Genomic DNA, 67,941 nt, shown 5'->3' with positions numbered 1-67,941 from the left:
AAAATTGATGTTGCCCATTGTCGGAAATACGGACAGCGCCACCTAGTGGCAACAGGAAATGTCATGGCTTTAATTTTGTTGTACTGATTTTCACAGGTTCATCGTGGCCACCTCAAAAGCGGTGAATATCACCATCAGTCCCTCGTGATGCTTCAGTGCAAAAATTGTGACTTTAAACTGAACGGCGCACCCTGGTGGCAACGCTGTTCACCATGAAAGATGAAGTGGCTTTTGAGGTCGGCAAGTTTATAGAGGCTTGAAATTTGGCACACACCTCCAATGTGACGAAGGCTTTGTTGTTATGTGATCATTTTCATTGAATATCCCAAAATGGCTCCACAGCGCCCCCTACAAAATTTCAAAACCACAGCCCCAGCTCTGTGTTTTATGTATGAATCTGAAACCTGGTAGGCTTATAGAGATATCAAGATGTACAAAAAAGTCTCTTGGAGCAATATCCCAAATCCAACAGGAAGTCAGCCATTTTAAAATTAATGTGGCAATTTTGGCGACATTTTCTCCTCTTTTCAGGCTTCATACTTTGACGAACTCCTCCAAGGGATTTCATCATATTGAACCATTCTCCAGTGTGTGGAATCTAAAGACCTTTGTGATGTTAAATTGCGAAGCTTTTTACGTCCAGGGAAACGGGGTGGTTATGGCGGGCACTAGAGTTTGAATCACTCGCCAAAAAGCAGTAATCTGCTGTCACTCAAAAACACAATATCCAATCTCTCCCAAAGGTCCAGGCGTGATGAGACTCGAGCTCGGAAATGTTTGTTATCCATTTGTACATAATGGTTAGAGCGCCACCTAGTGGAACGACTAACTAATCATGAATGAATGAGTTGAAATGTTAGCTGGTGGTTAAATGCATGAATTCCATCAATGTGACATCAGATCGGAGGTGCTGGTTGTAGGTGTTGGGCGTGGCTCGACGTGCCGGGGGTGCGAGGCCCTCATAACGCTGCTTGCAGCTTTAATTATTATTATTATTATTATTCACCCCAAACAAGGGCCTTTTTGAGGGCCTAAACATGCTCAAAACTTCGTTCAGGGCGCGTCTGACATCATGCCTGTAAAGTCTGGTACTGATCAGACTGGATTTCATTGAGTTATACTAATTTGTTTCTTCATGGCGTGACATCAAAGTTCGCCATGCCGCTGGGGTCACACCCTTTCGCGAAAAACTCACAGTTTTCACTGTAACCCAAGACCAACTCCTTAAGGCTTTCCTGGAGAAATTTGAGGCTGCAGATGTCACCCATCACTATACTGTACCCCAAAGTGTAAAACATGACATTTCCTGTTCCCACTAGGTGGCGCTGTCCTTGATGTCAAATATGGCAGTTGAAATATGTTCAGGGGTGGAGCCTTATCATATGTGTTCACTTTGGTCAAGGTCAGAAAATGTATGACAAAATGAGAGGCAATAAGATTTTCATGGCGAGTCATCGAAATTCGCCATGGCGCCACGGCCTCATAGTATTGTGAAAACTCAAAAGCTCCGCAATTTAACATGGCACAAGGGTGTAGTTGACACTGTCCAAATTTGAAGGTTAAGAAATGAAACCCCAAGGAGGAGTTCGCAAAAGTTCGAGGCATGGAAATGGCAAAATTAGAGCCAAAATGTCACCTTCTCTTCCAAATGGCGGACTTCCTGTTGGGTTTGCGTCAATGGGCCCACTGACTTTTTTGTTCGTCTTGGCATGATACACATGTGTGCCAAATTTCATACATGTAGCTCAAACGATGTGGTCGTAGGGCTGCATTTAACAAGGCATAGGTGGCGCTGTAGAGCCATTTCCCAGTGCTCATATGTAAAACCATTAAAATACAAAATTTTTCACCAGACCTGGCATGTGTGCAAAATTTCATGAGTTTTTGAGCATGTTTAGGCCCTCAAAAAGGCCCTTGTTTGGGGTGAATAATAATAATAATAATAATAATAATAATAATAATAAGAAACGGAGCAGATACAATAGGGCCTTCGCACTCTCGGTGCTCGGGCCCTAATAATTAAAGCTGCAAGCAGCGTTATGAGGGCCCTCGCACCCCCGGCACGTCGAGCCACTGCCAACACCTCAAACCGGCACGTCCGATGTGATGTCACATTGATGGATTTCATGCTTTTAATCACCAGCTAACATTTCATCTTATTCAACCAGGATTATAGTCATGCCACTAGGTGGCGCTCTAACCATTATTGACAAATAGCATAACAAACATTTCCAAGCTCGAGTCTCATCACACCTGCGACCTTTGGGAGAGATTGGACATTGTGTTTTTTAGTGACAGCAGATTACTGCTTTTTGCGAGTGATTGAAACTCTACGTGCCGCCATGACCACCCCGTTTCCCTGAACGGAAAAAGCTTCGCAATTTAACATCACAAAGGTCTTTAGATTCTACACACTGAAGAATGCTTCAATATGATGAAATCCCTTGGAGGAGTTCGTCAAAGTATGAGGCCTGAAAAGGGGGGAAAATGTCATCAAAATTACACATTAATTTTAAAATGGCTGACTTCCTGTTGGATTTGGGATATTGCTCCAAGAGACTTTTTTGTACATCTTGATATCTTACACAAGCTTACCAAGTGTCAGACTCATAGATGAAACACAGAGCAGGGGCTGATGTTTTGAAATATTGTAGGGGGCGCTGTGGAGCCATTTTGCGCTATTCAAGGAAAATGGTTACATAACAACAATGCCTTCATCCATTTGGAGGTGTGTGCCAAATTTCAAGCCTCTATAAACTTTCCAAGCCCCTCAAAAGCCACTTCATCTTTCATGATGAACAGCGTTGCCACCAGGGTGCGCCGTTCAGTTTAAAGTCACAATTTTTGCACTGAAGCATCACGAGGGACTGATGGTGATATTCACCGCTTTTGAGGTGGCCACGATCAACCTGTGAAAATCAGTACAACAAAGTTAAAGCCATGACATTTCCTGTTGCCACTAGGTGGCGCTGTCCGTATTTCCGTAAATGGGCATATCAATCTGTTCAGGGTGGGTCTGACATCATGCCTGTAAAGTCTGGTACTGATCAGACTGGATTTCATTGAGTTATACTAATTTGTTTCTTCATGGCGTGACATCAAAGTTCGCCATGCCGCTGGTGTCACACCCTTTTGCGAAAAGTCACAGTTTTCACTGTAACCCAAGACCAACTCCTTAAGGCTTTCCTGGAGAAATTTGAGGCTGCAGATGTCACCCATCACAATACTGTACCCCAAAGTGTAAAACATGACATTTCCTGTTCCCACTAGGTGGCGCTGTCCCTGGTTTCAAATATGGCAGTTGAAATATGTTCAGGGGTGGAGCCTTATCATATGTGTTCACTTTGGTCAAGGTCAGAAAATGTATGACAAAATGAGAGGCAATAAGATTTTCATGGCGAGTCATCGAAATTCGCCGTGGCGCCACGGCCTCATGGTATTGTGAAAACTCAAAAGCTCCGCAATTTAACATGGCACAAGGGTGTAGTTGAAACTGTCCAAATTTGAAGGTTATGAAATGAAACCCCAAGGAGGAGTTCGCAAAAGTTCGAGGCATGGAAATGGCAAAATTTGAGCCAAAATGTCACCTTCTCTTCCAAATGGCGGACTTCCTGTTGGGTTTGCGTCAATGGGCCCACAGACTTTTTTGTTCGTCTTGGCATGATACATATGTGTGCCAAATTTCATACATGTAGCTCAAACGATGTGGTCGTAGGGCTGCATTTAACAAGGCATAGGTGGCGCTCTAGAGCCATTTCCCAGTGCTCATATGTAAAACCATTAAAATACAAAATTTTTCACCAGACCTGGCATGTGTGCAAAATTTCATGAGTTTTTGAGCATGTTTAGGCCCTCAAAAAGGCCCTTGTTTCGCCTGAATAATAATAATAATAATAATAATAATAATTAAAGCTGCAAGCAGCGTTATGAGGGCCCTCGCACCCCCGGCGCGTCGAGCCACGCCCAACACCTAAAACCAGCACGTCCGATCTGATGTCACATTGATGGAATTCATGCATTTAACCACCAGCTAACATTTCATCTCATTGAACCATGATTATAGTCGTCCCAATAGGTGGCGCTCTAACTATTACCGACAAATGGCATACCAAACATTTCCGAGCTCCAGTCTCATCACACCTGAGACGTTTGGGAGAGATTGGACATTGTGTTTTTGAGTGACAGCAGATTACTTCTTTTTGGCGAGTGATTGAAACTCCACATGCCGCCATGACCACCCCGTTTCCCTGAACGTAAAAAGCTTCGCAATTTAACAACACAAAGGTCTTTGGATTCCACACACTGAAGAATAGTGCAATCTGATGAAATCCCTTGGAGGAGTTCGTCAAAGAACGATGCCTGAAAAGAGGGGAAAATGTTGCCAAAATTGCACATTAATTTTAAAATGGCTGACTTCCTGTTGGATTTGGGATATTGCTCCAAGAGACTTTTTTGTACATCTTGATATCTCCTATAAGTCTACCAGGTTTCAGATTCATACATAAAACACAGAGCTGGGGCTGTGGTTTTGAAATTTTGTAGGGGGCGCTGTGGAGCCATTTTGGGATATTCAATAAAAATGATCACATGACAACAAAGCCTTTGTAACATTGGAGGTGTGTGCCAATTTTCAAGCCTCTATAAACTTGCCAAGACCCTCAAAAGCCACTTCATCTTTCATCGTGAACAGCGTTGCCACCAGGGTGCGCCGTTCAGTTTAAAGTCACAATTTTTGCACTGAAGCATCACGAGGGACGGATGGTGATATTCACCGCTTTTGAGGTGGCCACGATGAACCTGTGAAAATCAGTACAACAAAATTAAAGCCATGACATTTCCTGTTCCCACTAGGTGGCGCTGTCCGTATTTCCGACAATGGGCACATCAATCTGTTCAGGACGGGTCTGACATCATGCCTGTAAAGTCTGGTACTGATCAGACTGGATTTCATTGAGTTATACTAATTTGTTTCTTCATGGCGTGACATCAAAGTTCACCATGCTGCTGGGGTCACACCCTTTTGCGAAAAGTCACAGTTTTCACTGTAACCCAAGACCAACTCCTTAAGGCTTTCCTGGAGAAATTTGAGGCTGCAGATGTCACCCATCACTATACTGTACCCCAAAGTGTAAAACATGACATTTCCTGTTCCCACTAGGTGGCGCTGTCCTTGATGTCAAATATGGCAGTTGAAATATGTTCAGGGGTGGAGCCTTATCATATGTGTGCTCTTTGGTCCAGATCGGAACATGTATGACAGAATGAGAGGCAATAAGATTTTCATGGCGAGTCATCGAAATTCGCCATGGCGCCACGGCCTCATAGTATTGTGAAAACTCAAAAGCTCCGCAATTTAACATGGCACAAGGGTGTAGTTGACACTGTCCAAATTTGAAGCTTATAGGACCAAATGCCAAGGAGGAGTTCGTTAAAGTTCGAGGCATGGAAATGGCAAAATTAGAGACAAAATGTCACCTTCTCTTCCAAATGGCGGACTTCCTGTTGGGTTTGCGTCAATGGGCCCACTGACTTTTTTGTTCGTCTTGGCATGATACACATGTGTGCCAAATTTCATACATGTAGCTCAAACTATGTGGTCGTAGGGCTGCATTTAACAAGGCATAGGTGGCGCCGTAGAGCCATTTCCCAGTGCTCATATGTAAAACCATTAAAATACAAAATTTTTCACCAGACCTGGCATGTGTGCAAAATTTCATGAGTTTTTGAGCATGTTTAGGCCCTCAAAAAGGCCCTTGTTTGGGGTGAATAATAATAATAATAATAATAATAATAATAATAAGAAACGGAGCAGATACAATAGGGCCTTCGCACTCTCAGTGCTCGGGCCCTAATAATAAGAAACGGAGCAGATACAATAGGGCCTTCGCACTCTCAGTGCTCGGGCCCTAATAATAATAATAAGAAACGGAGCAGATACAATAGGGCCTTCGCACTCTCAGTGCTCGGGCCCTAATAATAAGAAACGGAGCAGATACAATAGGGCCTTCGCACTCTCAGTGCTCGGGCCCTAATAATAAGAAACGGAGCAGATACAATAGGGCCTTCGCACTCTCGGTGCTCGGGCCCTAATAATAATAATAATAAGAAACGGAGCAGATACAATAGGGCCTTCGCACTCTCGGTGCTCGGGCCCTAAATATTACCATTCTGTAGAATATTCCTATATTTCACTTTTACTTGTTCCCATGTTCTAGTGGGTCCTGTTGTGGCTCTAATGTGAAAGGGGATACAATATAACATATTATAATATAATATAATGCCATATGATATTGGACAATATAGTGTCATATGATAGATCTACCCTACCGCCTACTGGTGTTGGCCAGAGGGGCCGATGGCGCGATATGGCAGCCTGGCTACAACCGTAGCTGCCTCCACCAGTGTGTGAATGTGGGAGTGAATGAATAGTGGTATCGTAAAGCGCTTTGGGTGCCTTGGAAAGCGCTATATAAATCCAATCCATTATTATTATTATTATTAAATTACCTACGAGTTTGATTTGTCAGCAACTTTCTGCCAGCCCTCTCTCCTTGCTTTTGCAGCCTTTGCAGTGTTCTCTTGCGTTTTAATTAAACTCTGAAACTCCTGTAATCCCTCACTCATGAGTTCTTGCTCTGCTGCCGGAAAATACCGAGCACGCCCCTTCGACATTTTCGCCGACCAATCAGCGGGTTGCCGATCAATGTTTCTACTATCGATGCGTAGCCCCTTTTACGACACCCAGTGATGTCACATTCCTGCGTCCAGCTGTAGTAATCGTCAACAGCAGGTGTGTTCGGGGAACCGGATTAGCGAGCTCACGGTTAGCGCGATGATTTGATCTTTGATGTGTCATTTGATCTTGGATGTAGTAAGCGACGTACGAAGAACGGGCCCCATGTTTGTGGCAGAAGAAACAAAGCTTTGTTTTGGGACTTGAAACCACAACTTTTTCAGCCTTGTTAGCTGGCTCACCCTTAACTCTCCACAATATATTATAGTGAGAAGGGATGTCACATCCCACAGCATTTGTTTTATGAGTTAGGGTAAACTCATCTGCCAGTATGGCAGCCTGCTGTAAAGTGGAAACCCTCTGTTCACTTAAATAAAGAGCAATACACTCAGGAACAGAGTTTTTAAAATCCTCCACAAGCATGAGCTCACATAACGACCCCAAACTGTTAACCTGGCTTGCAGAGCACCACCTACCAAAAAGCTTTGCCTTCTGCCGAGCATAGTCAAGGTAGGACTGACCCTGTGCCAACTCCAAACCTCGAAAGTTCTGCCTATAGGCCTCAGGCACAAGTTCATAGGCTTGGAGGACAGCACTTTTAATCTTTTCATAAACTAGGCTGTCCCGCCTAGACAGACCAGAGCAAGCTTCCTGAGCCTTACCTGTGAATTTACACAGCAACATCACCCCCCACATGTCTTCAGGCCACTGTAATGCAGTTGCTATGCTTTCAAACACACTGAAGAAGCTCTCAACACTGGACTCACAGAAAACGGGAACCAGGTGGATGTTATTGCTTACAAACGAGCTTCTAGACACCTGTGCACTGATGGCTGCATCAGCCATTTTGGGGGCCAGAGAAGGGTTAGAAAACACACCCTAATTTAGACACAACCACACCCGTCTGCCAACTCACTCAGAAACTACACAACTTAGTTGAAATGACCAACTTAACTCTTACAGTATATACAATAAACAAACACAACTTACCCAGTTCCTAAGCACAAACTTTACCTATCTTCTGGAGCGTGCCGGGCTCGAGGCAACTTGAAAGGCGAAACTTCAGCGACTGGAGCCCTGAATTGCCTACCCCCAACAGGGAACGAATTCCCGCCCAGGATTACTCCGAAAATAAAAAAGGCAAAACAACAAAAGAGTGCCCGAAGGAAGAACTTAAAACAAAGCTCAACTGGACACTCACCTAACTAAACTGGGAAGTTGAATCTCCAAAAGGTAAAAAAAAAAAAACAGCCAGATAATCAAAAACCAATTCCAACTCAAAACTCCCTTTTCAACGATCCCGGACGAGCCCCCACTTGTTACGTTCCCCTGAGGGATCTAGGCGGGGAGGGGGAAGTAACAAAAGTGACCGGGTCAGAAAAAGGAGTCCAGGAGGCAAAATGGTTAAATTAAAGAGTTTTATTAAAGTTTCAATCTATACTAACTAAAAGAGACGGACAAGCCGCTATCACCATTTAAGAAAACAAACAAAACTCAGGCGTTGGTCAAAGTAAAACGTAAGCCAAAAAGAAAGAGCAGCTCACTAGCTGAAAACCACCAAAAACACAGCTCACTAGCTGCAAACACAACAACCACTCAGCTCACAAGCTATAACCACACTACTGGCACTCTGGCCCAGAGCTCACCTTTCCCTGGCTTAAATACTTTTAATTACTGATGTGAGTCAGCTGTGTAACAGGGAAAGGTGGCACCTCAGGCAGAAGAGGTGGTGGGACACGCCCACACAGGCACCTTCAGGAGGAGGCCCTGCTAGGGCCGTAACACACGATGAAGGGCAAACTCGGGCCGATCCCCAAAACAGTCACACGAGTGAAAAATGGTCTCAAAATGGTCCAAAGATCACACAGTGTGGGCCAACTTAAGCAATCAGCTCGGTCCTGGACATTGTTACTGACATAAAGCTGCTGTCTGCAGCCATGTTGGACCTGCTGCTTTGTAGAACTACAGTAATGGAGGATTTGGAATCAGAAAGGGTTTTATTGCCAAATGTTGAGCAGGTTTACAACATTAGGAAATTGCTGCGGTGCTTAGTGCAAAACATTCTGTCAGACACAGCTTAAAGAAACATAAGAATAAGAATTAAAAGTGCTAAGTAGATAGATATATACATGAGTGCAGGTGGTGATCAGTGCCAAACATGGAATGATGCAGTGAACACAGAGTAGGGTCATGTGTTAGTGGTGGGAACAGTCATACGGTTATTGTTCATGTGTCCAACAGCAGAGGGGAAGAAACTGTTCTTATGGCGAGAGGTTCTGGTGCGAATGGACCGGAGCCTCCTGCCTGAGGGGAGCAGGTCAAACAGACTGTGTCCAGGGTGAGAAGGGTCAGCTGAGATCTGAGCTGCACGCCCCAGTGTCCTGGAGGTGTACAGGTCCTGCAGAGATGGGAGTCTGCAGCGAATCACCTTCTCAGCAGAGCGAACAACACGTTGCACCAGGACACCAGACGTTCAGCCTCCCTCCTGTAGGCAGACTCATCCCCGTCCGAGATGAGTCCAATAACGGTGGTGTCATCTGCAAACTTGATTAGCTTGACAGACTGGTGGGTGGAGGTGCAGCAGTTGGTGTACAGGGAGAAGAGCAGAGGAGAAAGAACACAGCCCTGAGGGGAGCCGGTGTTGATGGTCCGGGAGTCCGAGACATTCTTTCCCAGCCTCACATGCTGCTTCCTGTCCGTCAGGAAGTCAGTAATCCACCGGCAGATGGGATCAGGCACATTCATCTGGGTAAGCTTGCCTTGGAGATGGTCTGGAAGGATGGTGTTGAAGGCAGAGCTGAAGTCCACAAACAGGATCCTGACGTAGGTTCCTGGGGAGTCCAGATGCTGCAGGAGGCTGAACTCGGCTCTGTGACACTTTTTGTAGTGAACTGATGAAAGCTGCGTCTCAGATGTTAGTCCAACACATCGGACACGACCTCTGCAGCTCTCAGTTGATGTGCACATGAATGATTTGTGTTTCCTCTGCAGGTGAAGGTAGAAAGTGTGTGTGAGCTGAATTGAGCAGCATGGATCAGTGTGAGGACAGAGAGGAGGGAGTCCCTCCCTCTAAAAGCACTCTGTGTGGGGAACATGAGAGCCAGACCAAAGCTCAGAGGTGAGATGACCATCTCTAACTGTCCATGACTCTTCTCCATGTCACAGCTCAGCACTCACATCACTGCTGCATCATTATTCACAGGAACCAGCCTGGACCTCCACCCAGCTCTGTGTCTGCTGCAGAGAGGTGAGCTGTTAGCAACATGAACTCTTTGATGTCAGTTTATCTGATTTAAATGAACTGTTTGATGTTTCCTGGTCTCTAAACTGCATCTCAAAGGAAGTCACTGAACCTTTATTCCTTATTTCTATCAAACATGTCCAACATTTAAACTCCTGCTGCTCACAGTGGGACCATCAATAGTCCTGCACAGTGTAAATGACCCCTGGGTGGCGCTCTGTTCTTACACTGTGAAACACTACTTTGGAGTTTCCTTCTGCTCATTCTCAAAACACATTTTTCTTCTCTGACAGGATCCATGGGAGACCTGCTGGACCTGAACCTGGACCCAGCTCTGTGTCCTTACAGAGTGACTGGTCTAAAGATGAGCCCTTTAATTTTAAAGCCCAGCCTGTGTCTGCTGCAGAGAGGTGAGCTGTTACTAACATCAACTCTTTGAGTTGGTTGGTTGCTAATAGACATAGATTAGTTTTTTGTTAGCTAATTAGTGACAGAAGCGATGACTTAGTGGAGAATAAAAAGACTGAAGCTAAAAATCTGTCTCACTGTTGTGCTGCTCCTTGATGCCGCAATGAGTTTATTTAAAAACTTTGGCTCTCTGTCTCTTCAGCAGTAAGTGGTGCTGCTTTGTTTGCAGGCTAAGCTAAAACAGGAAAATCCACTTGTTAGTTGCAGTGTTTGGGTTTGTAACGAGGCTAAAGAGGGGAAACAGAGAGAGAACTTTATTAATCCCTCGAGTTGATTCCTCAGAGAAATTCAGTTAAACAACAGCTGGAACTTCAACTTCATAAGCTGTAAGCCATAATCATCAAAACTATAAAAAATTATAAAAAATAAAATTATAAAAAATAAAGGCTTGAAATATCTTGCTTTATATGTACTGAGTTGATGTCATATATTAGTTTCTTATTTTAAGTTGAATTAGTGAAATAAATGAACTTTTGCAAGATATTCTAATTTTTCCAGTTTATGTGTGTCTGTGTGTGTGCGTACACACATACACATACACACAGATAGATAGCACTGGCTAACAAACAGCCATTATAATTCATCACACACTGAGAATAACAGACAAATCAACAATACATCTCTTCTTCTAATTAATACTGAACACAGTGCAAAAGATTCAGTAAACCACATCAGTGTCTACTGTCTATCTACTGTTTGCTATCATAGCCAAGTGGCTAACAAAGGTAAACAGCAGGTTTCCTACTAATGAATGTTATCCTGTTATAACTGCCATCATCCCAAGTCACATCTGCTTACATTTATCTTTCACTTGCTCCTCCTCTTCTTTTCTCTTTTTTCTAAACTGAGAGCCTGATGACCTTTGACCTTTTCTTGTCCATCTTCCATTGGTTTTAATTTTGCACTCCAGTATGAACACCCATCCCCCAACCTGAGAATCACCACAACATAACCTCACAGACCGACACCTTAGTGCAAAGATGTGGTTTGTTTAGGGTTTCTCTTCTTTCTGGGACTCCAGGTGCACCGAGGGCCGTCGCGCTCACTTTTCACGTATATGTGTGTGATAGAGTATAGAAAACGCATCGGGGCAAATTACTAGTCTGTATCATGATATCTTCAGTTTCTGTGTTTGTTGATTTGTTTTTATTTTGTTTTATCGTGCGAGTTGTGAGCAGCGGTCCATGTCGCTCGTATCAGAAACCGCCACTGTACACAGGGGATGCAAGGAAACTGAGCCATGATTAACAGTAAATCAAAGAATATTAATTAACCCACAAAACACATGAGCACTGGGTCAGAGATCCAGGACCATAACAATTACTTTCTGTTTAACACATTTTTGGGGCGTTCTTATTTTACATCACTACAAGCCGCCAAACAGCTAAGCCTCAATAGAAACGCATGAAAAGCAGCCTCTTCTTCTCACCAGCAGATGTCACATTAGAAGAGATGACATATGCCAAACTCGTGGGTTAAAAGTGGGACAGTGAATGGCTGCAGGTGTCCATAAGTTGCAGTTGTGGTACTTTAGCATCTAGCTAGCCTACTGAAGAGGAGAATAAAGGGAAAATCATTTTTAAAGTGCCAGGTCATTTCAAATGCAGCAACATCCTGCAAAAAAACTGAGGCAGACTAACTGTGCTTTGATTCAAGCTGAGTACAATCAGAATTAAAAAGCTTGTATTTCCATCTACTGATATTTAATTATTATATTAATATAAGGTTCAGTGAGCTTTGGACACAAGCAGGTGGTAGAAACTAGTTCGTTTTACTTTCTTACTTTGAGTATATTTCAGAACCTGTACTTTTTACTTTTAGTTTAGTAAAGGAACTGAATTAGTACTTCAGCTTTTACTGGACTCACAGCTGGACCAACGAGGCCCTGAGTGAGGCCGCTGTACATGATGTGAAACAGATGTTTCTGCCACAAACAGAAATGTGCTGTGAATATTTGGTTTGTAAGGACGTTTCTTTATCTGATTGCTCTAATGGAAAAAAAGTTTTCCATTAGTCCTGGATGCTTGTTCTGTAGCCTCGGATTGACAGTTAAAGTTACACATTCAACACGTTGCGTGAAAACGACACGAAATTCTGAATTTTACGGATCCGAAATGACCATGTAACCTAGAAACAGCATGTTTTTATGGAAAATTTCTCCTGAGAAACTGGACTGTGAAAAGAAAATGACACAAAGCGATGATGAGCTGGTCCTCATGTTCCTGGACGAGAAAAGAAAGAAAGAGATTCTGGTTCTCAGAGCAGCAGCAGGGACAATGTCAGGGTTACATCCAGGAGTTAAAGCTCTGGCTCATGTTTCAGGATGTAAGTGAGGAGTTTAGTTTAGTTTGAATTCTTGTTAGCAGAGTTGGGATCACATATGAGGCGGCAGAGGAATCTTTCAGACCATTGAGTGAGCCGGAGCAGCTCTGACCGATGTTAAGGTTCAAAATTGAGGAAGGAGAGTACAAACCACCCATGGTCCAGAAGGTCTTGGTCAAACAATGATTTTAATGAACACACGTGTGGGAAGATACTCTGTACGCCGACAGCAAGTGATCTCCGACTTAATCAAAGCATAAACAGATATTTTATAGCATCAGGGTTTGATTTACTGACGCCCCTTCATGCGTCACAGATACATTTTATACATAGATCAGATCAACACCACAATGGCTTTTAACCCAGAAGATCATCTTCTATTTTCATGGCTGGTACTTTCCGTTCTTGTCTTAAAGTGAATTGTTCCTCTTTTACCGAGACACTTTTGCAGTTACAACCAGACATGACTAATCTCTCCTCTAAATAAATTTAACTCATGTGTGTGTGTCACGACCTCACATGCTCTTTCTCAATTCACCTGTTGTACTTCTGACCTTTTACCAGACCAGAGGCTCACTGAGACTATATGTATGTCTTCTACTAAATAAATGTTTTAACCAAGAACCTCTACTTAAACCTTAATATGAAATGACCTGATATATAAGTGTTTTGTAAGCATGTATTGCAATTCCTTCTATGTTCTAGTTTTCCCTCAGCATGGATCATCTAGACACTCTCACTAGATGAAGCTTAAGACCATTAATGAACCTGAACATCAACTCAAATAAGCACAGATATGCATTGTGTACACAATAGTTATAACTGCACCTGAAATACAAGGTCAACATAATAACTGTATGCATAACATCTTAAGGCCTTCTTAAAGCTATCTGTTACATTGTTAAAGCCTCGTCTTAGCCTGCTGCTCAAAATAACTTTCACTTCTGCAAAACTCTCCAAGCCTGTTTCCTGTCCTGTTACTTTTAGCCTTTCTGAAAGACACACACTGTTCAACCCCTGAATGCAATATAAACTCCAGATTATATTATTAATGCAATGGTAATGATGACAATTATTTAACAATAGCAGTAAAATAATTTCCCTGCTCCACACTCCCTCTCTCGACCTCTGGAACACCAGAGGTCGCAATACATTGTGTCCTCGCTCAGACCCTCTCTAGCCGTCCTCTGGCTCAACCAGCTCCCATTCGAGAACACTCCATGTGTAAGCTAAGGTTTTCTCGGTCCCTCTCTGGTGGTTCAGCAGGCCTCGAGATCTCCAGGATCCTCGCCCCTCCTGTGGTCGCCGAGATCGATCTTCTGCAAAGGAAACAAAACACCTTTTCCTGCACCTCCCTAACTTATCCTATCTGGGACTCTTCAATCAAAAGCATGATCCTAATTATGCTCTTAACTTATTGACTTGTATTTATGTATTTTCTTCAACGTTCCTCATCACTTTAAAATTCTTTAAGCCCTGCTTTCACGTCCGGTTGCTCGCTCTATTTTTCCCTTATCTGATCATCAACATCCTGTGCACAAATTGTCGCTGCTGCAAGTTCCTCTACTCTAAAAGATCCAAAAGAAAACAACCACTTTAATCAATTAAGTTTAAGCATATAAGCAATTACTCCTGTATACATTTCATCATAGCTAAATGCTGCCTTGAAACAACTCCTATGTGTTAACACTAACTTCATTTTAAAACCTCACATTTCCTATGTTATCACCTGTTTTTGGTATAGCCTTTTTATTTCATTTGCTCCCTTTAATGTAACAATACCTTCTAATTCTAATTTATCAGACTTAACCAAAATATATGCTTTCCTTCCTCTTTGGTCCTTCTTTAAGTTCAGTTAAAAGCTAAATGAATTTGAGGCCTTTTGCCTGGAATCAATACTGTCATGTGTGTTTCTTAACTCTGTGTCTGTAAGCGTGTGCAATCCTTCAATAACTTCAATAACTCATATCAAAAAATGCAATATGTATAAAAATCATTTCTATTTATAAGCTCTCCCCTTTATCCTAAAAATACCTCCTATGTAATATCTGTATGTGTAAGCCTACATTATAACCACTACTTCTAGAAATCAAAAAGAAATCAAAGCTGTTCTACTCCTTCAACCCTCACTAATTTTCCCTCTAAGAATTATTCACAGCTTTGAAAAACCGGCATTGTATCTTTTAAACAGGATTCAGTTCTGTCATGGTCCTGGGCCATGTTGGCCCAGTATTCTTGGTTCCTTGTATTTTCGCTCCTTATTTAGGCCAGGTTTTCTGAGGTGTCCTGTTGTGGTGTTCCCTAAGTGTTTTTCCCTTTGTGACTCTTACCCCCTTGTGTCCCTCTGTGTATTTATGAGCTCTCGTCTCTCTTTGTGTTTATTCCATGTTTCCCCCAGCCTGTTATGTCTGTGTTCTCCCCGTGCTCTCTCTCCTCCTGTCTGAACCTCTGTGTACTTCCTGTTTTACTTTGACAGTCTCTCGTCAGTATGCGTAATGTTGTGTTCACTCCTGCCCTGTCTCGTTATGTTTATCAGTGTCACCTGTGTTCCCCACCTGTGTGTAATCTCCCTGTGTTCTCTGGGTGTATTTAAGTTGTGTCTTCTGTTATGGTAGTTGCTGGTTCGTCTGTGTTGTTTCCCCTCGGTCTCCCTGCGTCTCTTGTGTATTTCCCCGGACCTCCCTGCATCCTAGTTTCTGGTTTGTGTTATTAGCTTACCCAGTTTAGGTTTCCGGTTTCTTGTTTTTCCACCAGTGCTGTTTTGTGCCCACCGTTGTAAATAAATATTCACCTGCACCAGAGCTGCCGCCTTTTGGGTCCTTTTCTACAACTCCACACGGCTTGCCCCGCAAACCGTGACAAGTTCACTTTAATCCTTTAACCTTAACTTAAAAATAACAGTTTCAGTTTTACCATATCCAAATGATCAAAAACCCCAAAAGTCCTAAAATGATCCTAAATTATTAAACAATTAAATTAATAAACCCTAAACCCCCCTTTATCTTGATACATTTCATGTGTCAAGATACTATACAAAACTTAAAAATGCTCAGTTTCCCCACTCATGTTCCAATCTATGTCATAAAAATAAACTTAAAACAGAACAGTTATCAGTCATGTGTTTCTTCAATTAATGATAACTGAGTTACATCAAAAAATGTTTCCCCTTTAGCATTTGGCATTCTCCCAACAATATACTATAATCCCATAATCTAACCCCAGTCAACAAAACAAAACAGAAATTTTCTCTGGTAAAAGCAAATTGTTTGTCCACATTTATTCATCCTCACATTCACTCACACATTCACTCCATATTTTTGCTAATAGTGGAGCTTCCCGCGTCAGATTCTCCACCCTCAGCAAAATGAGCTCAGTCATTTTTTATTTTCCATAGGAAAATATTTCTTTATGCTTTTAGACTGGATTGACTCGCATAAAATCCTTTTTACAGGGATTTACGACCTGAATAGTCCCCAGGTAGCTTTCTCCTCAGCCAATTGTAATCTGGAAAGCCCCCTTATATTTGCTCTTCCCGAGAATTTTCTGCGCCGTTATTCACTGTTGCAGGCCTGCTTAAAACAGAAATGAAAAAATAGAGCTGATTATTAGCTCATGAGAACACAAAACAAAATCACCCGACAGGTTTTCTTTAAGTGCACTGTTACAAAATAATGGGCCCAATTTTTAGACATGTCCATGTTTCCTAAAACTCCCTCTATTAAAAACAAAAACAACAACCCAAACCTAACTGACAAAATCAACCCATCACCACAACAACCTCAACAACCTTAAACACACAAAAGTTTTGCCACCACTTAATTTCACCTCCTCAATACACCGAAAGTCTCATTAAAACCACACAATTTGCACACAAAAATCACCCCCTTATGCTCTGTAACATACTTCAATTCAGCATAAAACATAACCCCCCTTACAACAACATATCACTAAACTATAAATTTCCTACCCAACTCTGTACTTCTCTTGTCTGCCATGCTTCCTCTTCTGAAAGTCACTTCCTCAGTCACACACATACAGGAAGCTCCTACGTCACCACTCACTCCAGCTAATGTGCATACTGAGTCATCTCTCAAAAAGCTGTAACAACAGAAACATATGTTTAAACATTACCACCTTATTAAATTATTTTATTTCTTTCTACAGTGATCACTGGTTTTGATCACTCAGTACGAGAGAGCACTCCTAAGTCACTCTTTTAAAACTAATTTAATCACTTTTTGTTTACATAACTCACTCCCTTTGTCATATGGCTTCTTCTATTCCTCAATTACAAACTCAAATGTATTTTATTAAACATTCACACCATTGTATCATTCATATAAAATAGCAACCTGTTCTTCATTGCATATGTTTGTGTTCTTAGCCAGGTTTAATCAGTGTCTATGCATTAAACTCCATGAGCTTGTCTTGTCTTTATAAGGTTAATGCATTTTCTGTTTGTGTATGTGAATTTGCATATGTTGCTTTTGCAGTGTGTCAGACTCCTGCACAATTCTCCACTCAAGCCGTCAGTTGTCTTTCCCAAATTTGCTAACCCAAATTTTAAGTTCCCACCTTATTAACAGCATCCCTGCTCCTCAGCCAGAAGTTAGGGCCCACTTGTCAGGTTTATGGAGACATGGCGCTGTAAACAATTCAACCAGAAACTTGCCTTGGCATGTCCAGTCAAGTTAACCTACAGGTTTCTTCCGACCGCTGCATGGGGAGAATTGATCCAGGTCTGTTTAGCCCCTAAAGAAACACAACTGAGACATTTTCATCATTATCTTAAGTACTTAAACTACCCGTTTCCCTCTCTCTGGTCAGAAATCCCAACTTATGTCATGTATATACGTGTAAGCAGGTCTTCATTGCTTTTCCTATGTATTTTGTTAATGTTCAGTGAGTGTAAGCTGCTTTCTTCATTGCCTCTATATGTAATAGTCAGGTTTAATTCATGCATCTTTTCCCTGATTTCTTAATTCAAAACTATCTCACTTCTGATTCTTTCCAGAAATAATTTCACATGTAACACTTTGTCTATGTGTGTTTTCTATTCTTGTTTACCTCTTTGTTTGTAACGGTGGACATCTCTAAACCATCATGAGTTCAAGCTTCACTTTCAGTCCAATTACACCCTGTATTCTCACAGTCGAACTCGTCCTGCTTCGCCTCTCACTGGTCACTGTCCTCTTCTCTCAGTGTCCTTTTGTTGTCTTGAATTCCAGCAAACACAGTCTGTTTCTTCTCTGTTTCTCTTCAGTATTTTCCTTTTGGATCAAGTCCCAGCCTGGCAAAATACCACATTCAGTGCCTTTAAACAGTCATGTCACACTGTTCTTACCAGCCTGCTGTCCACCGTGCATGTTTCATCACGTGGTTTCTTCTTTTCTGTTGATCCTCTCAGTCATCTCTTTCAAGATTACTCCAAGCATGGCAAATCTGACAATCAGTGTCCAGTGCTTTACCACCGTTCATTATCCCACTGTTCAACTGCCCCGCCTGTAATTTACAGTACATGTTGCACCGTGTGCTTTTCCATGCTGCTGCTGGTCCCGTCAGTTTGGTTTCAGTGTTAACGAGTCAGTTGCACTGTCTTTTGGCTGCTGTTAATTCTTGAAGTCCACGATGTTCTGTTGGTCTTCATCAGGAGATTAACTGTCCTTTGAGCTTCTTCTCAGGATGGGGACAAGTGCGAGGTCAAGCTGTAAAATTTTAAGCCAAAATCTGGCCTGTTTTCTCCCAATTATGCTACTCTAGTGGTTTTGGCGCCGTACTCAAAATTCCAGGTTGAGAAAAGTCCACCTTTATTTATCTGTAATCTGTGTTGACACACTAAAACATACAATTAATATCCTTTTCATTTCTTTTCTCAAAACCTCCATTCACTTAATCTGCCTAGAGTTTAACTCATCTGTTTCTCTCTCTGGGTGCTCACTCGTCACAGTCACTTCCTTTTATGGGCATGTAACTTCCTGTCCCACACACACAGCTTCTCAGAGCAGCTCAAGCTGCTTTTCTGTTTCTGCAGGCTAATCAAACTTATTTTGTATTTACAATCTACAAACCCTCTGTAATTCTACTAACTTTTGATCTAAAATGTAGCATCATTCACACAATGATTTCATAATCCTCTCACACACACACCTTTTAAATAAACTAAACTCTTATAACATCACTCATGCATCTCTTAAATTAAAAACACTTTCAAACTTTAAAACATCCTACTTTACATCACCAAAGAAATACCTCTCACACCTTTATTCATCATTCAAAACCTTCTAGTCACCGCATTCACACACTTAAACTGTGACCAGAGTTGAGGAATATAACTCAAAACACACTTTCCTAAGAGTATTTTAGACATGCTTGTCATAATCAAAAAGAGCAAGTCAAAAACAAACAAACGAAAAATTGAAACCTCCATTAATTCTCACCGCACACACAAGAAATTAAAAATAAAACACACCAGCAACTAATGCTGGAGAAAAGTTACTACTGAAAGTGATGTGTTAGTCTTAAGTATATACAGTGCACTCAATATATTTATATATCTACATCCAAACTCAGTCAATTACTATACATCCACTACGGCAACTCAAAACTTTATTTATAGTCCTCTAATAAACATAAATGGCATTTGAAACACACACTCAACAATGTTTGCAGCAGTATTTGTAAAACCAACTGTGGTTTAAACAGTTCACTGCTTACTCATTTGCATTTTCACTCACACACACACCGTCTAACAATAGCTCCAGCATTGCCTCAGACTCCTTTCACACAGAGATCTCTTATTTTATATTATAACGACGTCTTATATTCACAACCACTGTCAGATCTGTCAGCTTTAGCGCCTACACAATTTCGACAAATTTAAAATAACCGCCCAGCGGATGAACTCCCTGAGTTTTTTGCGACCAATTAACCAGTATCTGTCCAACAGTTTCTGGCCTCATCTCTAAAGTCCCTAACACAATTTAAAAGCGTCAACCAACCCAAACTTTGCCTGAAGCTCTATTTTTGGCGTTTCACAGCCAAGGCTTACCCCAAAGTGTTAAGTTAAAGTTACACGCCCGAAGTCCAACTTCTTCTGACCAAAAAAGTGCAGACTACCGTTCCAAACGGTAAGGAGACTCTATCTCCTAGTTATTCTGGAGTGCCCCAAGCTCCACAGTGACCAACTGACTATCCCTCTTCGAGGACAATGCCTAAGCGTCCTTGGCATTGGCAAGCGTTACCTCTGAGCACTGCGCTTCCTAGAACCCCCACGGTTCTGTTCTAAGATAATTTATAATACTTTGGAACAACAGTAAAACACCCAACAAAGTGTATGACTGAAGCAGGTCCAACCTTATAACCAAAAAATAACCAAATTCCCTAAGATACTAAAATCATTGAGCAGTCCAACTGCTTACCACGGTCCAACCGTATTAAATCCTTTTAGCGGTCCAACCGCATTCAATCATTACCAGCAGTCCAACTGCTTTTAAATCCTCAGTACTGTCATGAGATTCTCATCAAAATCAAAGCAGACATTTACCGGCAACTTTTACTGAATAGACATTTAATTTTATCATCCAATTCAGCACACTTCGGATAAAATCAACAGGCCTGTGCCTACCTCTTTTTAAAGGCGCCTGTCCCCTCAGTTTGGTTGCCGGGTCACGCCTGCCTGTCTGACCACAACGGACCATACATCACCGTCTACACCTCCAATCCTCCCTCCTCAACCACCGGACGAAGCCCCCAAATGTTAAGGTTCAAAATTGAGGAGGGAGAGTACAAACCACCCATGGTCCAGAAGGTCTTGGTCAAACAATGATTTTAATGAACACACGTGTGGGAAGATACTCTGTACGCCGACAGCAAGTGATCTCCGACTTAATCAAAGCATAAACAGATATTTTATAGCATCAGGGTTTGATTTACTGACGCCCCTTCATGCGTCACAGATACATTTTATACATAGATCAGATCAACACTACAATGGCTTTTAACCCAGAAGATCATCTTCTATTTTCATGGCTGGTACTTTCCGTTCTTGTCTTAAAGTGAATTGTTCCTCTTTCTTGCCGAGACAACAAGGACGGTTCCTCTTTTACCGAGACACTTTTGCAGTTACAACCAGACATGACTAATCTCTCCTCTAAATAAATTTAACTCATGTGTGTGTGTCACGACCTCACATGCTCTTTCTCAATTCACCTGTTGTACTTCTGACCTTTTACCAGACCAGAGGCTCACTGAGACTATATGTATGTCTTCTACTAAATAAATGTTTTAACCAAGAACCTCTACTTAAACCTTAATATGAAATGACCTGATATATAAGTGTTTTGTAAGCATGTATTGCAATTCCTTCTATGTTCTAGTTTTCCCTCAGCATGGATCATCTAGACACTCTCACTAGATGAAGCTTAAGACCATTAATGAACCTGAACATCAACTCAAATAAGCACAGATATGCATTGTGTACACAATAGTTATAACTGCACCTGAAATACAAGGTCAACATAATAACTGTATGCATAACATCTTAAGGCCTTCTTAAAGCTATCTGTTACATTGTTAAAGCCTCGTCTTAGCCTGCTGCTCAAAATAACTTTCACTTCTGCAAAACTCTCCAAGCCTGTTTCCTGTCCTGTTACTTTTAGCCTTTCTGAAAGACACACACTGTTCAACCCCTGAATGCAATATAAACTCCAGATTATATTATTAATGCAATGGTAATGATGACAATTATTTAACAATAGCAGTAAAATAATTTCCCTGCTCCACACCGATCTGACCAATCAGTGATCTAATGGGTCAGATCAAAAAAATCAAGCTTGGTTAAAAAGATATAAAATGAACCTTTCAGAGCATTTTGTGTGGTTTTTATGGAGAAAATCTGCCTCAAAAGTGTGATGGCTGCGTGTGCTGTTATAGACCAAGATTTAAAAATGTGTGCAGTTGTAACAGCTGTATGGTATTATTCCACTCGTCGCAAATGTCAGTGAGTCAGAGCCTGAAGGAGCTCTAAGTTCATTCTTGTTTCCTCAGACTGTTTGAATTCAGTGTGTCAGAGAAACAGAAACATGGAGGTGTGTTCATGGAAGCGTCTGATCCCTGATGTCAGAGAAACTTTACATAATTCAGCAGAGCTGATTCGGAGCTGAGATCTGCATCAACATGAACGTTACATGTTAAACTAGGACAGTCACAGATATCATGTGTGAACTTCATGTGATCCTAAATGGTATGAGTGACCATAAAAGAGCTTTAATTCAAACTGAGGTCGCAGTTTACAGAGAGCTGACTGTAGCAGACTCATTGCTGTTCCTAATGTTCTGTCAGTTTCTTGCTTTTTGTGTTTTGTTGTTGGAAGGTCTTAAATGTCAGAGCCAGCAGGTGAGATCAGGTTTCTGTGATCTCTGATATGGATCATATGACCTGGTTTCTAGGTCACATGACAGGTCAGAGGTCAGCGACTGTAACTCAGTTACTCCTGTTAATGTGAACTCACTGAGTGTTTGTGGTTTCCCTCTCAGACTGGCTGAAGTCCACAAGAAGATGATGATGGAGGAAGAGGAGGACAGAGCAGAGTCTGCAGGGTCCAGCTGTCCGTCTATGAGGAGTGACCGGTCCAAAGGTCTAAATCCTCCAAACTTCAGTGGTGAACCTGGAGCAACGAGGTCAGAGAGCTGAACTCACTGAGTAACAGAAATAATTCTGCACTGACATTATAATCAGTGTTGACTCTGGTTGATTGTCTGACTGTGTTTGTGAGCTGAGAGGAAATGAAAATGAGTTTGTAACAAAAATCAGTTTTGTCCAGTTTTCCTGTAAAAAGCTGAACTCTAATCTAAGAGGATGTTACTGACAGGAAACAGCTGCATTATCTGCAGTCTGTGTGATCACAGCTGCTTCAATCATGTTTGTGTCTGCAGAGGTCAGAGGTCACAGTCTGCAGGGTCCAGCTGTCCGTCTGTGAGGAGTGACCGGTCCAAAGATCAAAATCCAGACTTCAGTGGTGAACCTGGAGCAACGAGGTCAGAGAGCTGTGATGACTCCTTTACATGTTTGTGTTTCCTGGATAAATATGACCTGAAACATCCTCAGATTGTTACAAAGATTCATTAAAAAGAAAACAATGAAAGAGAAAAGATCCAAATGTTCGACTTGGTCATTTGCTGTTTGAGGACAGTGATGCTCATATCTGTGGGGAAAGTGTGACCTGAGTGGGTTCATGTTTGTCTTTAAAGAACAGAGCTGCTCTGATTCTCTTTGTGTCTGATCTGTTAAACAGTCTGAGAGGTCACACAGAGACCCAGCAGCTAAAGCCTGGATCATACTGGCTGCTGTTACTCCATCAGGACAACACTGAACCACAGTGCTGTTCATGCTGGCTCAGCTCCAGACTGCCTGTCATAGGGTTGTCAAGATGGCACCTGTGGGTGTGGCTGCTGTCAGCTGTTACCTGTTCTGTTCATGGTCACTTTGTTTTACTCTTCTGGTTTATGACTTCCAGTCGCTCCTAAATATCTGAGCCACTGTTGAGGAGCAGTCCTGACTGAACCCAGGATGTGAGGAATTATCAAATATCCCACCTGTGCTGGAGATCGTAGCGGTGTTCCTCTGCCTTCCCTCCAGAAAGAAATTCCACAGAAGATGAAGAAAATGGGTGTTTTGTTCATTTCCTGGTGATCCCAGGAGTCGTTCACCTGGATCGCGCCTGTGGCCTGTTGTGAACTTCACACAAAGTTCGTGGTAACAAAATCAAACTGACGTGGATCTCGTTTGACAAACACACCCTCACGAGACAAAATAAAAACAGACTGCTCAAAGCAAAAGCAGAGCCCTCACAGCTGGCAGCACAAAAACACAGTGACAACGTGTATATTAGATACCCTCACACCAAAAGCATAAATATAAAAAATGGAATCTCCAAGAATATCACAAAAATGACATTGTGGGGGTGTTACAGTGAAAAATAGCAGCCAAATTTTCATCTGAAAATGTTGAAATGTTGAATTTTAGTAAAACAGTGCTCCCTAGTTTGATACTGTCATTACGGACAAAGCGGATGTTTAAAGCCTTTGGACGCACAATCACATATGTTTGTTCCTCACATCTGATTCTCCAAGCTCGCAATTATAACTTGATTTAAATCCTCATCATCTGAAGAATCGCCAGAAAACTAAGTAACTAAGCAATCAATTACTTTTGAAAATAAGTAATCAGTAAAGTAACGGGATTACTGTTTTGGGGAAGTAATCAGTAATTAGTTACTGATTACTTTTTTCAAGTAACTTGACCAACACTGTCTGATTCACTCTTCAACAGAGAAAGACCAAAAACACATATCAAAAGCAAGTAATTATAGCTTATGTTAAAAAGATTAAAATAAGAAATATTCATATTGATTGCTCCCAAACACTTGTTTTAAATAAATATATTCTATTTTTCTAGAAGCCCAATAGTTGACATGTTTTTTCCCAAATCATGATTGCTTTTCATTCTTTTAGGAACTTACTAAAAGTGTCCTTGATGGCCTTACACAGAGGGCTTTGGTTTTTAAAACCTTTAGGATCAGCGACCCATTCAGCTCCTGACCATCTTGGAGCTTTGGAGACACCAGTTTATTGCCACAAGCCATTATAAACTCAAGGCTACAAAAAAATAAATAGGGACAACAGCAATTGCTAATTAGTTAAATATTTTAAATATTATTTAAGTATTTTATTATATACTGTTCTGTTTGTTTGTGTGTATGCTTATGACTTTTAAATTCTACTGGTATAGTCCATATGTTTTTATAATGATGAATAATATTTTAAACTTCTTTACTTTGGTATATTATCTTTAAGTACAAGTCATTACATGAATACACACAGTAACAATAAACAATAGTATTTTACCTGATATCCTCTGGAATGCGTTCACCAAAGCTTTCCTTGATGTGTTTCACGACAGTTTGGTTGTCCCAGGTCTTCTGGAATTCAAAAGCACTGAGGATGTGCCCATGTTTTTGTAACCATAATTTTGAACCTTGTTTGCACACTACTCCCCATTTGGAAGTAGTATAACATCTTTGTTGAAATGGTCATGCTGCTGGGCCATAGCTCTAAAATATAAATATAACTATTAGGTACCATAAACAACAGCAAGTGATAACTAATAATACTGAGATGCAGACAGCAGAACACTATCCAAACCCCAACACAGAATTCTTTCATAGACAAAATTGTTCCAGTTAGGCAAACATAAGGGTTAATTTTATATACTGTATTGTATTGTATTCTATACAGGGAGTGCAGAATTATTAGGCAAGTTGTATTTTTGAGGAATAATGTTATTATTGAACAACAACCATGTTCTCAATGAACCCAAAAAACTCATTAATATGAAAGCTGAATGTTTTTGGAAGTAGTTTTTAGTTTGTTTTTAGTTTTAGCTATTTTAGGGGGATATCTGTGTGTGCAGGTGACTATTACTGTGCATAATTATTAGGCAACTTAACAAAAAACAAATATATACCCATTTCAATGATTTATTTTTACCAGTGAAACCAATATAACATCTCCACATTCACAAATATACATTTCTGACATTCAAAAACAAAACAAAAACAAATCAGTGACCAATATAGCCACCTTTCTTTGCAAGGACACTCAAAAGCCTGCCATCCATGGATTCTGTCAGTGTTTTGATCTGTTCACCATCAACATTGCGTGCAGCAGCAACCACAGCCTCCCAGACACTGTTCAGAGAGGTGTACTGTTTTCCCTCCTTGTAAATCTCACATTTGATGATGGACCACAGGTTCTCAATGGGGTTCAGATCAGGTGAACAAGGAGGCCATGTCATTAGTTTTTCTTCTTTTATACCCTTTCTTTCCAGCCACGTTGTGGAGTACTTGGACGCGTGTGATGGAGCATTGTCCTGCATTAAAATCATGTTTTTCTTGAAGGATGCAGACGTCTTCCTGTACCACTGCTTGAAGAAGGTGTCTTCCAGAAACTGGCAGTAGGACTGGGAGTTGAGCTTGACTCCATCCTCAACCCGAAAAGGCCCCACAAGCTCATCTTTGATGATACCAGCCCAAACCAGTACTCCACCTCCACCTTGCTGGCGTCTGAGTGGGACTGGAGCTCTCTGCCCTTTACCAATCCAGCCACGGGCCCATCCATCTGGACCATCAAGACTCACTCTCATTTCATCAGTCCATAAAACCTTAGAAAAACCAGTCTTGAGATATTTCTTGGCCCAGTCTTGACGTTTCAGCTTGTGTATCTTGTTCAGTGGTGGTCGTCTTTCAGCCTTTCTTACCTTGGCCATGTCTCTGAGTATTGCACACCTTGTGCTTTTGGGCACTCCAGTGATGTTGCAGCTCTGAAATATAGCCAAACTGGTGGCAAGTGGCATCTTGGCAGCTGCACGCTTGACTTTTCTCAGTTCATGGGCAGTTATTTTGCACCTTGGTTTTTCCACACGCTTCTTGGGACCCTGTTGACTATTTTGAATGAAACGCTTGATTGTTCGATGATCACGCATTGCAATTTTGAGACTGCTGCATCCCTCTGCAAGATATCTCACTATTTTTGACTTTTCTGAGCCTGTCAAGTCCTTCTTTTGACTGTGAAGGTTCTCAGTCCTCCAGGTCATCGTAGTCAAAGGAGTTTGCAAAAAAAAGCGTCTGGACTTCTTTAAGTTACTTGAAGACGTTTCACCTCTCATCCGAGAAGCCTCTTCAGTTCTAAGGTCAAATGGTGGAGAGTCCCAGATATAAACCTAGTGGGAGTAACCCCCCACAGAGGGACAAAAGGACCCCCTGATGATCCTCTAATCGCCTGAGCCAAGTTGTGAAACTGGGTGTGGGCTCCAATCAGCCAGAGTTTCGGGTGAGTTCATTGTGAAACCTGGCCCCACCTTATCATGCGAATTCCTGAGATATGATGGCCCAGGATGTGAGTAGGCGTTAAGGTGTCTGGGAAGGGATCTCAAAACTGGATTATAGATGGCAGAGAGTTGGTGTCGTAAACCCTGTTTGGTCTCTCCCATGTAGAGGTCTGGGCATTCCTCGCTGCACTGTACAGCATACACCACATTGTTAAGTCTGTGTTTTGGCGTTTTGTCTTTCGGGTGAACCAGTTTCTGTCTGAGCGTGAAATGCTTTCCTGTTCAACTGAAACGTCTTCCTGTTCAACTGAAACGCCTTCCTGTTCAACTGAAACGTCTTCCTGTTCAACTGAAACATCTTCCTGCTCAACTGAAACGTCTTCCTGTTCAACTGAAACAACTTCTTGTTCAACTGAAACGTCTTCCTGTTCCACTGAAACTCCTTCCTGTTCAACTGAAACGTCTTCCTGTTCAACTGAAACGCCTTCCTGTTCAACTGAAATGTCTTCCTGTTCAACTGAAACACCTTCCTGTTCAACTAAAACGCCTTTCTGTTCAACTGAAACTCCTTCCTGTTCAACTGAAACGCCTTCCGGCTCAACTGAAATGCCTTCCTGTTCAACTGAAACGCCTTCCTGTTCAACTGAAACGTCTTCCTGTTCAACTGAAACGTCTTCCTGTTCAACTGAAACATCTTCCTGTTCAACTGAAACACCTTCCTGTTCAACTGAAAGGCCTTCCTGTTCAACTGAAACATCTTCCTGTTCAACTGAAATGTCTTCCTGTTCAACTGAAACGTCTTCCTGTTCAACTGAAACACCTTCCAGTTCAACTGAAACACCTTCCTGTTCAACTGAAAGGCCTTCGTGTTCAACTGAAACGCCTTCCTGTTCAACTGAAACGTCTGCCTGTTCAACTGAAACGCCTTCCTGCTCAACTGAAATGCCTTCCTGCTCAACTGAAACGCCTTCCTGCTCAACTGAAATGCCTTCCTGTTCAACTGAAACGCCTTCCTGTTCAACTGAAACGTCTTCCTGTTCAACTGAAACGTCTTCCTGTTCAACTGAAACACCTTCCTGTTCAACTGAAAGGCCTTCGTGTTCAACTGAAAGGCCTTCATGTTCGACTGAAACGCCTTCCTGTTCAACTGAAACGCCTTCCAGTTCAACTGAAAGGCCTTCGTGTTCAACTGAAACGCCTTCCTGTTCAACTGAAACGTCTGTCTGTTCAACTGAAACGCCTTCCTGCTCAACTGAAATGCCTTCCTGCTCAACTGAAACGCCTTCCTGCTCAACTGAAATGCCTTCCTGTTCAACTGAAACACCTTCCTGTTCAACTGAAACGCCTTCCTGTTCAACTGAAACGCCTGCCTGTTCAACTGAAACGCCTTCCTGTTCAACTGAAACACCTTCCTGTTCAACTGAAACACCTTCCTGTTCAACTGAAATGCCTTGGTTTTTCAGTAGTGTGTGTGAGAGCGTTTCAGTAGTGTGTGTGAGAGCGTTTCAGTAATAATGTCCCTTACGGCACCTCATACAGGTGAGTCTTCAACCTGGATTTAAATAAACTGAGTGTTTTAGCTGATCTGAGGCTTTCTGGGAGTTTGTTCCAGATATAAGGAGCATAAAAGCTGAATGCAGCTTCTCTGTGTCTGGTTCTGACTCTGGGAACTGATAAAAGACCCGATCCAGATGACCTGAGGGATCTGGAAGGTTCATACTGGGTCAGGAGGTCACTGATGTATTTTGGTCCTAAACCATTCAGAGCTTTATAGACCAGCATCAAAACTTTAACGTCTATCCTCTGACGGACAGGCAGCCAGTGTAAAGACCTCAGAGCTGGTCTGATGTGGTCCACTTTTTTGGTCTTAGTGAGGACTCAAGCAGCAGAGTTCTGAATGAGCTGTCTGACTGATTTTTTAGGTAGACCTGTAAAGATGCTGTTACAGTAATCAAGCCTGCTAAAGATGAATGCATGGACTAGTTTTTCCAGGTATTGTTGAGACATCAGGGAAGTTGTTTATGGGGTCACACACACACACACACACACACACACACACACACACACATTCCAATGTAAGGAGCAAGCACCCACTGAAGTATAAATAAAGACTGGGGCAGTCTCTCATTTGCGAATCTTGGAGCCTCACTCTTGGTGTGTGAGCTCAGCCCTTGCTAGTGTTACGAGTTCAAAATTGGGGATGGAGACAAGAGGAAAAAACCACAATAACAACACTGGTCCGGCCGGGTTAAATCAAATGATGATTTTAATAGTCACACGCGTGGGAGATGGACACTGTATGCAGACAGCCTCAGATCTCAAAATGGTGGAGCATTGATCAAACTCTTATAGACTCTGGTGCCTCCACCTTATCATAAAAGCCTAAACATTCACATGCTTTCTCTCACACGGCGCCTAAGCTACGACCTTGGCTCCCTGTTTATCTGCTCCTGCTGAGATGGGGCAGAAAACTCCAGCATGTTCCGTTCTCTTCTAATCAGACAAATAAGGCAATGACTTTCTGCAAACAGTATTTCTTATAACATCATAAAACAATATCATTCATCCACAATAAATCAGCAGTCTAATGTAATGCAAATCAGTTTAACTAATGCAATAGTTATCACCTTCTTCTAATTCAGGAGAATAATGCAAACTAAAACTACACAATCATTCACAATCTTTAATTAGGGGTATAACATGGCATAAAAAAGTATTATAATTTAACATTAGCAAGTAAATCTGTGTTTCTCCTCTCTGATTCTCTGCTGAAGAAGTGTTTTAGAATATATCTCTTAACAGTGATAGCAAGCTGATTTTGTTAATGTCTTAATGTGTTTTTCTAAGTTTAGGTCTGCATCCATCACTACACCCAAATTTCTCGCCTAGTTGGTGGTTTTTTAGGTGTATAGATTGAAGGTCTCTGGTAACCTGTAATTGTTTTTCTTTGTCACCAAAGACTATTACTTCAGTTTTATTTTTGTTTAGCTGGAGAAAATTGTTGCACAACCAGTCATTAATTTCCTCAATGCATTTACCAAGAGCCTGTACAGGGCCTCGGTCTCCTGGTGACATTGTGATATATATTTGTGTGTCATCTGCATACCTGTGGTAGTTTATTTTGTTGTTCTTTATAATCTGTGCCAGTGGGAGCATGTAAATGTTAAACAAGATGGAACCTTGGGGAACTCCACATGTGATATTTGTCTGCTCAGATGTGAAGTTACCTATTGATACAAAGTATTTCCTGTTTTCTAAGTATGTTTTGAACCAGTTTAGTACAGTTCCTGAAAGACCTGCCCAGTTCTCCAGTCGTTTGAGTAATATGTTGTGGTCAACTGTATCAAATGCTGCACTGAGATCCAGTAAAACTAAGACTGACATTTTTCCACTGTCTGTGTTCAGACATATGTCATTAAACACTTTGGTCAGAGCGGTTTCAGTGCTGTGGTTCAGTCTAAAACCTGACTGGAAGGCATCATAGCAGTTATTCTGTGTTAAGAAGTAATTGAACTGCTTTTTCAATGATCTTACTTAAAAATGGGAGATTTGAGATCGGCCTGTAGTTGTTCATTTGTGTCTTGTCAAGATCGTCCTTTTTCAGTATAGGTTTGATTACAGCAGTTTTTAGTGATTCTGGAAACACACCAGATAATAAAGAAAAGTTGACGATCTGTAACAGGTCTGACTCTAAAGTCTTTGAGACCTTTTTGAAAAAACTTGTTGGCAGGACATCTAAACAGCAGGAGGAGGAGTTCAGTTGACCTAAGATGTCCTCCAGGTCTTTGCTGTTAATAGGGTGAAACTGTTTCATGGTGTTTAAACAGTTTTTCGATGGACACAGTCGATATCCTGAATCTCAGTTTTCAGTTTTATTTGTCATATGCAAGTTAGCACAGGGTCAACATTGCAATGAAATGTGTCTGACGAGCAGCAGTCACTCAGCAGCATGATACAGTAGGAGAAAATATAATAAAATAAAATAATAAAAAAATAGTAAGGAGCAAAATATTAGAGAGACATGGTAAAAGATAAATATAAATATATGTACACTAGTGATTAAATAAGAAATTATTGAGAAGAAATATGACGGGAGGGCAGATGGGATATTGCACAGGAATGAGCAGCAGAAAATCAAAGTATTGCATTGCACTTTTAAATATAAATATCAATAACAATGAAGTGAAGTGACCAGTGTAGATTAAACAGAGTACTTGTGAAGCTGCAGGGTAGCTTCTGAGTGCTGTGTTGTGTGTGTTTAAGTGTTGTGGTTGAGGTGTCATATGGCTTGGTGGTAAAAACTGTTTTTAAGTCTTGTAGTCCGAGCAGACAGGCTCCTGTAACGTCTGCCAGATGGTAACAAGGAGAAGAGCTGATGTGCTGGGTGGCTGTGGTCCTTTATGATGCTGTGTGCTTTACGGAGGCATCGCTGAGGATAAATGTCCTGAATGGCAGGAAGCCTCGTGCCAGTGATGTGCTCTGCTGCCTTCACCACCCTCTGTAGTGATTTACGGCTGCTGGCAGAGCAGCTTCTGTACCAAACTGTTCACAATATATCGAGGAACTCCCGTAACTTGAATTTATCAAAAGGTTTTCTGTGGTTCACTTGATCAAAAACTTTGGAGGCATCAATGAAACACATTGAGGAAGATGAATTTTTAGCCCTATACAAACTGATTATTTCCTTGAGTGCATATATGCACATGTCAGTGCCATGCTTTGGTTTGAAGCCAAACTGGTTATGCTGGGAAGAGATGAGCACACTAACTCTATCAAACTAGATTATAAATGCACACACTCCGGGTAATTTTTCATACATGTAGGTTATTTGGTTAAATGATCATTGTGCACCATTTCGTCTGTCATGAGCCACCTCTGTTTTGTAATTCAGCCAGAACGGTATGTAAATGTATTGTCCATTATACGCACATGTGCTTGGATATATTGACTCTTCAGTAAAATAAAATCCGGAGTGTTCATTGACTCATACCATGCCAAGAGGCATCTTCAATATACTTGAGTGATTTTTTTTATTTCATTTTTATTTTCAGAATGAAATGAAATCTCAATCTTTGTTCTGAGCTTCTGCAACATTATCCATCACGACTGAAAGCGAGTCCATAAAAACAGACCGAAAATGCCCAATATTTTCACTATATGAGAGTTGAAACTTGACAAACCTGAACTTGATTCAGATGAAGTTATTTGAGCAGAAACTACTGAATTTTTATCCTGTGTTGATCTAATTCTTCATGGTTCCTCCACAGAGTGGACCAGCAGAGCTCCGAGGTTCCCAGTGGTCAGTCTGCCCAGCAGCATCAAACACAGCTGGACTCCATATTTATGGTCTGTACATGTACAACAACTACTGTTACATCTATTCTGTTCACAGTCATCTCCATGCTGCTCTTTGTAGACCAGTGGATTGTCAGTGTGTCCAACATGGATCTGATGGTTGGCTCCATGATTGATTTCACTCTGATTGACTCATTCATACAGTATTCTGTTCCAGCTGCTGGAGGACAACATCATCACTTTTGTGAAGAACGAGCTGAAGAAGATCCAGAAGGTTCTGAGTCCAGGTTACCCAGAATGCTTAGAGAGTAAGAGGGAGGATGATGAGGAGAGTAGCAACAGAGACGCATTTGTGAAGATCACACTGAACTTTCTGAGGAGAATGAAGCAGGAGGAGCTGGCTGAACGTCTGCAGAGGAGTAAGAGGATTTCTCTAAAGTGTAAAGCTGCTGGATCAGTGAACATTTTCTACTGTCTCAAGAGATGTACCATCATTCATTCTTTTTGGAATTGTTTATTTCCACTTTCAAATGATACTCTGCACATTTCTTCTTATTCAGAACTTCAAGCTACAGTCTGTCATCGTAACCTTAAATCTACTCTGAAGAAGAAGTTCCAGTGTGTGTTTGAGGGCATCGCTAAAGCAGGAAACCCAACCCTTCTGAATCAGATCTACACAGAGCTCTACATCACAGAGGGAGGGACTGCAGAGGTCAATGATGAACATGAGGTCAGACAGATTGAAACAGCATCCAGGAAACCAGACAGACCAGAAACAACAATCAGACAAGAAGACATCTTTAAAGCCTCACCTGGAAGAGATGAACCAATCAGAACAGTGCTGACAAAGGGAGTGGCTGGCATTGGGAAAACAGTCTTAACACAGAAATACAGTCTGGACTGGGCTGAAGACAAAGCCAACCAGGACATCCAGTTCATATTTCCATTCACTTTCAGAGAGCTGAATGTGCTGAAAGAGGAAAAGTTCAGCTTGGTGGGACTTGTTCGTCACTTCTTTACTGAAACCAAAGAAGCAGGAATCTGCAGCTTTGAAGACTTCCAGGTTGTGTTCATCTTTGATGGTCTGGATGAGTGTCGACTTCCTCTGGACTTCCACAAAACTACAATCCTAACTGACCCTAGAAAGTCCACCTCAGTGGATGTGCTGCTGATAAACCTCATCAGGGGGAAACTGCTTCCCTCTGCTCGCCTCTGGATAACCACACGACCTGCAGCAGCCAATCAGATCCCTCCTGACTGTGTTGGCATGGTGACAGAGGTCAGAGGGTTCACTGACCCACAGAAGGAGGAGTACTTCAGGAAGAGATTCAGAGATGAGGAGCAGGCCAGCAGGATCATCTCCCACATCAAGACATCACGAAGCCTCCACATCATGTGTCACATCCCAGTCTTCTGCTGGATCACTGCTACAGTTCTGGAGGATGTGCTGGAAACCAGAGAGGGAGGACAGCTGCCCAAGACCCTGACTGAGATGTACATCCACTTCCTGGTGGTTCAGGCCAAAGTGAAGAAGGTCAAGTATGATGGAGGATCTGAGACAGATCCACACTGGAGTCCAGAGAGCAGGAAGATGATGGAGTCTCTGGGAAAACTGGCTTTTGATCAGCTGCAGAAAGGAAACCTGATCTTCTATGAATCAGACCTGACAGAGTGTAGCATCGATATCAGAGCAGCCTCAGTGTACTCAGGAGTGTTCACACAGATCTTTAAAGAGGAGAGAGGACTGTACCAGGACAAGGTGTTCTGCTTCATCCATCTGAGTGTTCAGGAGTTTCTGGCTGCTCTTCATGTCCATCTGACATTCATCAACTCAGGACTCAATCTGCTGGAAGAACAACAAACAACCTCTACATGGTCTAAACTATTTAACAAACTAAAACTTCAATCTCTCCACCAGAGTGCTGTGAACAAGGCCTTAGAGAGTCCAAATGGACACCTGGACTTGTTTCTCCGCTTCCTCCTGGGTCTTTCACTGCAGACCAATCAGACTCTCCTACGAGGTCTGCTGACACAGACAGGAAGTAGCTCACAGACCAATCAGAAAATAGTCCAGTACATCAAGAAGAAGTTCAGTGGGAATCTGTCTGCAGAGAAAAGCATCAATCTGTTTCACTGTCTGAATGAACTGAATGATCGTTCTCTAGTGGAGGAGATTCAACAGTCCCTGAGATCAGGACGTCTCTCCACAGATGAACTGTCTCCTGCTCAGTGGTCAGCTCTGGTCTTCATCTTACTGTCATCAGAAGAAGATCTGGATGTGTTTGACCTGAAGAAATACTCTGCTTCAGAGGAGGCTCTTATGAGGCTGCTGCCAGTGGTCAAAGCCTCCAACAAAGCTCTGTAAGTACATTTGTACTCATGTCTTTACTTTTAACATCCAACTGTGTCAGCAATGTATTTCACCAGGCTTTCTGTCTTTGAATGAATTTGAAAAGTTTTTAGTCAGCCACCGATTGTGCAAGTTCCCCCACTTAAAATGATGACAGAGGTCAGTAATTTGCACCAGAGGTACACTTCAACTGTGAGAGACAGAATGTGAAAAAAAAAAATCCATGAATTCACATGGTAGGATTTGTAAAGAATTTATTCGTAAATTAGGGTGGAAAATAAGTATTTGGTCACCTCAAACATGGAAAATCTCTGGCTGTAACACACCTGTAACGTCTTCTGTAAGACGCTTTTCTGTCCCCCACTCGTTACCTGTATGAATGGCACCTGTTTGAACTCATCATCTGTATAAAAGACACCTGTCCACAGCCTCAAACAGTCAGACTCCAAACTCCGCAATGGCCAAGACCAAAGAGCTTTCGAAGGACACCAGGAAAAGTATTGTAGACCTGCACCAGACTGGGAAGAGTGAATCTACAATAGGCAAGCAGCTTGGTGTGAAAAAAATCAACTGTGGGAGCAATCATCAGAAAATGGAAGACATGCAAGACCACTGATAATCTCCCACGATCTGGGGCTCCACGCAAGATCTCATCCCATGGGGTCAAAATGATCATGAGAACGGTGAGCAAAGATCCCAGAACCACACGGGGGGACCTGGTGAATGACCTGCAGAGAGCTGGGACCAAAGTAACAAAGGTCACCATCAGTAACACACTACAACGGCAGGGAATCAAATCCCGCAGTGCCAGACGTGTTCCGCTGCTGAAGCCAGTGCATGTCCAGGCCCGTCTGAAGTTTGCCAGAGAGCACATGGATGATACAGCAGAGGATTGGGAGAATGTCATGTGGTCAGATGAAACCAAAGTAGAACTTTTTGGTATAAACTCAACTCGTCGTGTTTGGAGGACGAAGAATACTGAGTTGCATCCCAAGAACACCATACCGACTGTGAAGCATGGGGGTGGAAACATCAAGCTATGGGGCTGTTTTTCTGCCAAGGGGACAGGACGACTGATCCGTGTTAAGGACAGAATGAATGGGGCCATGTATCGTGAGATTTTGAGCCAAAACCTCCTTCCATCTGTTAGGTGTGGCTGTGTGCAGGCAGGAATTGGACCCAAAGTGCAGACTCCGGAGACAGAACTTAACCAAAAACAGCTTTAATGCTGAACGCAACATAACATAACTAGAAACACTCAAAATAAACTTACACTGGTGGACAGGCAAAACACACAGCAAAATAAACGGTAGATCGCGACACAGACACCAAGAAACACAGGGCTTAAATACACAGAGGGAGCAATCAGGGAATGGGTAACAGGAGGGAAACACAGCTGGGGCAAATCAGGCCTAACGAGACAAGGGGGAAGCAAAACCAGACACATTAACATCAGACATGGACTTTCAAAGTAAAACAGGAAACATAACACAGACTCACGGGCAGGCATTATAACAAAGGGAACAGAGACGTGGGAACAGGGCAGACACAAACACTGACTGAACACGGGGATATAGGAACTTAAGATACACATAGACACGAACTAGACAAGGGGATGCAGGTGATAGGGGAGACAGAGCAACTAAAGAAGACAGAGACCTAAGCCATAAGATAGAACTCAAAGAAACCAAAAACTAGACAGTATAAATAATATAAACTGGGGGGCGGCCCAGAGGCCGATGGTCCAAGAGCCCAGAAAACAGTTCAGGAGGCCGGCCAGGCAGAAGGCACCGGTGGCGATGGAGCAGATCAGGAGGCCGGCCGGGCGGGAGGCAGCGACGGCGACCGAGCAGGTCAGGAGGCCGGCCGGGCGGGAGGCACTGGCGGAGGAGTAGTTCAGGGGGCCGTCCATGACGGCGGCGTAGTTCCGAGGGCTGTCCATGACGGCAACGACGTCCAGTCATCGGCCGGACAGAACGTGCAAGACGAGCAGGCCGGACAGGATGTGCAGGCCGGACAGGCCGTGCAGGACGAGCAGGCCGTGCAGGACGAGCAGGACGTGCAGGCCGGACAGGACGGGCAGGACGTGCAGGCCGGGCAGGACGGGCAGGCCGGGCAGGCCGGGCAGGCCGGGCAGGGCGTGCAGGAACAGACAGATTGGAGACCTCAGGGGCAGACAAAACTGAACCCTCGGAGGCCGGACCAGGCGGAGCTGCAGAGGCTGAGGCCGGACCAGGCGGAGCTACAGAGGCTGAGGCCGGACCAGGCGGAGCTACAGAGGCTGAGGCCGGACCAGGCGGAGCTACAGAGGCTGAGGCCGGACCAGGCGGAACTGCAGACTCAGGGGCCGGACCAGGCGGAGCTGCAGAGTCAGGGGCCGGACCAGGCGGAGCTGCAGAGGCTGGGGCCGGACCAGGCGGAGCTGCAGAGGCTGGGGCCGGACCAGGCGGAACTGCAGAAGCTGAGGCTGGACCAGGTGTAGCAGAAGCCGAGGCAGAAGCTGGACCAGGCGTAGCCGAGGAAGAGGCTAATGGCGGCTGGATGGGCTCCTCGGGCCCTCCAGCTGAGGTGGCGTGAGACTGAACGGGCTCCTCGGGCCCTCCAGCATGAAGAGACGGCTGAAGCGATTCCTCGGACCCTCCAGCGGAGACAGGTGGCTGAAGCGATTCCTCGGACCCTCCAGCGGAGACAGGTGGCTGAAGCGATTCCTCGGACCCTCCAGCGGAGACAGGTGGCTGAAGCGATTCCTCGGACCCTCCAGCGGAGACAGGTGGCTGAAGCGGTTCCTCGGGCCCTTCAGCAGGAAGAGACGGCTGAAGCGATTCCTCGGACCCTCCAGCGGAGACAGGTGGCTGAAGTGGTTCCTCGGACCCTCCAGCAGGAAGAGACCGCTGAAGCGGTTCCTCAGACCCTCCAGCGGAGACAGGTTGCTGAAGCGGTTCCTCGGACCCTCCAGCGGAGACAGGTGGCTGAAGCGATTCCTCGGACTCTCCAGCGGAGACAGGTGGCTGAAGCGATTCCTCGGGCCCTCCAGCAGGAAGAGATGGCCGAAACGGTTCCTCGGACCCTCCAGCGGAGACAGGTGGCTGAAGCGGTTCCTCGGACCCTCCAGCGGAGACAGGCGGCCGAAGCGGTTCCACGGACCCTCCAGCGGAGACAGGTGGCTGAAGCGGTTCCTCCGACCCTCCAGCAGAGACAGGAAGCTGAACGGATGACCGAGGAGAGGAGCGACGGTGGTGTCGCTTCCTTTTAGACGAGGGAACAGGAACCGGTGGAGAAACGGAGACGACCTCCTTATCCTCCGACCACATCGCTGCCAGAAAAAACGCAGGCGACCGAGACCCCGGCTGGTGCAGGGAGGGAGAGGAAGTCCGCGGCAATGTTGAGACAGGTGGAAAGAGTGTGTTGTCCTGGGGCAGCGGTGGGGAAGATGTAGTGAGTGAGAGAGCAAGCTCACCAGCCTTGACTTGCTCTCTCCAGGCAGTAATGGTGCCGTCCAGCTTAGTGTCCTTAGCGAACTGAGAAAGCTGAGGGTTATGGCGAATGATGGCATCTACTGCACTCAACCTGACTGCCATAGTCCCTAAATCCTGTGACTGGGCAATGCGGTCAAGCAGGCACACCAGCCGCTCCATCTCGCCGTCGAACTCAAAAGAAAAAGAGTCTGCAGGGTCCATGTTCTGGTCGCGATCTTCTGTTAGGTGTGGCTGTGTGCAGGCAGGAATTGGACCCAAAGTGCAGACTCCGGAGACAGAACTTAACGAAAAACAGCTTTAATGCTGAACGCAACATAACATAACTAGAAACACTCAAAATAAACTTACACTGGTGGACAGGCAAAACACACAGCAAAATAAACAGTAGATCGCAACACAGACACCAAGAAACACAGGGCTTAAATACACAGAGGGAGCAATCAGGGAATGGGTAACAGGAGGGAAACACAGCTGGGGCAAATCAGGCCTAACGAGACAAGGGGGAAGCAAAACCAGACACATTAACATCAGACATGGACTTTCAAAGTAAAACAGGAAACATAACACAGACTCACGGGCAGGCATTATAACAAAGGGAACAGAGACGTGGGAACAGGGCAGACACAAACACTGACTGAACACGGGGATATAGGAACTTAAGATACACATAGACACGAACTAGACAAGGGGATGCAGGTGATAGGGGAGACAGAGCAACTAAAGAAGACAGAGACCTAAGCCATAAGATAGAACTCAAAGAAACCAAAAACTAGACAGTATAAATAATATAAACTCAAAAACCCTGGGTCGACGACCCAGGCATCCTAACACCATCAGTGAGAACTTTGAAGATGAAACAAGGCTGGGTCTTCCAACATGACAATGATCCAAAACACACCGCCCGGGCAACAAAGGAGTGGCTCCGTAAGAAGCATTTGAAAGTCCTGGAGTGGCCTAGCCAGTCTCCAGACCTCAACCCCATAGAAAATCTGTGGCGGGAGTTGAAAGTCCGTGTTGCTCAGCGACAGCCCCAAAACATCACTGCTCTCGAGAAGATCTGCATGGAGGAATGGGCCAAAATACCAGCTACTGTGTGTGCAAACCTGGTAAAGACCTATAGTAAACGTTTGACCTCTGTTATTGCCAACAAAGGTTATGTTAAAAAGTATTGAGTTGTATTTTTGTTATTGACCAAATACTTATTTTCCACCCTAATTTACGAATAAATTCTTTACAAATCCTACCATGTGAATTCATGGATTTTTTTTTTCACATTCTGTCTCTCACAGTTGAAGTGTACCTCTGGTGCAAATTACTGACCTCTGTCATCATTTTAGGTGGGGGAACTTGCACAATCGGTGGCTGACTAAATACTTTTTTGCCCCACTGTAACTGTGGGATAGGACAGGGGGAAAGAATGAAAGAAAGAGGGGGAGAGAAAGAAAGAAAACCAAAGGGGAGAAGAGACGGTGAGAAGGGAGGGAAGAGAGAAAAGAAAAAAAAAACAAACAACAAAAAAAACTCCTGGGTCACCTGTATGGAGAAAAGAAAAACAGAGGAGACAGCAAACAACAAAGAGCAACATAATAATAGAAAAAAAAGCACCATCACAATAAACTAGCTAGTCATAGATATCAATACTTACTAAATAATAAACGATATTGTGCAGCACGCAAGATAGACAGCGCACAGTGTGCTTTGAGGCAGCAGCCAAGAAAGCTGTAGTCCGCGTCTGTGAATACCCATGTGTACACCTGTGTGCATACCTGTGTGGATCAGCATGCTTGCATTCCAAAGGTTTCTCCATGTAATGATCTGCTAGGGAGTGTGGGGAGCCACAGCCCTGTCCTTTATGGTATCAAGCAGGTATGGAGGAGATCAAAACTCCAGACATCCAGAGGCCCCCAGAACACAAGAGACCAAGGAAGACCCACAGAGGGGCAGCTGCGCCACTGTCCCAGTAAGAGCTAAGGAGAGTCCCAGATGAGGGCTCATTCAGCAGCCGCGGAGCAGAAGCCAGGGGGAGTTGCAGTGACGCACCCGTGAGCTCCGCCGGCAGCCAGCTGTGCCTGAGTGACCGAGCCCCAGGCCGAGAGGCCGGGGGCACCCCACCTCCGAAATGGCCCGAGCGAGCCCCAATAAGCGGCCGCCAAGGAGTGAGCCGGTGTGTACCCGGACGCCCACCCCCAGATACAAAGAACCACCAACGCACCGACACCTGAGGGAGTCCGCCACCGGCAGGGGAAGTGGTGGTGGGTGGAGATAGGCCTCCAAACTTTGGAAGGCCTGAGATGTCCCCAGAGAGGTGGCGTCTGATACCCAACCTGACATATAGACACAAACATACAGGCACACACAAACACAAACATCCATTCCCACCCTCATGCTCTCATGTGCACTTCACACTCAACCGACGTGGAGACAGACATAAAGAGACGCTGTATACACAATCACACTCCCCAAGCGTACTCTACAAACCGGGTCTAGGTACCCTTGCCCCTGGAGGGGGGAACCGCACCCAGACCCAGGTGGTGTTACCCTTTTCCCTGCGGTGGGGAGAGGCAGACCGCCCCGACTCCGCAGCAGCAGGGAGGCCCCACACCCCAGACCGCAGCCGGACGGCCAACTCCTCCTAGCCCCCCCGCTCCAGCAGGCCGCAGAGAACGGGGGTGAGAGAAGACTCCAAACCTCCCTCCACCCGCTCATAGTAGTGTTGATGCATGTGTGTTCTAAGGTGCAATTAAAACCCAGGAGGGCATGGAGCTACCTGCCAGAGAGCAGCAGGTAAGCGCATAGTCCCTCCTGTTAGCCCTCAATGTCTACGTGTATTTAAAATTGAGAGGTGGGCAACGATGCCAGGGGTGAGGTGTACACCCTGATGGTAACTTGGACTCCGTGTATTGTGCCCACCCCCAAGATCCTATATGTATGCGTAATGAGGGTGTGCGTAATGTGAATGTCTAAGTTGTGGGATAAAATTGAGGCAGAGGCAGCCAGAAGGGGACAGAGGGGGGGGGGGGGGGGGGTAGCCTCCTCTGCACCCTGGTGACATACCCCTACTCCAAGGCCATGCATGTGTGGGTGGTTGTGATGGAGCGGGAGGAGGGAGGCAGCTGGAGATGGGGAGGGAAGGAAGGGAGGGCCAGGTGACCCCTCCCTGGGGCCAGCTCCACCGCTGACCCCAGTAGGCACTCCCACACTCCGCGATCTGCCAGGGAAAAGGGGGCCCAGGCCCATCCAGACCGGGGCCCAGCGCAGCAGCGCCCCCCGGCCCCACAGAGCCCGGGACAGTCCACCCAACCCCACCACAGAGAAAACTGCACCCACCCCACCATCCACTCGTCTTCCAGACTACATGAGACAATAGACGTCCAGGCTGAGATCTTCCTCCACCTCTCCTGTATCTCCCCCTCCTGCAGAGTGTTCCTGAGGGGAGGAAAGCTCCTGCAAGGTGTAACAATCTCCCCCACCGGTTGAAGAGCCCCACAGGCGACTCGACACACCGGCGACACCCTGCGCCAGGGATGGGCTCCCATGCACCCACCCGCCCACAACCCCGGCAACACACAAACCAGGACCCAAGGCCCCGAGGCCCTCGCCCAGAGATGGAGCGCCCCCAGACCCTCACGCCCATCCCCGACCCACCCAGGGGCAGACAGGCTACCAGGTCAGTAACCCATGTCCATCATCACAGACCCTCCCCTAGCCCCGCTGCACGCAGCCACGAGGAAATAGTCAGAAAAGAGCCCCCAACCGGACATGACCGCTACCCCGGGTTGAGCCCCCCAAGGAAGATTCCTCCGGGGAACCCCCCGACGCCCTAAGCCTGTCCCTGCCCCCACACCAATCACAACATTGAAGGCGGGACAAAACTATGACCCCCCACCCCCACTAGGTGATGGAGCCGATCAAAGGAGCCCAGAGCAATTGATCTGATGTGGTGGCCGAGGCTGTATCAAAACTAATGTAATCTAATAGATAATTTTTTTTTAATATATACACATATATGTTTCTATCTATCCATACATACGTATATACACACATACGCACATATACACATTTTCAATAACCCCATTAACACCTCAAGGATACACAACCAACAATTATATATATATATATATATATATATATATATATATATATATATATATATATATATATACCCATACCAACATACCCGTGCATGCGCACACTCATGAAAATATTAGACAAGAACACCCTATCAAATCTCTACCTTGACATTGAGTGAAGTGTTTGTTTCATCATCCTTCACAACTCATCAACCAGGTGTCACAAACTGCAGCAGGACAGTACAAAGCATGTCATACTGGATGGCTGCAACAACCAGAGTTTTACCTACCTTTGGTATTTCGTGACAGCATGAGCGTAATATTTACTGAACAGAGTCGTCTTCTGTAATCTTTTCAGATTCAGATTCAGAACACTGTATTTATTTTCAAGGGGCAATTAGGATACTGAGCTTTCCAACCGTACATACAATACACAAACATCACATTGGGGAGACGGGTCAGGCTAGGTAGCTGGCCGGTCAGCCGCTAGAGCAGCGACCCGGAACCAAACAGCAGAAAATGCACAACATCAGGAAAGATGAGGAGAAAAAAGAACTCCTCCCAGACTGAGCTCCAACAGGGAGATCAGTTTGAGAACAGAAAAAAAATGACCTTAGCGCAGAGCACATGAAAACTCTTAATGCGCCATAGAAACACATGACAAGCAACAGGGATGGGTAAAAGGTGAGAGACAGGCGGTGTAGACAGTGCATCCGGGCCTGCAGCATTTGTGCTGGTCCCCTCGACCCACCGTCTGCACCGGGAGGGGATAAGCATGCTTAGGATGGGAAGGAACAGTCTAAACACCGTCTGTTATCAGGGTGAGATTTGTTATGTTCAGCTCCAGCCTTGAGACCACAGCTGGCGCCGGTATGTTAGCCGCATGAAATGATGGTGGCTTTCTTTGGTGCGAACAACTGCATGTCAATTTCACAGCTGATCTAACAGTCCGTCACTCGTCTCTCAATCTCCCGTTGGAGAGCCACGAGCTTCTCCGAGAGGTTATCGGTTTTGTGCTCAAAGAGCAAAGTCTGAGAACTCACGACCGCCATGAGCTTCTTCAAGATGTTATCCGTGCTGCGTTCAATGAGCCCATTTTGAGAAGTCACGACCCGTCCCATTGTTTCAGTCACAGCGGGCAGCCTTGTGGGGGTTTGAACAGCTGATTCCGTTTTCTTTAATCTTCAATAAGCCAGGGCCAAACCAGCTCAGATCAGCTAGAACCCTTTGCTGCTGTGAATGTCCGTGCTGCTATATTTCAGGATCAGGCTCTAAATGTACAAATGGATCTGAGAAGATTTCCAATCATGTTTCTACTAGATTTACAGTTTGTTTTCATGTCTTCTGACTCAGATGGTGGAGCAGGTGGAGCTTACAAGGAGTAAGTGCTGCTATAGAAGAATAGTTGTGTTTTAATTAAGCTATTTAGTTAACCAATAATTGTATTGCATGCTGGCATTAAAAATGTTTTATTTGACTGATTTAATTGTTTGTTTGTTTTCTTCCAGACTGAGCGGCTGTAACCTCTCAGAGAGAAGCTGTGATGCTCTGTCCTCAGTTCTCAACTCCCAGTCCTCTAGTCTGAAAGAGCTGGACCTGAGTAACAATGACCTGCGGGATTCAGGTGTGAAGCTTCTGTCTGCTGCACTGCAGAGTCCACATTGTACACTGGAAACTCTCAGGTCAGGATCCAAACACATCATTAAATAATATTATTGTACAAACAACCAAGCTTTATAGAATTGGCAGGTGAACTTTTCTTTATCTTTGGATTGCTTAGGAGATTCTTAATTACTGTCTGAACATGTTTTTACAGTCACATATTTTGTTTTAATGGTCAAACAGAATTATTGTTCAGTTCAATGAGCAGGTAGCTGTGATATTCATAATAATGAGGTATATTTGTATTAAAGATGACTAAACTTGTAGGATAATGTAGGGGATCATAAACGACAGTAATAACTAACCACCACCTCACCATTTGGGTTGGTAGCTACATGTTGATTGATGAAGTCATTTTCTTCTTCCTCCATTTCTACCTTATTAACATCAGATTAAAAGCTGCACAGAGACAAGCACTGGACATGTTTAGCCTAGCTTAGTACAAGGACTGGACATGGGGGAAACGGTTCTCATCACTGGATCAAAACATGAAAACAAATCTGAATTAAAGTTTTGTTGAAGTGAACTGTGGTGGTGCCCAGTGTTCCCTCTAAGCTGCGCTCGTGCAACTGTGCGCTGCTGGCACGTCTCTGCGCACAGAAAATCTGTGTTGCACACAAAAAAAATCAAATCTCAATTGAAATTAAATCTTCAACAATTCTGTTTTGCAGTGTTACTCAGTGACTGGCTGCTCCCATATGGGATTAGAACGATGCCACCTTATCCCATAGTCCAGCCAATCATGCGATTCACATTCGTATATACGCAGCTAATCAACGTCGCTGACAGGCTATGACAGCGTCCTTATGTGCCAACACCGGTGTTATATCGAGCAAAGTGGCTGATGATGAGGTGAAGCCACGTTAATGGCAACCTGTACAACCATTGGAGATGTGAGCAGGACAGACGGAGCAACTGACGGAAAAAGTGTGGACTTTATACCAGTTTTTAAATTGTGTTATCGGCCACGTAAAACCAGAGTTATGATAAAATATCTGCAATGTTTGGTTTTCTTCCTGAATAGTATTGTTGTTTATAACAACGATAGTATTCAGTATTTATTGCAACAGACTTTGTTGTTTGCAAAAATCAGTTACTTTTTTGAAGAAGTAACTATATAATTAATTGCCCAACATTGGTCATTATATCCTGTATTTTGCAGACAGAGTTACAGACTCTCTCCCAGACCACAGACTCATAATACAAGTCAGAGCTTTATAAAAATAGAAAAAATAAAGTTGTGTTTTTAAAATTGGAGTTCAAGTTATTTTTACTTCCAATAGTGTTAACATGCTACAGGTCATGAACAAGGTTGTTTTTAATTTTCATTGTAAGTGTGCTAAAACAGTTAATTAACAGTAGTCTAACATAAATGTAAATGCTGTAATTTGATTACTTTAATAAACCATGTAACTTGGATGGATAAGATGCTGGCGTGACCACAGTGCACACGTCTGCTGTTGCTCACAGTGGTCCAAGGGACGCTCAGGGAGTTTGTGTGTTCGCTCAGACACATGAAACATTAGAGGGAACATTGGCGGTGACTGGCAGGGAAAAGGGGAATGATAAGACTTACTGTAAATATAATTATGTATGTATTGAAAAAGGAACAACTAAAATGTTCCAGCTGAAAAATGAAATCAGTTTCAGTTTATGAGCTCTGTTTGTTTTCTTTACAATTCCAATGTTTTATTTTGAAATGACCTGCTCGTTCCTGTTTAGAGTTGATGAGCTGATGTGGGTGAGAGGATTCAGGCAGCCTGACAGGGTTGATGTCCAGGTCTTCCCTGCTTGTCCTGATATACATAAACATGAGTATCCTTGCAGGTCAGATCTCATCAGTCACACCTGTTAGTGCAGCTCTCCTCTAAATTGTAGTGCTTGTAAAACTAGGATGATTTTAGGAGCCTGGACCGCAGATCTAAGAGAAGATATGACTTGTAAAGACTAAACCAACATATTAGAGGTGTTCGCACTAACATAGATAAATACTCAGATTTACACCTTTAGTGTCTCACAAAGGGTTAAAAGTGTCTTCTAAGTGAAGCTACCAGGTTCAGGTCCAGCTCTGTTTATCTGGAGCTGCAGTAAATGATCCGTCCTCACAAAGCAACACAGACACCAGATATGCAAACACAGCATCATACAACACAACCAAGAGATCCAAAGAATTATCTCTGCATTTCTGTGGCTGATGCTGCTGAAACGAAGCTGTTTGACACCTTGTTGTTCTGCACTTTGGGACCTGAAGAGGAACCTGAACCTCTGTGCAGAGGGTTCAACTCTGAGGATTCCTGTTCAGTTTTTTTTTATTTCACACAGCAAAACTTAACAACTTTATGATAAATGTACGACTTCAATGTGAAAAATTCATTTTTTTTCTCTTATTTGTTTGAAGCTGCTTCCTGTTGGCTTCAGCTGTTTGGAGTTTCCATTTTCTAAACTTCTACATTCTGAACCTTCTTCAGCTCTGAACAGATGATGAAACACTGAATGATTTCAAGCTCACACTTTGTCTAATAAACTTACATCTTTCATTTTTTATTCAGATTGAAGGACTGTGATTTGTCAGAGATCAGCTGTGATTATCTGGCCGCAGCGCTGAAGTCCAACCCCTCGTATCCCAGAGTGCTGGACCTGAGTGGAACCTACAACAACCTACAGGATTCAGGAGTGAAGCAGCTGTGTGTTCTTCTGGAGAATCCACAATGTCGATTTGAAACTCTGAGGTCAGTCACATGTTTTAGTTGTGCTGAGATGAATATGATGTGAAAGTTGTGCTGACACTGTGGATCAGTAGGCCCACACACCTCTATACAGGATGTCTGGTTCTACTCTTTGTAGAACTTCTGATCCCTGATCCTCTGAGTGTGACTCAGTAGATAATGCAGAGTTCTGAGCTGATGTGGGTGAGAGGACTCAGGCAGCCTGACAGAGCTGATGTCCAGGTCTTCCCTGCTTGTCCTGATATACATAAACATGAGTATCCTTGCAGGTCAGACCTCATCAGTCACACCTGTTAGTGCAGCTCTCCTCTAGATTGTAGTGCTTGTAAAACTAGGATGATTTTAGGAGCCTGGACCGCAGATCTAAGGGAAGATATGACTTGGAAAGACTAAACCAACATATTAAAGGTGTTCGCACTAACATAGATTAATACTCAGATTTACACCTTTAGTGTCTCACAAAGGGTTAAAAGTGTCTTCTAAGTGAAGCTACCAGGTTCAGGTCCAGCTCTGTTTATCTGGAGCTGCAGTAAATGATCCGTCCTCACAAAGCAACACAGACACCAGATATACAAACACAGCATCATACAACACAATCAAGAGATCCAAAGAATTATCTCTGCATTTCTGTGGCTGATGCTGCTGGAACGAAGCTGTTTGAAACCTTGTTGTTCTGCACTTTGGGACCTGAAGAGGAACCTGAACCTCTGTGCAGAGGGTTCAACTCTGACGATTCCTGTTCAGTTTTTTTTATTTCACACGGCAAAAATTGACAACTTTATGACAAATGTACGACTTCAATGTGAAAAATTCATTTTTTTCTCTTGTTTGTTTGAAGCTGCTTCCTGTCTGCTTCAGCTGTTTGGAGTTTCCATTTTCTAAACTTCTACATTCTGAACCTTCTTCAGCTCTGAACAGATGATGAAACACTGAATGATTTCAAGCTCACACTTTGTCTAATAAACTTACATCTTTCATTTTTTATTCAGATTGAAGGACTGTGATTTGTCAGAGATCAGCTGTGATTATCTGGCAGCAGCGCTGAAGTCCAACCCCTCGTATCCCAGAGTGCTGGACCTGAGTGGAACCTACAACAACCTGCAGGATTCAGGAGTGAAGCAGCTGTGTGTTCTTCTGGAGAATCCACAATGTCGATTTGAAACTCTGAGGTCAGTCACATGTTTTAGTTGTGCTGAGATGAATATGATGTGAAAGTTGTGCTGACACTGTGGATCAGTAGGCCCACACACCTCTATACAGGATGTCTGGTTCTACTCTTTGTAGAACTTCTGATCCCTGATCCTCTGAGTGTGACTCAGTAGATAATGCAGAGTTCTGAGCTGATGTGGGTGAGAGGACTCAGGCAGCCTGACAGAGCTGATGTCCAGGTCTTCCCTGCTTGTCCTGATATACATAAACATGAGTATCTTTGCAGGTCAGACCTCATCAGTCACACCTGTTAGTGCAGCTCTCCTCTAGATTATAGTGCTTGTAAAACTAGGATGATTTTAGGAGCCTGGACCGCAGATCTAAGGGAAGATATGACTTGGAAAGACTAAACCAACATATTAAAGGTGTTCGCACTAACATAGATTAATACTCAGATTTACACCTTTAGTGTCTCACAAAGGGTTAAAAGTGTCTTCTAAGTGAAGCTACCAGGTTCAGGTCCAGCTCTGTTTATCTGGAGCTGCAGTAAATGATCCGTCCTCACAAAGCAACACAGACACCAGATATACAAACACAGCATCATACAACACAATCAAGAGATCCAAAGAATTATCTCTGCATTTCTGTGGCTGATGCTGCTGGAACGAAGCTGTTTGAAACCTTGTTGTTCTGCACTTTGGGACCTGAAGAGGAACCTGAACCTCTGTGCAGAGGGTTCAACTCTGACGATTCCTGTTCAGTTTTTTTTATTTCACACGGCAAAAATTGACAACTTTATGATAAATGTACGACTTCAATGTGAAAAATTCATTTTTTTCTCTTGTTTGTTTGAAGCTGCTTCCTGTCTGCTTCAGCTGTTTGGAGTTTCCATTTTCTAAACTTCTACATTCTGAACCTTCTTCAGCTCTGAACAGATGATGAAACACTGAATGATTTCAAGCTCACACTTTGTCTAATAAACTTACATCTTTCATTTTTTATTCAGATTGAAGGACTGTGATTTGTCAGAGATCAGCTGTGATTATCTGGCAGCAGCGCTGAAGTCCAACCCCTCGTATCCCAGAGTGCTGGACCTGAGTGGAACCTACAACAACCTGCAGGATTCAGGAGTGAAGCAGCTGTGTGTTCTTCTGGAGAATCCACAATGTCGATTTGAAACTCTGAGGTCAGTCACATGTTTTAGTTGTGCTGAGATGAATATGATGTGAAAGTTGTGCTGACACTGTGGATCAGTAGGCCCACACACCTCTATACAGGAAGTCTGGTTCTACTCTTTGTAGAACTTCTGATCCCTGATCCTCTGAGTGTGACTCAGTAGATAATGCAGAGTTCTGAGCTGATGTGGGTGAGAGGACTCAGGCAGCCTGACAGAGCTGATGTCCAGGTCTTCCCTGCTTGTCCTGATATACATAAACATGAGTATCCTTGCAGGTCAGACCTCATCAGTCACACCTGTTAGTGCAGCTCTCCTCTAGATTGTAGTGCTTGTAAAACTAGGATGATTTTAGGAGCCTGGACCGCAGATCTAAGGGTAGATATGACTTGGAAAGACTAAACCAACATATTAAAGGTGTTCGCACTAACATAGATTAATACTCAGATTTACACCTTTAGTGTCTCACAAAGGGTTAAAAGTGTCTTCTAAGTGAAGCTACCAGGTTCAGGTCCAGCTCTGTTTATCTGGAGCTGCAGTAAATGATCCGTCCTCACAAAGCAACACAGACACCAGATATACAAACACAGCATCATACAACACAATCAAGAGATCCAAAGAATTATCTCTGCATTTCTGTGGCTGATGCTGCTGGAACGAAGCTGTTTGAAACCTTGTTGTTCTGCACTTTGGGACCTGAAGAGGAACCTGAACCTCTGTGCAGAGGGTTCAACTCTGACGATTCCTGTTCAGTTTTTTTTATTTCACACGGCAAAAATTGACAACTTTATGACAAATGTACGACTTCAATGTGAAAAATTCATTTTTTTCTCTTGTTTGTTTGAAGCTGCTTCCTGTCTGCTTCAGCTCTTTGGAGTTTCCATTTTCTAAACTTCTACATTCTAAACCTTCTTCAGCTCTGAACAGATGATGAAACACTGAATGATTTCAAGCTCACACTTTGTCTAATAAACTTACATCTTTCATTTTTTGTTCAGATTGAAGGACTGTGATTTGTCAGAGATCAGCTGTGATTATCTGGCAGCAGCGCTGAAGTCCAACCCCTCGTATCCCAGAGTGCTGGACCTGAGTGGAACCTACAACAACCTGCAGGATTCAGGAGTGAAGCAGCTGTGTGTTCTTCTGGAGAATCCACAATGTCGATTTGAAACTCTGAGGTCAGTCACATGTTTTAGTTGTGCTGAGATGAATATGATGTGAAAGTTGTGCTGACACTGTGGATCAGTAGGCCCACACACCTCTATACAGGAAGTCTGGTTCTACTCTTTGTAGAACTTCTGATCCCTGATCCTCTGAGTGTGACTCAGTAGATAATGCAGAGTTCTGAGCTGATGTGGGTGAGAGGACTCAGGCAGCCTGACAGAGTTGATGTCCAGGTTTTCCCTGCTTGTCCTGATATACATACAGTGGGGCAAAAAAGTATTTAGTCAGCCACCAATTGTGCAAGTTCCCCCACCTAAAATGATGACAGAGGTCAGTAATTTGCACCAGAGGTACACTTCAACTGTGAGAGACAGAATGTGAAAAAAAAATCCATGAATTCACATGGTAAGATTTGTAAAGAATTAATTCGTAAATTAGGGTGGAAAATAAGTATTTGGTCACCTCAAACATGGAAAATCTCTGGCTCTCACAGACCTGTAACATCTTCTGTAAGACGGTTTTCTGTCCCCCACTTGTTACCTGTATGAATGGCACCTGTTTGAACTCATCATCTGTATAAAAGACACCTGTCCACAGCCTCAAACAGTCAGACTCCAAACTCCGCCATGGCCAAGACCAAAGAGCTTTCGAAGGACACCAGGAAAAGTATTGTAGACCTGCACCAGACTGGGAAGAGTGAATCTACAATAGGCAAGCAGCTTGGTGTGAAAAAATCAACTGTGGGAGCAATCATCAGAAAATGGAAGACATACAAGACCACTGATAATCTCCCACGATCTGGGGCTCCACGCAAGATCTCATCCCGTGGGGTCAAAGTGATCATGAGAATGGTGAGCCAAGATCCCAGAACCACACAGGGGGACCTGGTGAATGACCTGCAGAGAGCTGGGACCAAAGTAACAAAGGTCACCATCAGTAACACACTACAACGGCAGGGAATCAAATCCCGCAGTGCCAGACGTGTTCCGCTGCTGAAGCCAGTGCATGTCCAGGCCCGTCTGAAGTTTGCCAGAGAGCACATGGATGATACAGCAGAGGATTGGGAGAATGTCATGTGGTCAGATGAAACCAAAGTAGAACTTTTTGGTATAAACTCAACTCGTCGTGTTTGGAGGACGAAGAATACTGAGTTGCATCCCAAGAACACCGTACCTACTGTGAAGCATGGGGGTGGAAACATCATGCTATGGGGCTGTTTTTCTGCCAAGGGGACAGGACGACTGATCTGTGTTAAGGACAGAATGAATGGGGCCATGTATCGTGAGATTTTGAGCCAAAACCTCCTTCCATCAGTGAGAACTTTGAAGATGAAACGAGGCTGGGTCTTCCAACATGACAATGATCCAAAACACACCGCCTGGGCAACAAAGGAGTGGCTCCGTAAGAAGCATTTGAAAGTCCTGGAGTGGCCTAGCCAGTCTCCAGACCTCAACCCCATAGAAAATCTGTGGCGGGAGTTGAAAGTCCGTGTTGCTCGGCGACAGCCCCAAAACATCACTGCTCTCGAGAAGATCTGCATGGAGGAATGGGCCAAAATACCAGCTACTGTGTGTGCAAACCTGGTAAAGACCTATAGTAAACGTTTGACCTCTGTTATTGCCAACAAAGGTTATGTTAAAAAGTATTGAGTTGTATTTTTGTTATTGACCAAATACTTATTTTCCACCCTGATTTACCAATAAATTCTTTACAAATCCTACCATGTGAATTCATGGATTTTTTTTCACATTCTGTCTCTCACAGTTGAAGTGTACCTCTGGTGCAAATTACTGACCTCTGTCATCATTTTAGGTGGGGGAACTTGCACAATCGGTGGCTGACTAAATACTTTTTTGCTCCACTGTAGAATAGAATAGAATAGAATAGAATTCAACTTTATTGTCATTGCACATGCACAGGTACAGGGCAACGAAATGCAGTTTGCATCCATCCAGAAGTGCTTTAGTGATATAGGTATATTACAATATATATTAGCAATAGTATAGATATGTAAGTATATTACAGAAATGGGTCTATTATGGTATGTTATAATGTACACGGTATGAAGTATGTTGTGAATATTCTATAACTAAGTATGTACAGGCTGTAGTGAGTACAAGCTATGTACAGGCTATGAACAGGATATAAATATGAAAAACTATACAGAATATGAAATAAATAACTTAACAGAAATCTGAGATATACAGCTATACAGAAATGGGAACTATGCAAGTTGTAAACAGTTGTAGGATTAAAGATTATTGAATGTACAGAATGATTATTTACACAGAGCTATACAGTAGTGCAGTTAAGATAAGTGAGGGTGTAGATAGTTTCTACAGAGGCTATATAAAGTGCTAGTGGTTGTGAGTGGTGGTTCACTCCATGTTATTATTGTGTGTTTGAGGGTACAGTTGTCCATTGAGGGTGTGTGTATGTTCAGTGCATGAGTTTAACGTGGGTCAGATGTCAGGAGGCAGAGTTCAGGAGTCTGACATCTGTGGGGAAGAAGCTGTTCCGGTACCTGGTGGTCTTAGTCCGGAGGCTCCTGTGGCGCCTCCCAGAGGGCAGGAGGGTGAAGAGTCCATGTGATGGGTGACTGGGGTCTTTGATGATTTTCCCAGCCCTTTTCAGACACCGCTTCCTGTAGATGTCTTTTATGGCAGGAAGTGGTGCTCCGGCGATGCGCTGGGCAGTTTTCACGACCCTCTGCAACACCTTCCTGTCCGAGGCTGAGCAGTTCCCGTACCAGACTGTTATACAGTTGGTCAGGATGCTCTCGATAGTGCAACGACAGAAGTTCACCAGGATGTCTGAGGACAGGTGGTTCTTCCTCAGAGTCCTCAAGAAGAAGAGGCGCTGGTGAGCCTTCTTGACCAGCTTGGAGCAGTTGGTCGTCCAGGTGAGATCCTCGAAGATGTGGACTCCCAGGAACTTGAAGCTGCTCACACGCTCCACAGCCGTCCCCTTAATGTGGATGGGTGGATGTGGGTCAGCATTCCTCCTGTAGTCCACGATGAGCTCCTTGGTCTTCTCGGTGTTAAGCAGCAGGATGTTTGTGTCGCACCACTCAGCCAGACGATCCACCTCCTCCCTGTAGGCGGCCTCATCGTTGTCACTGATGAGGCCAATCACCGTGGTGTCATCTGCAAACTTAATGATGGTGTTGGAACCATCAGCAGGTCTGCAGTCGTGGGTGAAGAAGGAGTAGAGGAAAGGGCTCATCACACAGCCTACATAAACATGAGTATCCTTGCAGGTCAGATCTCATCAGTCACACCTGTTTGTGCAGCTCTCCTCTAGATTGTAGTGCTTGTAAAACTAGGATGATTTTAGGAGCCTGGACCGCAGATCTAAGAGAAGATATGACTTGGAAAGACTAAACCAACATATTAAAGGTGTTTGCACTAACATAGATTAATACTCAGATTTACACCTTTAGTGTCTCACAAAGGGTTAAAAGTGTCTTCTAAGTGAAGCTACCAGGTTCAGGTCCAGCTCTGTTTATCTGGAGCTGCAGTAAATGATCCGTCCTCACAAAGCAACACAGACACCAGATATGCAAACACAGCATCATACAACACAACCAAGAGATCCAAAGAATTATCTCTGCATTTCTGTGGCTGATGCTGCTGGAACGAAGCTGTTTGAAACCTTGTTGTTCTGCACTTTGGGACCTGAAGAGGAACCTGAACCTCTGTGCAGAGGGTTCAACTCTGAGGATTCCTGTTCAGTTTTTTTTTTTTATTTCACACGGCAAAACTTGACAACTTTATGATAAATGTACGACTTCAATGTGAAAAATTCATTTTTTTCTCTTGTTTGTTTGAAGCTGCTTCCTGTTGGCTTCAGCTCTTTGGAGTTTCCATTTTCTAAACTTCTACATTCTGAACCTTCTTCAGCTCTGAACAGATGATGAAACACTGAATGATTTCAAGCTCACACTTTTTCTAATAAACTTACATCTTTCATTCTTTATTCAGATTGAAGGACTGTGATTTGTCAGAGATCAGCTGTGATTATCTGGCAGCAGCGCTGAAGTCCAACCCCTCGTATCCCAGAGTGCTGGACCTGAGTGGAACCTACAACAACCTGCAGGATTCAGGAGTGAAGCAGCTGTGTGTTCTTCTGGAGAATCCACGATGTCGATTTGAAACTCTGAGGTCAGTCACATGTTTTAGTTGTGCTGAGATGAATATGATGTGAAAGTTGTGCTGACACTGTGGATCAGTAGGCCCACACACCTCTATACAGGAAGTCTGGTTCTACTCTTTGTAGAACTTCTGATCCCTGATCCTCTGAGTCTGACTCGGTAGATAATGCAGAGTTCTGAGCTGATGTGGGTGAGAGGAGTCAGGCAGCCTGACAGTTGATGTCCAGGTCTTCACTGCTTGTCCTGATATACATAAACATGAGTATCCTTGCAGGTCAGACCTCATCAGTCACACCTGTTAGTGCAGCTCTCCTCTAGATTATAGTGCTTGTTAAACTAGGATGATTTTAGGAGCCTGGACCGCAGATCTAAGGGTAGATATGACTTGGAAAGACTAAACCAACCTATTAGAGGTGTTCGCACTAACATAGATTAATACTCAGATTTACACCTTTGGTGTCTCACAAAGGGTTAAAAGTGTCTTCTAAGTGAAGCTACCAGGTTCAGGTCCAGCTCTGTTTATCTGGAGCTGCAGTAAATGATCCGTCCTCACAAAGCAACACAGACACCAGGGCCCTTTTTCAGGAAGCCGGTTTAGTGGAAAAACTGAGTAAGTATACCCTGAGTTAACGAAAACTCTGGGTTTTCGGTTTCACAAAGCGAGTTCAGATGAAGCCTCAGTGAGTCACTATGACGACACACTCCGTGAAGCTAACCTGCCCCCTAGCAGGTTTACCACAACTAACCCTGACTGTCTCCGCCCCTTTGTCGGAAACCTGACAGTAGGAAGTGTCGGACATGGCGTGCCTCTTCCTTGAAGAGCCAGTAGATCGTGAAGCCCAAATTCTCCGCAGAGCTCTCCGCCGGGAGAGAGTGATCAGAGCGCGTTTGGACATCTTATCATTTCCTGATGATTTCCTGTGCGAACGTTACCGTTTCTCAGCACAATCTATAAGTTATTTGAATAACATCCTCAGGCCATATATTACGCATGTGACACATCGCGGACATGCTCTCAGTTCATTACATATTATTTGTATTGCACTTCGGTTTTTTGCAAATGGGAGCTTTCTGTATAATATTGGTGACGCTGAGCACGTTTCCAAGGCTACCGTCTGTCGGGCAGTCAGGAATGTTACAGTTGCACTGAAACGTCTCCTGCACTCGTTTGTGGTGTTCCCCGGTCATAGACCCACAAGATTTATCAAAGAGGGATGCCACAAAATTGCAGGTATCAGGATGACCAAAACTTAATTTATGATGTGGTGATACTTGGACTACTACTTAAATTGTACATTTATTTTCAGGGTTCCCAGGCGTGATTGGCTGTACAGATGGCACTCACATTCCAATCATTGCTCCTTCAGTAAATGAAGGAGACTATGTGAACAGGAAGTCTTTCCACAGCATTAATGTACAGGTACATAGTTCCCTGTAGCATTTCAAACTAACAAATTATTTCATTATAGTAATGGATGCTAATCTGTGTTCTCTGCACTGTGAAGATCATATGTGATGCTGCCAACATTATCACAAATGTGGAAGCCAAGTGGCCAGGCTCTGTCCATGACTCACAAATATTCCGTGAATGTACACTGAGCACAAAATTTGGACATGGTGAGTTGAGAATACTTTAAAATATATAAAGACCAATTGCTTCAGGGACATTTGAACTGAAGTGTATCCTTCTGTCTTAGGAGAGTTCACTGGCTACTTGCTTGGTGATAGGGGGTATCCATGTTTACCCTATTTGCTTACCCCTTACCCTGACCCTGAACCGGGCCCACAGCAGCGATATAATCTGGCTAATTGCAGGACAAGAGCCAGAATTGAAATGACTATTGGAATGCTTAAGGCCCGGTTCCAGTGCCTGCAAAGACTCAGGGTCACCCCAGAAAGGGCATGTGACATTATTGTGGCATGTGTGATCCTTCACAACATTGCCACAATTAGAGGAGAACACTGTCCTTCTGAACCAAACATCAGCAGTGATCCAAACCATGAACATCCTGACCCTCCCACGGACATACAAGATGGAAGCGCAGTCAGAGACACCATATGTCACAATCGTTTCTTTTGACCCATCACCTCAACATGTTGAAAGAAGAATAAACAGATTTTTTGTTCAACTGGCTTTATTGGTCGCCTGTATTTCCTGTACACAAAGTATTAAAAGATGTCAACCTCATAAAGTGTCTCTGTTGCTTCCTCCTCTGTAACAGCTGTCAATGTTTCTTCATTATTTTCCTGTAGTAAAGAAATAAACAACATTGCTGTTCTACTGTAAACTCATATAATCTGTGGAGTATTACTCACAACTGCATGTTGGTCTGGCTCAACAGGAGGCTGCACCAGATGCAGTACACCACCACCATCAACTGATAGAATATGAGGTTTATACAGGTCACTTATAACTTACAAGGGACCAAATGGCAATTAACAAACATACCAATCACCTTACACTTCATTGTCATTATGCTCTCAAAGACAACCAAGACTGAGGGAAGGCAAAATCAGTTGGAAAATAACTTCACCACAAAATAATCCATTATGGTAAAGAGTTTAACAAATGAATGAGTAGCACTGCAAAGGTGACTGTGAAGAAAGGATGTATGCACATCATGTATTATTTAGAATTTACCCCCTATGTAGGCACTTGTGTCTTGCGGGGTTATTGACTCAGAGGATGTCCCCGCAGAGATGCCTTCGGCCACAGGGCGCCCACTGTTTTGGCTGAGGGCCAACTGCTCAGCCTCTGTGAGTGGTGGTGGTAGAGGACCCCCACCTGTTTTTCGGGCCTCCGCTTTTTTTCTGTTGGCTATAACGGGCCACATTTGAGTATACAGAGTAAGCAAATATGTACTTGTAATGTGCTCAGATAATTTCAATAAGTGCTTACAGAAAGAAAATTAATGTAGCCTCTAACTGCAGTTGATTTACATCGGACAAACAGACCAAGCACTATGGCTCATAATACAATTACACCTTACCTGTTTGGACTATATTTTTATATTTCATTTTTACTTGCTGCCAGGCACGTTTGGGGCCTGTTGGGTTGCACCTGCGCTCACATCACATCACAGAATAAAATGTATAAAATAACAAATAAAATAACATATGATAAAAAAATAACGTGTTAAATGGGTGGAAATCCCTAGATCAATGTTTATATTAACACTCACGCATTGACTCTGTCGGCTATGTTTTGCCATGCATGCTTCCTGTCTTTTGCAGCTGTGGCTGTGTTACTTTTTTCCGCGTAATTTGCGTGTTATAGGGCATATGCTCCCATCAGAATTTCGGCCTCAAGCGCTGTGAAATACATTGACCGCGCCTTCTTTCCCTCCGTCTCCATGGTGACTCGCTTAATCTGTGCTCCGCTTATCAGGGCTTTATGTATCCTCGTCCGCGCGCTTCACTTGGGGTTAAAGCAACTCCGCGCTGACTGAACTACTTGTTATCAGCCTTTCTGAAACCGAATATTCCGAGTTGGACAGTTCGGGGTTACTCAACCCTGCGTATCGTTTTTCACTCTGAGTTTTCCAAACCGGCTTCCTGAAACAGGGCCCTGATATGCAAACACAGCATCATACAACACAACCAAGAGATCCAAAGAATTATCTCTGCATTTCTGTGGCTGATGCTGCTGGAACGAAGCTGTTTGAAACCTTGTTGTTCTGCACTTTGGGACCTGAAGAGGAACCTGAACCTCTGTGCAGAGGGTTCAACTCTGAGGATTCCTGTTCAGCTTTTTTTATTTCACACAGCAAAACTTGACAACTTTGTGATAAATGTACGACTTCAATGTGAAAAATTCATTTTTTTCTCTTGTTTGTTTGAAGCTGCTTCCTGTTGGCTTCAGCTCTTTGGAGTTTCCATTTTCTAAACTTCTACATTCTGAACCTTCTTCAGCTCTGAACAGATGATGAAACACTGAATGATTTCAAGCTCACACTTTGTCTAATAAACTTACATCTTTCATTCTTTATTCAGATTGAAGGACTGTGATTTGTCAGAGATCAGCTGTGATTATCTGGCAGCAGCGCTGAAGTCCAACCCCTCGTATCCCAGAGTGCTGGACCTGAGTGGAACCTACAACAACCTGCAGGATTCAGGAGTGAAGCAGCTGTGTGTTCTTCTGGAGAATCCACAATGTCGATTTGAAACTCTGAGGTCAGTCACATGTTTTAGTTGTGCTGAGATGAATATGATGTGAAAGTTGTGCTGACACTGTGGATCAGTAGGCCCACACACCTCTATACAGGAAGTCTGGTTCTACTCTTTGTAGAACTTCTGATCCCTGATCCTCTGAGTGTGACTCAGTAGATAATGCAGAGTTCTGAGCTGATGTGGGTGAGAGGACTCAGGCAGCCTGACAGAGTTGATGTCCAGGTCTTCCCTGCTTGTCCTGATATACATAAACATGAGTATCCTTGCAGGTCAGGGGCCCGTTCTTCGTACCTCGCTAAGTAGGTTAGCCGGATTAGATTGTTGACGATTTCGCGTGATCCTGGATCAGTCGGTTCCCCGAAGCTCATCCGGGACTTGCTGTCATAGCAACAGAGCCGTAAGCGTAAACCTGCTCGGGAGCAGGTTTACTTTATGTAAACAGGATTAGATCGCGGCCACGCAGGTATGTCCGCGTCATTTATACGAAAGCAACAGCGATAAATAAATAACATCAATGTAACTGAAGATAATGCAGCACTTGATCCTTTCATTGATTCCATACAGATACATACAGGTCATTTCCTAAAAAAGGGAAATGTACTATTAACATTCTATTACATGTATGTGATTATTACAGATGTAATTCATATTTCAGAGTAGTAATTGTAAATTACTTCGTGTAATCAAGATGAGAGACCACGGCTATAAAATCCAAGGTGGATTTGGGAAGCCTGTCGCAGCCATGTCCTGTCCGTTTACGCGACCAACCCATTGCGGAAGGTGCAAGATTGATAAGGAGAGTTTTCAGAATCCAGCGTATATTGCGGGATAGACAGGATCCTTTAGCTCAGCGCGACAGTGTGCTCATAGAGAGATATCGATTTTCCCGTGAGGATATTATTTACTTAACCAACTTGTTGACGAGGGGGTGCAGGACCACCACCTGTCTTTGTTTGCTCTGCCCTTTTCTTGGTTGCTGTTATAAACAAACAAACAGATTATTTCAGGGTCTCTTTCCAAGAGACGAAAAGCAATATAAGTGATAAATATTACCATTCTGTAGAATATTCTTATATTACACTTTTACTTGTTCCCATGTTCTAGTGGGTCCTGTTGTGGCTCTAATGTGAAAGAGGATATAATATAACAATATAATATAATGTAATATAATATTGGATAATATAGTGTGATATGATAAATCTACCCTACCGCCTACTGGTGTTGGCCAGAGGGGCCGATGGCGCAATATGGCAGCCTGGCTTCTGTCAGTCTGCCCCAGGGCAGCTGTGGCTACAACCGTAGCTGCCTCCACCAGTGTATGAATGTGAGAGTGAATGAATAGTGGCATTGTAAAGCGCTATATAAATCCAATATATTATTATTATTATTATTAAATTACTTACGAGTTTAATTTGTCAGCAACTTTCTGCCAGCCCTCTCTCCTTGCTTTTGCAGCCTTTGCAGTGTTCCCTTGCGTTCTGATTAAACTCTGAAACTCCTGAAATCCCTCACTCAAGAGTTCTTGCTCTGCTGCCGAAAAATACCGAGCCGAGCGCGCTCCTTCGACATTTTCGCCGACCAATCAGAGGGTTGCCGATCAATGTTTCTACTATCGATGCGTAGCCCCTTTTACGACACCCAGTGATGTCACATTACTGCGTCCAGCTGTAGTAATCGTCAACAGCAGGTGTGTTCGGGGAACCGGATTAGCGAGCTCACGGTTAGCGCGATGATTTGATCTTGGATGTGTCATTTGATCTTGGATGTAGTAAGCGACGTACGAAGAACGGGCCCCAGATCTCATCAGTCACACCTGTTAGTGCAGCTCTCCTCTAAATTGTAGTGCTTGTTAAACTAGGATGATTTTAGGAGCCTGGACCACAGATGTAAGGGAAGATATGACTTGGAAAGACTAAACCAATCTATTAGAGGTGTTCGCACTAACATAGCTTAATACTCAGATTTACACCTTTAGTGTCTCACAAAGGGTTGAAAAGTGAATGTGCACAGAGAGGTTGGTGGTGAGACGGGCACTTCCAGCACTGTAGATGTGTTCCAGCTCAGTGTTCATGGAAATAATCCGGAGAGCAGGATTCCTTGATGAATGTCACATCTTCTTAAAGTTATAATCCACAAGGAAAACTGTGAAATTGTCGATCTGATATCTACCCAACCAATCAGGTGTTTACATGCCCTTCACTGAACTCCAGCCCCACCTTATTATCAGTTTCTCTCTCTTTTACTTCTGAATTATCTTCACTTCACATTTCAGTCAGTTCAGATTTCATTAGCACGTTCACTTTAGCATAATCCATTTTAATCCAAACACCTTTCTCTTTAAACTCTGTTTGTCAGTCACAGTATATCCAGTACAATCCTCTTTTTCACTGCGTCACACACATTCAGAGATCAGAGTGTCCTGTGTGTGCTCTCATTCACTCACACTCACTCTCATATGGCTGAAGTCTGTTTGTACACAGGCTGTCAGCCTGCCTGAGTTAGGCCTGTCTCTAAAATCATTATTTTATTACTTTTATTCTGATTCATCAAAGCCAAACGCAAACATATTTATATTTACTGATTATGTTCTCATCAATAATTAACAGTCAGTACATTCAGATATGAATCATAATTCAGTGTTTAACATATTATCACAGATGGACTGCACAGGAGATCTCCTTTATGAAGAAACTGTGAAAGTTTGTCCAACAGTGGGAAACATTTCAGAGAACATCTCAGAGAATATCTGTGAAGCAGAAACTAAACATAATAATAGAAGAAAAGCCAAATAATGATCCAAATCCTGCTCTGAGACTATCAGACAGTAAAGGCTTCCAAAGACTGCTCACCTCTCAGACTTACTTAAAGATGCTGGTGCTGTCCACAGATCAGCTGACCTGGTGAGTCTCCATGATCAGCTTTGTTTTTTGGAGATAAAGACTGAGCCCTTTAGAGCTTCAGTTCTCCAGAGCAGCAGGATGTCTGAGGTCTGCAGAAACACAAAAACACAGCAGCTAAAAATAGTTGTTCAAAGAAAACGAGGTGGGAGCTGCTGATTCCTGAGCTTTGATACTGGATTAGCTTCAGTAGTTATTCCAATCACTGCTGTAGGAGCTGCATTTAGTCACAGCTGACTGTCTTCTTTGAACAATCACAATGACTACTGTTCTAAAAAACAAGCACACAAAGAACCAATGAGAGTGTAGAACATGATAAAGAGCTCCTGTGATGGTGGCAAAGAAATGAGCAGCAGACGGCCGTCTACATGTTGTAGTGGTTTACAGTCACCAGGGGGCGCCGTCACGGTCACGCAGTCAGTGGGCTGCTCTGCTTGTGCTGTTGTTGGTGAAGCTGAAGTGAAAGCGAATGTTAAAACAATGAAAAGTGTCCACTGCAGCCTCCATCTGAGCTTGTCATGTTCTTCTTCTTTGATCCTTCGTGTTTGTGCTGAACACTGCTGTCGCTCTCTTCCCTGTTCCCGCCCACTTTCTAACCAATCAGCATTGGAGCGTGCACAGTGTCGTCCACACTGAGCTTTGTTGTGAGCGCATGGACTCGTCTGCAGAACATTTGTATGGGCTCAAAATGTGGTCATAAATATTTTGTACTTGTAAATCAGGATTTGTATGTGTAAAAAGAATTTGTGTGTGCGTGAAAAAAAGATTTGTGTGTGGACTTAGCCAAAAAAAACCCTGCAAGTTACAAGTACGAATTTTGACCCTATTTTTCTTCCTTTCATCTGATTGGTCAATGTCATGTCAATCACAAATGTAACTATCCAATCAGAGAACAGATGGGTTTGGCTGTCGGAGGGGCACTTTTTTGACCTGACGTTCCCGTCACAAGTGTCTTCTAAGTGAAGCTACCAGGTTCAGGTCCAGTTCTGTTTATCTGGAGCTGCAGTAAATGATCCGTCCTCACAAAGCAACACAGACACCAGATATGCAAACACAGCATCATACAACACAACCAAGAGATCCAAAGAATTATCTCTGCATTTCTGTGGCTGATGCTGCTGGAACGAAGCTGTTTGAAACCTTGTTGTTCTGCACTTTGGGACCTGAAGAGGAACCTGAACCTCTGTGCAGAGGGTTCAACTCTGAGGATTCCTGTTCAGTTTTTTTTTTATTTCACACAGCAAAACTTGACAACTTTATGATAAATGTACGACTTCAATGTGAAAAATTCATTTTTTTCTCTTGTTTGTTTGAAGCTGCTTCCTGTTGGCTTCAGCTGTTTGGAGTTTCCATTTTATAAACTTCTACATTCTGAACCTTCTTCAGCTCTGAACAGATGATGAAACACTGAATGATTTCAAGCTCACACTTTGTCTAATAAACTTACATCTTTCATTTTTTATTCAGATTGAAGGACTGTGATTTGTCAGAGATCAGCTGTGATTATCTGGCAGCAGCGCTGAAGTCCAACCCCTCGTATCCCAGAGTGCTGGACCTGAGTGGAACCTACAACAACCTGCAGGATTCAAGAGTGAAGCAGCTGTGTGTTCTTCTGGAGAATCCACGATGTCGATTTGAAACTCTGAGGTCAGTCACATGTTTTAGTTGTGCTGAGATGAATATGATGTGAAAGTTGTGCTGACACTGTGGATCAGTAGGCCCACACACCTCTGTACAGGAAGTCTGGTTCTACTCTTTGTAGAACTTCTGACCCCTGATCCTCTGAGTCTGACTAAGTAGATAATGCAGAGTTCTGAGCTGATGTGGGTGAGAGGACTCAGGCAGCCTGACAGAGTTGATGTCCAGGTCTTCCCTGCTTGTCCTGATATACATAAACATGAGTATCCTTGCAGGTCAGATCTCATCAGTCACACCTGTTAGTGCAGCTCTCCTCTAGATTATAGTGCTTGTTAAACTAGGATGATTTTAGGAGCCTGGACCGCAGATCTAAGGGAAGATATGACTTGGAAAGACTAAACCAACCTATTAGAGGTGTTCGCACTAACATAGCTTAATACTCAGATTTACACCTTTAGTGTCTCACAAAGGGTTAAAAGTGTCTTCTAAGTGAAGCTACCAGGTTCAGGTCCAGCTCTGTTTATCTGGAGCTGCAGTAAATGATCCGTCCTCACAAAGCAACACAGACACCAGATATGCAAACACAGCATCATACAACACAACCAAGAGATCCAAAGAATTATCTCTGCATTTCTGTGGCTGATGCTGCTGGAACGAAGCTGTTTGAAACCTTGTTGTTCTGCACTTTGGGACCTGAAGAGGAACCTGAACCTCTGTGCAGAGGGTTCAACTCTGAGGATTCCTGTTCAGTTTTTTTTTTTTATTTCACACGGCAAAACTTGACAACTTTATGATAAATGTACGACTTCAATGTGAAAAATTCATTTTTTTCTCTTGTTTGTTTGAAGCTGCTTCCTGTTGGCTTCAGCTCTTTGGAGTTTCCATTTTCTAAACTTCTACATTCTGAACCTTCTTCAGCTCTGAACAGATGATGAAACACTGAATGATTTCAAGCTCACACTTTTTCTAATAAACTTACATCTTTCATTCTTTATTCAGATTGAAGGACTGTGATTTGTCAGAGATCAGCTGTGATTATCTGGCAGCAGCGCTGAAGTCCAACCCCTCGTATCCCAGAGTGCTGGACCTGAGTGGAACCTACAACAACCTGCAGGATTCAAGAGTGAAGCAGCTGTGTGTTCTTCTGGAGAATCCACGATGTCGATTTGAAACTCTGAGGTCAGTCACATGTTTTAGTTGTGCTGAGATGAATATGATGTGAAAGTTGTGCTGACACTGTGGATCAGTAGGCCCACACACCTCTGTACAGGAAGTCTGGTTCTACTCTTTGTAGAACTTCTGACCCCTGATCCTCTGAGTCTGACTAAGTAGATAATGCAGAGTTCTGAGCTGATGTGGGTGAGAGGACTCAGGCAGCCTGACAGAGTTGATGTCCAGGTCTTCCCTGCTTGTCCTGATATACATAAACATGAGTATCCTTGCAGGTCAGATCTCATCAGTCACACCTGTTAGTGCAGCTCTCCTCTAGATTATAGTGCTTGTTAAACTAGGATGATTTTAGGAGCCTGGACCGCAGATCTAAGGGAAGATATGACTTGGAAAGACTAAACCAACCTATTAGAGGTGTTCGCACTAACATAGCTTAATACTCAGATTTACACCTTTAGTGTCTCACAAAGGGTTAAAGGTGTCTTCTAAGTGAAGCTACCAGGTTCAGGTCCAGCTCTGTTTATCTGGAGCTGCAGTAAATGATCCGTCCTCACAAAGCAACACAGACACCAGATATGCAAACACAGCATCATACAACACAACCAAGAGATCCAAAGAATTATCTCTGCATTTCTGTGGCTGATGCTGCTGGAACGAAGCTGTTTGAAACCTTGTTGTTCTGCACTTTGGGACCTGAAGAGGAACCTGAACCTCTGTGCAGAGGGTTCAACTCTGAGGATTCCTGTTCAGCTTTTTTTATTTCACACAGCAAAACTTGACAACTTTATGATAAATGTACGACTTCAATGTGAAAAATTCATTTTTTTCTCTTGTTTGTTTGAAGCTGCTTCCTGTTGGCTTCAGCTGTTTGGAGTTTCCATTTTATAAACTTCTACATTCTGAACCTTCTTCAGCTCTGAACAGATGATGAAACACTGAATGATTTCAAGCTCACACTTTGTCTAATAAACTTACATCTTTCATTTTTTATTCAGATTGAAGGACTGTGATTTGTCAGAGATTAGCTGTGATTATCTGGCAGCAGCGCTGAAGTCCAACCCCTCGTATCCCAGAGTGCTGGACCTGAGTGGAACCTACAACAACCTGCAGGATTCAGGAGTGAAGCAGCTGTGTGTTCTTCTGGAGAATCCACGATGTCAATTTGAAACTCTGAGGTCAGTCACATGTTTTAGTTGTGCTGAGATGAATATGATGTGAAAGTTGTGCTGACACTGTGGATCAGTAGGCCCACACACCTCTATACAGGATGTCTGGTTCTACTCTTTGTAGAACTTCTGATCCCTGATCCTCTGAGTGTGACTCAGTAGATAATGCAGAGTTCTGAGCTGATGTGGGTGAGAGGACTCAGGCAGCCTGACAGAGTTGATGTCCAGGAGTCCGTTCTTCGTACCTCGCTAAGTAAGTTAGCTGGATTTGATAGTTGACGATTTCGCGTGTTCCTGGATCGTTCGTTTCCTTGAAGCTCATCCGAGACTTGCTGTCATAGCAAAGGAGCCGTAAGCGTAAACCTGCTCGGGAGCAGGTTTACTTTATGTAAACAGGATTAGATCGTGGCCACGCAGGTATGTCCGCTTCATTTATACGAAAGCAACAGCGATATTCCACCACTGTTTCACCATAAATAAATAACATCAATGTAACTAAAGATAATGCAGCACTTGATCCTTTTATTGATTTCACACAGATATATACAGGTCATTTCCTAATAATGGGAAATGTACTATTAACATTCTATTACATGTATGTGATTATTACAGATGTAATTCATATTTCAGAGTAGTAATTGTAAATTATTTTGTGTAATCAAGATGAGAGACCACGGCTATAAAAGCGAAGGTGGATTTGGGAAGCCTGTCGCAGCCATGTCCTGTCCGTATACGCGAGCCACCCATTGCGGAAGGTGCAAGATTGATAAGGAGAGTTTTCAGAATTCTTTTTTTGCTCTGCCCTTTTCTTGGTTGCTGTTATGAACAAACAAACAGATTATTTCAGGGTCTCTTTGCAAGAGACTAAAAGCAATATAAGTGATAAATATTACCATTCTGTAGAATATTCTTATATTTCACTTTTACTTGTTCCCATGTTCTAGTGGGTCCTGTTGTGGCTCTAATGTGAAAGGGGATATAATATAACATATTATAATATAATATAATGTAATATAATATTGGATAATATAGTGTGATATGATAAATTTACCCTACCGCCTACTGGTTTTAGCAAGAGGGGCCGATGGCGCAATATGGCAGCCTGGCTTCTGTCAGTCTGCCCCAGGGCAGCTGTGGCTACAACCGTAGCTGCCTCCACCAGTGCGTGAATGTGAGAGTGACTGAATAGTGGCATTGTCATGCGCTTTGGGTGCCTTGAAGAGCGCTATATAAATCCACTCCATTATTATTGTTATTATTAAATTACTTACGAGTTTAAAGGAGGCGGTGTAGCTATTTATGTTAAATCAAGATTTAATGCTTCGATTGTTCTGTCCCAATCGATATGCAAACAAATGGAGTTTTTGGCCTTGAATGTAGATATTGCTAATACTCTTTCGATAACCATTGCTGGGTGTTACAGGCCCCCATCTGCTTCAAAAGAGGCATTATCTTCATTAAAGCACCTTTTGACTAAATTAAATTACACTGGACTACTAATGGCTGGAGATTTGAACTGGGACTGGCTAAATGCAACTTCAGGGGAATTTAAAGAATTTTGTGATTCAATTAATCTTACCCAGCTAGTCTATCTTCCTACCAAACCAAATCTTAAATGCCCTGAAAAGTCCACATTAATTGATTTGGTTTTAACAAATGTACCTCATAAATTCTCTTCGCTTGGTGTTTTCTGTAATGACCTAAGTGATCACTGTGTTGTTTCTGTTTGTAGAAATGCTAAAATTCCAAAATGTAAGCCACGCATAGTGTGCAAAAGGAATCTTAAACAATTTAATGAACAGGCTTTTCATCATGATTTGTCAGTAGTTGATTGGGAAAAAAATCGGACTATTACCAGATGTAGAGCTAGCTTGGACATATTTTAAGGAAAGTTTTATGGAAATTGTTAATAAACATGCACCCTTACGGAAAGTTAGAATTAAAGGTCAAGAAAATCCCTGGTTTTCGCAGACACTCGCTGTTAGGTGACGGCTGTGTGTGGACAGGGATAGGACCCAAGATGCAGACTCCAGAGAGAAACTTAAACCAAAACAGCTTTAATGCTGAACTCAAACATAACATAACTGGAAAAACGTCAAAAATAAACTAACACTGGCGGATTGAGAAAACACACAGCAAAATAAACGGTAGATCGTGACACGGACACAGAGAAACACAGGGCTTAAATACACAGAGGGAGCAATCAGGGAATGAGTAACAGGAGGGAAACACAGCTGGGACAAATCAGAACTGACGAGACCAAAGAAGCGTAAACTGAACACACTGAGATAAGACAGAGACCTTCAAAGTAAAACAGGAAGCACATAACACAGACTGAACAAAGACACAGACTCACATGCAGGCACTACAAAGGGAACAGAGACGTGGGACCAGGGCAGACACAGACACTGACTGGATGTGGGGATACAGCAGACAGGGGAGACAGCAACAAAGGAACACAGACAGAAAACCAAAACACTAAAACTCTAACCAAACCCCACCCAGAGGACCTTAACTAAGAAAAATCCTAAAACCCATAAAGCAAAGCTAGAATATAATGAAATAACAAAATCAAAGAACCAAAAACACAAAACACTGGGTCAACGACCCAGGGACCCTAACACTCGCAGATAGTATACACAAGCGTAATAGAACATGGGACAAGGCGAGACAGACAGATACTTCTACTGATTGGTCTGTTTTCAAACAGCTTAGAAATAAATGCACTTCTCTTATTAAAAAGGCCAAATCTGAATACTTTATGTCTGTCACCACTGAGAACCTCAACGATCCACAGAAATTTTGGAAAGTAATCAAGTCTTTTTCTGCCAATAAAATGACTCAATCTTTTACAACAAATTTAGGAAAGGTTTCAGTCTCAATTGATGATAAAACTGAAATTTTGAATTGCTTTAATGAGCACTTTTATCAGTGGGTTCCTTGTTTGATTCTGCAGAAACTTTTTTTTAACAAATTCTTGCCCAGAATTCTCTATGTTTTCTGGAGACCGTTTTAACGTTGTACCCTTGACTG

The 67,941-nt window shown here is 43.3% G+C and overlaps 1 protein-coding gene across 1 annotated transcript; it reads left to right on the top strand.

Moving 5' to 3' along the window:
* The first annotated feature begins 9,955 nt into the window (after nucleotides 1-9,955).
* Nucleotides 9,956-65,257, top strand: LOC113018504 (NACHT, LRR and PYD domains-containing protein 12-like). The gene is made up of 17 exons (XM_026161572.1): nucleotides 9,956-9,980; nucleotides 10,268-10,384; nucleotides 22,298-22,441; nucleotides 22,697-22,806; nucleotides 31,918-31,994; nucleotides 32,161-32,362; nucleotides 32,504-34,304; nucleotides 43,348-43,521; nucleotides 46,051-46,230; nucleotides 47,217-47,396; nucleotides 48,383-48,562; nucleotides 49,549-49,728; nucleotides 53,698-53,877; nucleotides 57,861-58,040; nucleotides 62,402-62,581; nucleotides 63,572-63,751; nucleotides 64,738-65,257. The coding sequence occupies exons 3-17, from the start codon at nucleotides 22,320-22,322 to the stop codon at nucleotides 64,958-64,960; spliced, it is 4,149 nt and encodes a 1,382-aa protein (XP_026017357.1). The 5' UTR covers nucleotides 9,956-9,980; nucleotides 10,268-10,384; nucleotides 22,298-22,319; the 3' UTR covers nucleotides 64,961-65,257.
* The last annotated feature ends 2,684 nt before the right edge of the window (nucleotides 65,258-67,941 follow it).

Source organism: Astatotilapia calliptera, unplaced genomic scaffold (assembly GCF_900246225.1).
Source record: "Astatotilapia calliptera unplaced genomic scaffold, fAstCal1.2 U_scaffold_91, whole genome shotgun sequence".
Classification (NCBI taxonomy): domain Eukaryota; kingdom Metazoa; phylum Chordata; class Actinopteri; order Cichliformes; family Cichlidae; genus Astatotilapia; species Astatotilapia calliptera.
The sequence above is the reverse complement of the archived record's forward strand: the minus strand, read 5'-3'. Positions and strand labels throughout refer to the sequence as shown.

Excerpts from the sequence above, each read along its gene's own strand:
- LOC113018504 (XM_026161572.1), top strand. The coding sequence starts at position 22,320 with ATGATGATGGAGGAAGAGGAGGACAGAGCAGAGTCTGCAGGGTCCAGC. Across the intron at positions 32,363-32,503 it reads GGCTGAACGTCTGCAGAGGA|AACTTCAAGCTACAGTCTGT; the intron begins GTAAGAGGATTT and ends CTTCTTATTCAG. Across the intron at positions 49,729-53,697 it reads TGTCGATTTGAAACTCTGAG|ATTGAAGGACTGTGATTTGT; the intron begins GTCAGTCACATG and ends TTCTTTATTCAG.